Source organism: Schistosoma mansoni, chromosome 7 (genome assembly GCF_000237925.1).
Source record: "Schistosoma mansoni strain Puerto Rico chromosome 7, complete genome".
NCBI lineage: Eukaryota > Metazoa > Platyhelminthes > Trematoda > Strigeidida > Schistosomatidae > Schistosoma > Schistosoma mansoni.
The window spans coordinates 5,040,578-5,112,666 of record NC_031501.1 but is presented as its reverse complement, the minus strand read 5'-3'; the positions used below and the strand labels follow the sequence as shown (position 1 = coordinate 5,112,666).

Here is a 72,089-nt window from a genome sequence, read left to right as displayed (position 1 = left end):
TATTAGATCAACAACAAACGCCTCTATGTGATAGACACTTGATAGTTAGTTCGTTTGTACATTAGAAGAGACGTTAGTAGTATGGAGATGAAGAAAAGAATATCATATCAAAAACACTTCCGGTCCCATACTTTTGAGATGACTATCATAAAGGATTTCTCATCCCATTGCTCAGGAACTCAAAAGACAAATACTAAGTTTCTAGGTTCAATCTCTGTTCAGGTCATGGATGCACACTGTTGAGGAGTCGAAAAATACGAAGAAACAGTTGTCCAGTGTTTCCTAGTTTTAAATGAGCGTTTAGGTGAATTCACCCAGTGTTGTAATTTATAAATCCAAGTTTGTCTGTAAAAACAAGGATATATATATATATATATATATATATATATATACGTTCGTTTCGTTTCAAGACTCTTTTAGTGATAATAGGATCTCGTACGTTTATAACGGTGGATGGATTAGCCTAAAAGACCGATACAATTTATGTGCTGTAAAAATCAATTCGTTGGGCAAGAGCTGCTTTGTGTAACTGAATAGCTTGGTGAAGAACGTTGTGGACATTAAAACAATGGGAGCTGAGTTCAAGTTCTAGTGGGAACATCAACATGCTGAGATACGTGAACGTGTGAGTGATAAGACCCGTACTGAAAGAAAAGACTTTCGGATTGCAGTGTTAGCTTCTATAAATATTGTATCTGTTCTCTTTACCATTTCCCTTTGTATCACTACCTTTTACAAGTTTTGCTTGCAAAATAAACTCAGTTACATGGTAACATAAGTCACTCAAACACAAAATGTAGTACACCCCGGCGGTCAAAAAACAATAAGGCACATAATTATAATGGAGTTGTTATGTCGACAGTGATGTTAATTTAGGGACAAAAATTAGAAGTTAGGTAGTAGGTACAGGCGTCCTACTTTCTGGGTATGATAGACAGGTCATAGTGGTGCGCGAAAATCCGGAAGAAGGATCAATATTTTTAATGTTAGCTGTTTGTATCACAATCTGAAGCATTAGACTTTATCTGTCTATTTAAATAAACCAATCAAATCCTATCGCCATTAACATACAAGCTGAAATTCGTCAAGCTTGCAACAGGATTGGCCCATCTGTGAACCAGATTTCGGCTGTAGGGGGAATACAAGTGTTAAGTTTTTGCATGCTACAGATGATTTTTGTCAACCGGACCGGCACTTTTTTTCTGACTTGACATTTTAATAAGTACAATTAATAGTATTATCGCATTCTTCCTACATAAGTATTTACAGACGTCCCTCCTAAACTGATTTCCAACGTAAAATTCATTTGATAGCCGTTTTACAATTAATGTAGATTTGAACATACTTTTTAAAGCAGATCAGGACCGTCAGGTTATGAAGCAATCCAAGCTGAAGTTCAGGGCAAGTACCCAGAGGACTTAAAGCAAAAAATGAACACAATATATGATGAGTTGTGGAGATCGTTGAGTTTCTATTGAAATCATGAATCGATCAATATTAGGTCACCATGACCTCAATTATTGATTATTACTAGGATGCTAATGCTCATTGATTAGTCCAAAAGTTTGTCCATAAAAATCATTCTGACATAAAGCAAAGTCCTCCAAAACTCAATCTGGATTTTATCTTGTTAGTGCCATATGTAAAATGTTAACTTTTTTTAGCGAGGTTGTTTTCTACGGGATAGGGTTGCTGACCCCATGCCCAACCCTTCTACTTTACACTACCTCGGGACCGGCAGTAATCCTAGAAGATCTACAGACAGAGCAGATATCCAAACAATGGATATCAACTGGAAAGGATTGCCCAGTACAGAGTTCGGTGGAAAATGCTGGTGAGTGACCTATGCTCCTCCACGAGGGGTAACGGGTGTAAGTATAAGTAGAAGGTAAGAGTAGGCCAGCTTAGTACGCATTCTACAACTTAATGGGTCATTCAGTTCATTTCATAAAGTCTTGTATGTCAATCAAAATTTGTCTGACTCCCTGAGACAGATTAGAAAATGCAATCCTGAGTCCTGCAAATACCACCGCATTACACCTGTAGATGGCGTCGAGTAATGAACCTCAATGTTACACAGGCAAAAAAAATTTAGCCTATTATTTTTGTCTGAAGTGACCTTCGTTAGCACATTAACATTTATAAAAGGACCCTCAAAGATGAATAGGAGCCTAAACAGTGAATAGATTTAAACAATTGGTCATTTTTCCCAACATCTGCACTTCTAAATACAACTAATAGAGGGTTTCAGTTTTTTTCCGATCCCCAAGTATTTCGCTCAGATGCCATGTAAATCAAATACATTTCTTCGTATTACAATATATTAGCTTTCTTCCATTCACAGGACAAGTAAGTGATGTGCTGGGTGACTCAGTCGAACTTGAAACCCATTCGGAAGCCAAAATTCGTAGCACTATTCAGAGAACTAGCATTTAATCAGTGGATTCCTGGTTTGTGTCCGATGATGACGTGGATTCTTCGGAAAGATCTATACGATATAAATGTGTCAGAGAAACTAATGTGATTTCTGCAAACCCAGATATTTGGGACATAAATAAAGTGCAGTTTGTTTTGATAAGTTTTGTTCCACAGGTTTAGGATTTCAATTCTTCCAGGCATGAGTGATGCTTACTTCAAACCAACGAAGAACTGGTCCGTAATAATTACGGAGATTTTGTCAGAACTAGTAAATAGTAATGGGTTCTTTTATTGTCTTATGAGAAGAGGAAGAGTCACAGATGCGTTTTTAGGTACCATAGGTTATAATTTATGGCGTGTTAACTTTCTACAGCTTGGAAGTTGAATAAAACACTTTTATTTCATCCTATTATAAATTCGAGTTATAGTGGTTTAGTATTTAATGTTGATATTATGGTCAGTACTTATAGCTAGAATTGTGAATGTCCACGTAGTTTTGATTCAGTTATCTTTTTATGAGAGCAGATTCCCCAATGTCAGTCTAGGTTCCATTAGCTTGATTTAGAGAGGTGATCGTAAAATATTTAAATGTTCATTTCAACATCTCTAAAAGAATTTATGTAATTAAATACTTAGATACTTTAGCTAACTGAGCTTCACTAGGAATATGCGGGAGAAACATTCTATTGAAACTATCAATATATAGTGACGCTAGTCAGAACTATGTGCTATGCTACTAGTGTATGTAATTAAATTGAAAACCCACTCTTAATCTTGATATTGTCAATATGATTCGTAAGAATTTATACAAGAATGATACCAAAATAAATCCAAAAACTACAACCCATTTCAAATAGTCTATTAAGTTTCCGAAAAAGAGGATCTCATAGACTTACCCCAGTCAAATACTCCAAGATGATTTTTCTCTAAATATCCTCTTACAACACGCCTACAAACGCTTGATACGTGAGTTACATGAGGACTGAGTGTCATTTCCGATCTGTCTTCTCCAATTGTTTTGCTTTGGTCTAAGTAGCCAATCACAAAAAGTACAAACCAAGGTTACCGTTTGGTGAATCAGCCAACCTTCAAGATAGATATTTGTCTATAATTAGGTCAACTTAGCAAGTCACCTTAATCTAGGGTTGTAGGTCATATGCAATGTCGTGCTTCCTTTTCATGTCTGACTAGTTTTATGAAGACTATGCTAGGTATAAACAAGTGAGACAACCCTTATTTTATTCAGTGGACGTATAAAAGTACATTTTTACCACCACCAATAGGAGGACAACGTTACTTTATTGTTTATGTATCCAGGCTTTGATAAAACAGTGAGTTTGATTCAATCATAATTACAGAAAAGACCTGCTTTGTTTTGGTGTTCACATGTTTTTACAGCGGGATTTTGATTGAACATGTTTCCAGAATGTTACATTTTACAGTATAATGATGTAAAAGTGAAATTTCACCTTCATATATTCGCCTGTCTACTTACAGTCATTCTTGAAACTGTCAGTGATTGTAACGGTATACGATTTCGCTGATTGTTTAAAATACTAGTTTCCAAATTACTTAACACTAAAGACATTTGTAATCATTCAGGTCAAGCCAAGGATAACTGGGATGTATGTCAAGCAAAGTCGGACGGATTATATTGTGTTTCAAGTCCACATAATAAATAAGTAGGTTTGGGTGGGCTATTGTAAATAGACTATTTGCCTAAACAGACTCACCTAGATATGTTTTAGGAATACTTATTCTAATTTTGGAAACAGGGCTTCCAAGTAGTCTTGATCATTTTCCTCCTCATAACTTATGTGGTTGGTACGAAATGTTTAGACAAATATGTTGGGATCCCTTGGTTTACTTTTCTAACCTCAGTCAATTTGTAACATATCACCATTTCCATTTAGTATTATCAGTGAGATATCACTTCGCTTTCGACTTTATTGGCCTGGTTCGTACACTAAATGGCACTTCCTTACGCCTGTTACCCCTCGTCGAGGAGCATAGGGCGCTCACCATCATCATTCCACATACAACTTTGTCCTTGGCAATCCTTTCCACTTCTTTCCACTTGCTATTCATTCTTTTCATGTCTGGTTCCAATTACCAATGCAGTGTATTTCTTGGTGAAAACCTTCACTTCAGGATCCCAAGTTAGGGATTGCATCATGATGCAGTTTGATGATTTACGTAATATGTGTCCTATTCACCTCCATCGTCTTTTACTAATTTCCTCCTCAACTTGAACCTGATTTGTTCTATCCCACAGTAAGTTGTTAATTATGGTGTCTGGTCAACTGACATGGAGTATCTTACGTAGACGATTGTTTATAAATATATTTGTACCTATGTGTGATGATGGTTGTGATAGTTCTCGGATTTTCAGCTGTGTACATTAGAACTGTCTTGATGTTTGTATTGAAGATTCTCACTCTGGTATTGGTTGACAGAGAGTTGTTTTGAGTTCCATATCTTCTTCAATTGTAAAAATGTTGCCCTTACTTTACCAATCCTTGCATTCACATCTATATCAGATTCTCCACGTTCATCGATGATGCTACCGAGATACATGAAAGTTTCCACCTGTTCCAGAATTTGTCCATCAATCAAGTGTGATTGTGTTGGTGTTATCTGTGTTGTATTTGAGGATGTTGGTCTTTCCGTTGTGCATGTTGAGGTTTACTGATTCAGAGACTGCTACTACACTGTATGTATTGACCTGCATTAGTTGGTCAGCATGAGATAGAAGAGGTAGGTTAGGTCATCTGTGAAGTCCGAATCGTCTTGTTGCATCCAACCTGTCAATTGTATTCCGTGCTTCTCGTCAGATGTGGATGTCTTCATAATCCAGTCAACCACCAGAAGAACGAGAGAGAGATAGAGAGGGATAGTAGGTAGCCATGTCTGACTCCGGTCCTCACTCGTAATGCGTCTGTCAACTGTCCTCCTCCATGCACGACATTGCGTTGTAATCCGTCGTGTGAATTCCGTATGATGTTGACGACTTTCTCAATTACACCATAGAGTTGAAGAAGTTTCCATAATGTACTCCAACCCACACTGCCAAACGCCTTCTCGTAGTCAATGAAGTAGATGTATAGTGACGAGTTCCATTCAATTGATTGTTCACTGACGATCCGTTTTGTCGCGATATGGTCTATGTACAACCGATTCTTATGGAATCCGGTTTGTTGATCTCCTATCTAAATGTCTACTGAATCTTTCATCCAGTTCAGCAACATTTTGCTGATTCCAGATCCATGAGATTTCCATTCTATAAATGTTCTTCATGCTTCTTTGGAAAGTATCATTTCAATTCCTTTGGTGTGGGGAGCATTTTCTTTCTCAAGGACAGAGGGGAGCAGCATCTCTCTCGAATCTAATATTTTGTGTCCAGTTTGGGTTCAATGAGTTTCACTTATTCCGAGAACCATCTAGTTGTATCTCCTCATTTCCATAGCTATTTGATTGATCCTTCTGGTCTCGCACGTTGTCTCGTGACTTCCGAATAATGTAGGCTATCATCATGAGGCGTCATAATTCTTCCTTAAAGTCTCAGGTCATAGTTTAAATGTTTTAATTTGTTTATTCTGGTTAGCGTTTTTTGCATCAAGGTTGTTTTCTATGGTATGGGGTTATCGATATCACACCCAATCCTCCTCCTTTACACGGGCTTGAGACAGACGGTAGTCCTAGAATAGCTACAGGCGGTATTTTATATATTTAGATTAACTGAATAGTGATAGGTGCGATTTATTTTCAAATCATGATGCTCAGCGATGGATGTCTGTGCAATCTTTAAGAAATGAGCTTTGTAGCTGAGTCTTACCTTACAATATGACATAGTTCCACATATCAATGCTCTACTTTCTGCCTTTTCGAAAACTATTTAGACAGCATTGACAAATGAGCAGATGGTTTGAATAATTTAACATCTGATAATTTTTGGTGGAAATTACCATTGAATTCCACAAAATCTGCATAAAACTATGTTATAGGTAATAAATATGTAGATTGTGTTCATCACACATTGACTGTCGAATGGTGCCTGATTTTCAATGGTACTCGAACTAGGATCAATCAGTGAATAATGCAACTTACGAATTTCAACCCAATCTCACGAAAACCTTTTAAGTGAATACCCTGATTACTTCAATCTGTACAAAAATTAGAATATTCTTTTTATTACCTGACAGTTTAAACAAAAAATAAAGAGACCTCGAAATACGAGAGAAGAAAAATTCGAAAGGCATTATTTACTTTACACTTTTCACTTAATCTAATTCTCATATTAGTTAACTTCAGTTAATAATGTTCAAATATCAGTGTAATATATGTAGACTACGTTTACTTCAGAGTTAATCAATTTCAAAAGTATGTTCTACAAGTAAGAATACAAAAATTATGTAGCCTTGGTAATAATATGAGATGTTAAATATATAATATTGAGTTTATGTTATTGATAGATGGGGAGTCCCAACAAACACATCATTTTTAGGATTTGGAAAACATTAGGATAAAATGGTTGGGAATCCTGATGTATGATTTTTTTACTTGTCACCAGTTTTTAAAAAATATTATCATTTACTTATTTTAAACTTTTGGTAACAAATAGCTTTAATAATTAAACTTAGTCTTATGTGTTACTTCTGTTTTCTTGAGTATCACTAATTGTAAGCTGATTACATTTTCTGTAAATACCCTTATGGCCTAGTGATATTCATTTTTAGAAATATATGGTAATAAGTCTATTACTCCTGAGATAGTGTAAGATTGTATGGTACTTTATTTGATAAGTCTTATATTTAAATCTTTATCTGAATATTGTAATCACCACAACTTAGTATGAAGTAAGGTACTTGGAAAACGATATATGGTGATATCATGACGGTATTGAGTTATATAATTCACAATTAGGATAGTACAACGTTTTGTCTACTATTAGTATGACAGATTTATTCATCATATAGGATGACTAATATCAACTTGTTCATCACTCTTTCAAACGCCTGAATAGTTATGATAACAGAAGTCAACAACCGGCTTCAATTAATAGTATTGTTTTTGAATTTCCAAATAAAAGTGACAATTTTATCCAATCGATAATCTACCAAATAGTATTCCTAATATACATATCTAGAAATATTGGTTTTGATGATTCAATATAATGATTTTAATTCATATGTATATTAGTAGTGAACGAAGACTCAGGTGGGGGGAAAACCAAATTATCAAGACACAATTACAGAGTGCTTTGTTATGATATGGAAATCACACATCAAATACATAATTTACACATCTCCCATCAGTTGTCCTTTATATGCTTCAGAATCCTTTCATTTCCGTTGTTCTTAAAATTACTTTCTGTTTTCTTCAATTGAATCTTCCCAATCTTCTGAGGGCACGCGATCCACTTCGGATTGGTGTTACAACTACTTATATCTATCAACGTAAGTAGCTTATACCATATATTGACATTTGAATTAACGGGTCGATCTAAGCTAGAACATTGTTGAAAACCTGAGTCACCGGACGACCGTTCTGTCCTGGTATGGGACTCAGCAGTGTACAATTCCTCACGCGGGATTCATACCCAGGCTCTTTAGTCTCGCATATGAACTCTTGACCTCAAGACCACTTAGCTGGGATCAAACAGTGTTAATGTCTAACTTCAATCAATTCATGATCTTTCACAACCTTTCATCGATTGTTCGAGGTGGGTAAATGTCTTACACCCGACACGGATTGGACTCCACTGGTCACGGCTTCTCACTAGAACTCAAGGAAGTCCATCTTGAAGCTAGTCACTAGTGAGCACATGATCATTATCAGTATGGGGATTTGTGGAGATCGTAGTATTTTGAACAGTTGAATTCACGAGTCGATCTAAGCTAGACTACCTTTGCAAACCTGGAATCACTGGACGGCCATTTCGTTCTAGTATGGAACTCCCTAGCAGAGTGCAGGTTTTCAGTGGTGGTTTATCTTAGATCGACTCATGAGTTCAACTGTTGAAAATACTACAATCTCCACAACTCCCATTACTCAGATATATTGGTTGTTTGGATCTTCCAATTTATGTTCTGGATTGTTTAGGGCTCAGTAGCTAAATGGGTAACTCGATGAAATTTGAAGAGAAAGGTTCTGGGTTCGAGTCTTGGGGTGAACATCAACTCTGGGATATAGGTATGTCCATCTGACGAGTCCCAAATGGGACGAGACGCGAGTCTTAGGTTCCACTGCAAGCCACCACCCATCACTGCTCAAAATTATGTTTGTTGAATTTTGAGCTACTTAAAGAATTGTAAGTAGTGTGAAATTTTTGGAGTAAACGTTCCGTGAATTAAAGTCATGTCTGTTGTGCATAGATCTAAAAATTGGTAAATAATGAATTCATTATGTATATAACCTCTTAAGAACTTCTATAATATGTTGGCTTTAGCAATCATCCTCTATTCATTGGCTGTTGAAACAGTGAAGTCGAAACTTTTGGAGTCCTTTGAACTAGTTGTTAAATGAAACAACACACATTACTCGGTATCAGTGTTATTTACACAGTATTTCCAACAAATTACAACAGAAATGAAGAACATATCACCTTTAAATGTCCAAGGTCTCGAAACCATAAAAGACCGATAAAAGTCACTACTAATCATTTTATTTAGAGTAATATTAATTTGTAACACTGGTGATTGTGTTCAGTATCTTTCATTGGACGAAATCTATATATTCGCGAAGAACACTAAAGTAAATCACTTTATCAGACGGTTTTTCGACAACCTCAAACAGTTTGAATATTGCGACAGACAGTATGCTGGATGTTGTAATTAATAATTTGTTCCATTTAATCTTTCATAATCATTCATTTAACTTGTTTTAATGGTATTTAGGATTGTATTAGCTTCATGTTATCTGTTGCTTGACTCAGCTTTGGAATTTTAATTGTTGTACATTGTTGGTGTTTGTATGGACTATGAGTGATCAAGAATATTCTGATTTGTTCAATTCGATTGTTGGTTTGATTTTGGCCATTACCAAAATTTACATTTCATGTGCGAATGAGAAATATAATTACGGACCATACTATATACTGTTTTCTTGTTATTATAAATTCTGTACCTTTGATTTGTCGCTATGTAGCTGAGATACTTGTTGTACACGAGATAAAAATGCAACACGACGACTAATTGTTTCTTAGTGTTGGATCGGTTATTCTATAAGATCACCCTAATCAGTGGAATAATCCTCTTGTTAGTGGGATATAGATTGGATTAAGCATGTTTTATGCATGATGGTGTCGCTGCGCGCTGATTGGTCAATTTTAAACCGATCAGCCCGGGTATATTATTGCAGAAAAATCTATAAGCTTCTTATGCATATACTATAAATATATGAACGATATTTAAACTATTGATTGCTGATTGCTGTTCACATACCATTGTTATTTTTGAATACAATTTCATTCCTGTTCAACGTGTTCTGATTTTGGGGTCTTGTCGAGTGTCATCGTATAAGAATACTAAGCAATAGGAATCGCTGGGTTGTTTATATAGCAAAAACACAATTATAACAGTGGCGACGAGGAAAAAGGAAAATTCATTCAAAATGCCTATATCAGATGACCAGCTCAGCCGAATACTACAGCAACAGCAAGCACAACTTGACGCACAAATACGCCTGTTAGAAACTCTGACGCAACAGCTTAACATACACTACTCGAGTTCACATGCTACTACAAGTATTTCTTCTTGTGATGCAGTTGCCAGCAGCATCCCAGAATTCTATTATGACCCCGAATGTGGCAATACATTTCTCACGTGGTTCAAGCGTTGGGAAGACACATTTAGGATAGAGTTCTGTAATCAAGACGACGCATGGAAGACTCGACTGTTGATGCGCAAGTTGGGAAGTCATAAACATGCACGCTATGCTGATCATATATTACCAAAGTTACCTCGAGAGCTCAGTTTCGAGGAGACAGTATCTCAGCTGTCAGAAATATTCGGTGAATCTTCCTCATTGTTTAGTATTCGCTTCCAGTGTCTTAATTTGGTGAAACGAGAAACCGATGAATATGGTGTTCTAGCAGACATCGTCAACAGAGAATGTGAAAAGTTCAAGTTACGCTCGTTGACAGAAGATCAATTTAAATGCCTTATATTCATCAAAGCTCTCCAGTCACCACAAGATGCTGAGATTAGAACCAGACTTCTAACTCGTTTGGATCAAGATCCTAACATCACACTCAGAACGTTAACAGATGAGTGTAAGCGGCTACAGAACATCAGACACGACAATCAGTTGATTGAACAGGTAAATCCTAATTTAACCTGCAGTAGTGTCAATGCTATTACGAGGCTAAAAGTTCAGAAACCGAAAACAAGTGGTAGCAAACCAACGACTGCATGTTGGTTATGTGGTGATTGGCATTATGTACGATTCTGCCCATTCAAGAAACATAAATGTCATATGTGTAACAAACGTGGACATAAAGAAGGTCATTGTCCTCCAAATCGTACGTCCCAGCCTAAGCAGAAGCACAAACGTCCTCGACACATAAAGTCAGCCGAATCTAAATCACTTTCTCTGGTAGCAGCCTTTCATACAGACTATGACATTCGGAGAAAGTATGTTACGATCCAGATTAATGGTATAGCGGTTCGTCTTCAAATTGACACAGCATCCGATATTACTCTAGTGTCTAGAGAGACTTATAACTTGCTGGGAAAGCCGCCAATGAAGCCATCGAAAAAACGACTAAAAATGCATCTGGAGGCGTACTAAAACTAGTTGGTGAATTACAATGTGAATTTTCCTTCAATGGAAATAACTGTAAAGGAGTATGCTATCTAACAGAACGACCAAACCTTGATCTACTTGGTCTAGATATGTTAGAAAAGCTTGGATTAATGGACATACCCATCAACAACGTTTGTAACGTATCGTGTCCATCATTAGACACCACTTCATATGCAAAAGAGACAGGTAAAAAGGTTCCAGAAATACGGAGTGTAGCAGCAGCGGCAATTCGAAACACCCCAGTGTCGTCAGGTGAAGTCAGAAAAGACTTTTCAGCATTTTGTCAGCAGAACGGAATCAGGCACATCAGAACACCTCCATTCCATCCGCAATCGAATGGTCAGGTAGAACGTTTTGTTGGTACGTTCAAAAATGCTCTAAAAAAATCAAGAGGGGAGGGGGACACCGAAGAGATCTTAGAGAGGTTCTTGTTTATACACCGTTCGACACCGAACCCTCAGACAACAAATGGAGTCTCCCCAGCGGAAGCGTTACTTTCCAGAAAAATACGTACACATTTTGAGAGCATTCGTCCGACTCCAGCTCTTAAGCCGCAACGAAACGTGATGATGGAGAAACAGTACAATAGTCATCATGGGGCACAAAGACGATTGTTCACGGTGGGTCAAAAAGTACTTGCTATGGACTACCGTGGTAAACATCCTACGTGGACAGCTGGTCGGATCGTGAGAAAGAAAGGGAATGTGGTTTATGAGGTGTCAGTTGGCTCAGAAGTTTGGGTGCGTCATGCTAACCAACTGAAATCAACCTCGATCTCCAACGACGAAACGCAGCATAGATTACCTCTTGATGTTCTGCTAGACACCTTTGAGATCAAAACACCTGAAACAGACAGGACAGTCAAGGTGCAAACGAAGGATGATACAACGTCCTTATTACATAGAAGATGGACTAACCGGAAGCGCAAACCAGTAAAGCGGTTGCAGTTGGACCCTAACACCAGATCCTACGAATCTGCTCAAGGAGGAGGTGTTAGTGGGATATAGATTGGATTAAGCATGTTTTATGCATGATGGTGTCGCTGCGCGCTGATTGGTCAATTTTAAACCGATCAGCCCGGGTATATTATTGCAGAAAAATCTATAAGCTTCTTATGCATATACTATAAATATATGAACGATATTTAAACTATTGATTGCTGATTGCTGTTCACATACCATTGTTATTTTTGAATACAATTTCATTCCTGTTCAACGTGTTCTGATTTTGGGGTCTTGTCGAGTGTCATCGTATAAGAATACTAAGCAATAGGAATCGCTGGGTTGTTTATATAGCAAAAATTACAATTATAACACCTCTTTATTTAGATCTCTGTTTAGCTTCAAAGACAACAAGTAATATGTGTCTAGAATCAAAGGTCAGTTCGAACTGATTATCTGAAGTTTCTATAGTAAACTCTCATCAGATTAGTTTATGTTAATGAGTCGCAAAGTAGATTGGGACATTATTGTCTCTTCTACTACATTTAATGCAGTTCATTATGTTTATCTACCCTCTTTTCCTGTCTCCGTGTCTTCTTCCATTTGTAACCAATAACGTTTGTCTTGAATATATTAGGATATCTTCATTTTTTTGTCTTGAACTACCGGCTTTCTTAATTCCTTTTTGAATGTTCTACTTAATGTTTCTGGTGTCTTGAAAATTGCTATTCAACAAACTACCAACCTTATAGAACATTACTATGATAATACCATTCTTAATAACGTTAATAACATAGGTGTGGTTGGAAAATGTCTGGTGATTCCCCGATGAAACAGTTGCTTTATTCAAAGAGTTTCACCTTTTTTTAATGTACCTTAAATCATGCATGCTCTATTAAATTTAAGACTCACGAATGTAGGAAGCCAAATTATGATTTTATAAAAGATATCATGAAGAAAATCGGGAATTTTCAGCGTAAAAATATCATACGTCTACAGAAATCGCGATCATCTAAACCTTTATTCAACGCTACTATTCCTTCTTGTAGGTCGAAAGAATGTTCATTCCCACTGAACTATCAAGTTTTTAAATAAGTAGGGTTACTTAACACTTCAGCATAAAGTTGAGTGTGGTTGATGTTATTAGGTTGAGAAGAACACTTCAGAAGCGTTGACAGTCTGACTTACTACCACATCGTAGAAGTAGCTTCAAATGACTGATATGTGACAAAGTTTAATAAATAGATGAAAAAGGTTATGGATTCAGTTGAGAGTCAACAGAAATTAAATTTCGTAATTTTCGTAAGATCACATATGAGCTACACTTTATGGATATTTCCTTCAATAAACCTATAGACAATCGGCATGTACTTGGGGAGAAGAAACTCCCGAGAAGCCCGCGTGACTGGGAACTTTGAGAGGAAAAAATGGGATGTGACTATGAATGCTGTTATCGGCCTGACTGTGATTTGTCTTTACATGAGAAATAAGAGACGCCTGATAAGACAGCATTTTCAGCACCACCTAATCCTGGTCATTATAGATTGTAACAAAGAAAAGAATGGATCTACATTTCCGTATGTCCATTACTGAATGAAAGTTGACTTATATTTCATTCCGTTCTCTGGAATCTATGAGTTACAGACCGTATTGGGTGGTTTGCTGGTCAAAGTTGTCTGCGATAACATCACGGGCAGGCCTAACCTGTGATGAGACCGTGCTTTTACTGAATTGACCTGGAGTAATTATTACATTGTACACAATCACCAGAGAGCCTCTTATTCTCCTTCAACTTAGCAAACACAGTCCTAGTAAGATCCATTTTGCAGGTTTCGTGTGTGAAAATCCCTACATGTATACATTTGCAACTTCTTCTTAATGGTTCCTTTATTTGTACATATCGTTAATCTTTTTGATGCCATTTGAGATTGTAATGTTTCATTTCATAATAGTTTTCTCAGTTTCATTGTTGCTTTCACTGAGTTTCTATGCTTCTTCTTGAACTGTATCTATGTTGTTTTCGTTGATATTTTATCCTGGCGGCAGCCATATTGATTGTTCCCTCTTTGATTGTGTTGTTTGATTTGACTGGGATCGTGCATTTTGGTTGTGAATTGAAGCACTTTCCCGGAATTCAAAACCCTGTGTTATGAAGAAACTCATTGAGTGGATTTTTTACTTGATCTATCCAGAAAGAATAGAATAACACTTACTTTTTGGATCGTCCGGTAATTCTCTTATATTTCTTATCAATTTGTCTATTTTTTGTAATTTAGATCGATTATTGTGGGAACAATTGTTGGTTGAATAACTGAGTGGTAATATTTGTCTAGGTAAAATTGTACATTTGTATATATGATGAAATTTAGAACCGTTGTTACCCCAATCACCTTGTTCTGATTTTGATTGGGTAGCGCGTTACTACATTCATTCCACGGACAGTTAATCTTCACCCAAACATAGTTTGGATTTTATAGTCCTAAGTGGGGGATTCGGTCTTTTTAGAACTTATCCTGGTTCGTTTTTCAATGCCTTCGACTACTTGTCTCAGTGCTTTTCGTACATATAGTGACATTTATATCTAGTGATTTTTTGTAACAACAAATTAAAGATCACATATTTTTCCTAGTTGTCACACTTTATGTGTAACCACATTTATGTTCAATATCTATTGTTTTTCTGTATCAATAGTAAAGAAATGAATACTTTTGTTTGGTTATATATAACACGACTTCACTACCGCGATTCTTAAAGTATAAACGTTGTATCCGCCGTCTATTCTTCTGCTTTAACGGCCACGGCCTTTGATTGAAGATTATAATAGTATTATAACATCCTTTTAGGCCATTCCACACGACGTTGGAGCTTTGGCCCGGATCATTACTGAATAATACTACTGGATCTAATCTTCTTCATTCTGCTGTTGGTGCCATCACGTGCAGAGGAACCTTTGTTAACCAAGTGAACTTATTTGTGGTTGTTATCTCAGAAAGCAGCTTACAAGTAACATTCATCTCATAACACTGTCACCATTTTTGTTGCTCAATATACCTTTTTATAATTTAACTGTTTGTAGTGTTAATTCTTTTGGTATATTGTTGGTAACTTTGCGTTTTGTTACATCGTAACTAAGCTCTTTCGCTGAGGTCCACCACATACCGGACATGCTCATTTCTGTAGTGAACGAGAGCACTCATGGGAACAACCAAATGTACTTGAACACAAAATTGCAGAATGTTTTAACGAAATCTGACAACCATACAGTAAATTCTTCATTCGTAACATATCAATCAATCATCTCCGAATGGATTGTTCCTTCGTCTCCCCATTAATCATTCACTGTTCTCGTTCATTTCTCTTCTTAGTTATGTCCATAACTAAACAACCAAATCGTTGCTTAGGTTACCAACACATTGCTCTGGTCTGATGTGGCTGTAGACCATCCTGGTTGCATGTGATCTGCCATTTGAAGGACATTATTATCCTAATATATTAGTGTGACTCATAATTTTTATTCATTTTGATGAGACGCAGTACTGGTCGGCATGTTTGAGTGCTTCACCTAATGACTACAATTCATTTATTATTGTACTAATCGAGTTATTTTTACGCTTAGAAACAGATAAAGTTTAAAGCAAAGTTGTCCTTGTTCTGACCATAGCTTTTACATAGACTCTGGGGTCGCCAGTATCACGTCCGCAGTTTTAGTGTTATTTCTGTAGGACAAATTAAATCCCACAACTTTCTACCGCCAGGCATTCCACTTTCGATTGCTGACACATACTACTTATATCCGTCGACATCAGTAGCACACAACATAGTTTCAGTGTAGAAAATGGGATTCCTAGAAGACTGTTGCACAAGCAACTCCCTGAAGCCATTACAAGTCCAGGGCCGACTGAGCATGTAGGTGACGACACGAGATGGGAAAAGAACGGAAAACTTTCGAGATCAGATTGCCCACTTTCAAATGATCAAATCACGTTAGAGGATTTCCATGTCCAAGCACCAGAAGAGAGTAGCGATCATTCAGCAGTCATCTTTAATGTGGTTACAAATTAGGTAATTTAATGTCCGTAGTTACCCTTAGTTCTCTGATAGTTACAGAAGTAAATTGCTCAAAATACGAGGTACACAGTTAGCTGACTAGTATGTGTGAAGTCGAGTGGTTAGATTACCTTCGTTGATATTGCCGAATGCCTGGAATTATAAGCAGGCACAAAGAAATCAATAGGTTTTTTCGAACTCGTCACGAATGTGCTAAGAGGTGGAAACATTGATGTGGAACAGATGAGACTTGGCTAGTAATGGAATTTAAGGGGCTTAGTTCTTCTCAGTTGGAATTCATCAGCTGAATATATTTGCGTCTCGGAAACGATATAGGTCCCAAGACTTGAAGCCACTGCTGCTTGCCTTAAACTCCGCCTCATCATCCATCCAGCCACTGAATCCAGATAGCTACCTGTTTCTTAACGGGTATATCAACGACAAAATGATACATTGTTTGTTGAACATTTCATGCTGTCAAAATCTTGCGTTACTTTGCATTTGGGTGAAGGTTAGTCATCAGTTGGTATGATTATTATGCTTTGTGAAATACCTTATGCATTTTTTACCACACTACGAAACATTAAATATAAAACTAACGTCGGAATTCACACTTTATAATTGTAAGCCAGATGACTTTCGTATAGAGATAAACTAAGCGACTGGGACTAATTTTCAGATGGCTCCTAACCAGCCTTTGAAAGTAGATAGTTCGCAGAAAAAAGTAATGATGTTGCAGGGTGTAGGAAGATTTCACGTGCTTGATAAATGTACTAAAATTCTGCAAGTCAATCTGCCCGTAAAGGGCGATAACGGCGAGATTATAATTTACGGACGACCTTTAAACGAATCTTAGTGACCTTGAGAAGCATTACCCAATCATTGAACAGTCAGTATAGAGTTAAGATATATATTATACAAAACCAAAGAGTTAAAGTGGATACACTTCTTTTATATGGTCCAAATACTTGTCAAGGTTAGAAAGTGGTTCAAATGTTCTAAATCACGTTGGCTGTGCAAAGCATGTTGTTTTACGAAGTCTCTTCTGATTCTAAAGGCAATTGAGCTTCTGAAAATAACTAGAAAATTGCCCCCAGACAAACAAGCAGCAGTAAATGAATAGAATCCCTCTTTCGGGGAAGTTATCATGAGCTCAGCTCTGGATTTGAATGAGACCATAAAGGTGAACCCCATTAGGGAAGCAGATAACAAGCATGCCAATATAGGCATTATTACAAGGACAAAGAATAAGCACACTTAGAAGAAACTAATTATCGACAGTACTAAGGTATGTGAATCTACGGTTTCAGTTCCGGATTCACATCAACGCAGAACAAACTATGGGGAGGCAAAGTGTGAGCGGTGTAGAGGATGTGATCAAGAAACAAAATAAGGTAAATGATTGGCTCACGGTTACACCCAGGAAAAGAAATGCAAGAAAACAGAATGTGACATCTGCGTTTGACATCAAATAGGAATCGGATTGCAGGGAAGAGACGATTTATAAGTCTGCTTCTTAATTAACAACCGACAATTAAGGATGTGTTACTTTTCTTGGATGAAGTTAAATAAACTCTTTGGCCTTAATGATTAGTCTTTTTTCTAGAGTGTGATCAATTTTCTATCCGTATTCCAGAAAATTTATCTGGCATATATCGTAATGTCGTCCAATGTTGGTCTCATCAGTCGTCAATGCAGACGTACGTGCGATCGTTACCAGTTTTTCGACCAAAAAATAGCCGTGGAAAAGTTAACTGGCTTGGTTTTAGTTGGTGAGACGTTCAGCAACCATCGTTCTGAAAATACAGGTAAACTGATACAATCATATTGACACGTTACAGATACGAAAGCAACAAATCCTCCAACAAAATATTACATTTCGTCCCTTCAGAAGTTTCATTGTAATATATGTCAGTTGAAAATGGAGAATGCAGTAGATATGGTATCTTTCACAAAAAATCTTCTATGCTAATGATTGTTTTTTCACTCCAGCGGGAACACTTCAAAAGTGAATGGCATATCTGCAATATAAACCGTTCCTTACGTGGTTATTGTCCACTAAATTTTGATTTATTCGAAACTTTAAGACAAGAGAAAATAGAAAATGTTTCCGATAAAAATACCGTCGATCAAGTTGGAATGAGTCCAAGTAATTCACTATCATCAACTATAGAGTCAAATATTGACAACAATAACTGTGATAATGGCACATCATCTAACACAGTTACTAATTCGTCACTTACTGCATCGTCACATAAGCAGATGTTATTTTTCCGAAATTATAATTCAGAAATAGTTGGAATAAATCGTTGTGTTTTATTTACTAGGAAGGTAAACAGTTTTCAGAATAATACTGATGTTAAATTTATTCGATATGGTATATGTATACTTATACATATTTTCAATACGTAGTTGCGCAGCGATTCAGAGGTTGACATTATAGCCATAAAACTAATTTATTTATTTAAACACATAAACATTGGTACGAGGAGGCACCAAATAGATATGCACCACATAAGTCATTCAATTTGTGCGAGGGCTGTGATACTGTCCGGGGGCCCAAACTAAAGCAGGTGGTCTTCTTAGAGAGCCATACCCCGAGCCTTTGACTTTAAGGTCTGATCTACAAGGCAGTGGAGCGACCTCAGGAGATTCATTCCCATGGTAGCCGGTGACCAACAGTAGGTTCGTACGCTATTTGCTCTCTCAGGAGCCTAGAGCCCATGTGCACCATTGGCTTGTAATTGGGGTTTTCCAACTGCCCTAGGTGTACCCTCCGTGTCCACCAACCCGGTAAGCGCCGGATATTCGTTTTTCGTCCTCTCAATTTTGTAAACAACACCCGTGGTGCGAGAAGGCAATGAGTAGGACTTCCCTATCGGTGGTTGTATTCACGTGGCCATGTGAGAGTATTTGGAGGGGAAGAGCTGACTGTCACCACTCTTGGCCGTACCAGGGCATTTTGGGGCAATAGAACCAATACTGATGGTAAGAAAAATTATGATAAAATCGCATCTATCAAAACAATATACTTTATTCTCTCATGTTTCTCGTAATGTAAATGCGTATAAATGAGATTTGTAGTAGTTCTGGTAATTTTAAATAGGCACCTACGTACATTTAGACACGGGTGTTGCTAAAGGGCCTAAGTGAGAGGGCAAGTTACTGCAATGTCGAAATGCAACACTCTGTCCATTTCTTTATTTACCAAATCTAGATAGAAACAAATCTTTACTACATGTTCGACATTTTTTCAGAAGTTTATCTTTCAATCTTATTAGTTACAGTATGACTGAATGCAACTCCCTTTATTAATGAAACTGTGGAGCAGGTCTAGTTATTGATATTAGATAACTTAAGCAGTTCACAGTATTTTAGCTTGATTTTGTGTCTTATTACTTTTAGACTATGCCTGTAACAATGGATGAGTTGCTAGCATCTGTTTCACGTGTTCGACAAAGTCGAAAATGGGCTATTCTTCTTTATTCTGGAGGTAAATTCGCTGGTGGTATTTTTGATGGGTAAGTTACCTTGAGGTTGGTTTTTTAAACAAAATTTGGGAGAATTTTATAAAGCTTCAGCTATATTTATTGTACTTCTGTAGTTTTGTATGTCGTTTATAAAAGTTATATCATGGTCTCAGTATCCCGTTTCCTTACAATGCTAGTAGTATACACACCAGTTACTATATTTTATAGGTAATCGGAGTGAGCAGCAATATTGAATGTTGTGTATATTATAAATTCCGTGATCTGTCTAAAACGTACTATTAACTGCAAATAAACAGGCTCACGAAGAAAGGAGGATGCCGTAGGGGGATGTGGAGGCAATGCATAGTAATTAAGATAACGCTCTCAATTATATGCGAAGCGATTGCTCTTCCGTACAAATACCACATCTGCCACAACTTAAATGAACATCTTGACGTTTGTACTTCACCGTATGTTTTCTACGAAGGTCCGTTGATTGTATAACGGGCTATGTATTGGAGATAGTATCTGTGTTACCGAGAATGCGTTCATTAGTTACAGAATTAACCATAAGAGTTGGAATGAGTTGGAAATGTATTTGATCAACATAGTGGTTGTGTTGTGAGGTCATTAATATCCAGCATGTGCACAATAGACATGTCATTGTTCTTCAATAGAATTTCTTTGGATGGCCAGAGATTATTTTCACGATGATAGTTAACTTCTGTAAACTCTAAACACTTCATATTCAAACGAATGGTCTTGCTTTTCGACAACGCTTCGGGAGTTACTCTTGTCTCAGAATGCCTAGTATTTCCATAATGCAGGAAAAATGTATCTACAACCCTCTCCAGTTCGTTGTGTTGCAGTACAAATGGAATTGATAGCAGTTTTCATAGTCTTGACAAAACTCTCTTCTTGACTGTTAAAACAGATATGTATGGGAGCAGTGTACAGATGTTTTCAGCTTATGCCGTTCGGTCAAGCGGTAACAGAAAATGCTTCACAATGCAAACAGTTACCAGTTACTAATGCTGTAGGCAACTTTTACAACTGGGTACTTTTCTCAATGCTTGAATTGTGAAATCAGAATTTGTTTCATCAGGTTTTAGAACCCGGGCATACTTACTGATGCCCGATCATAGTTCTATTCATTGATTTTAAGAGAGCATTCAAGTCTGTTGATCGAGAGGATTCTTATCCTTACTTGTAATTAAATAGCGTACTTAAGAAGCACATAAACTTTATGAAGGTTCTATTCAAACACTTTTAGTTGAATTACAAATCACATGATAATTACTACTGGAAAAATTGCTCTTGCTTCAACGCTTATTCAGATGAATCATATTCACAATCATTCGATAGCATTCGTTTTTATTTGTCATTTTTCTCCTATACTACGTCACTTATGTTTTCCCTTTTATTCCTATCTTGCGTATTATGCTTTTCAACTTAAATAACAGCTCGACTATGGTAGAAACCCTGTCCTATCTAGACGTTCTCAAGTCAATGACTGGTCGAAAGTTGAGTGCTACCGTCGATTACAAATACTGAAACAGTCTTTCTGAAAGCATGTATACCATTCAAACTGCCTTTCTTCAACATTCGCATACTAATGCAGATCGGACAACAGATAGAATTGACTAAGTCCTTGTAAAGTTTCAACATCGATATCTGTTATCTATCCGAGACCCGTATTCAAGACTCTGGTGAGGTTCTACAAATTCACTCTCCATCTGTCGCTCCGAGAAGCTTGTTTTACGTGCGTTTACCCGGGGACCCTGTGGCATCTTCGTCTGGTTTTTCTGGCGTTGGTGTCACACTAGGCTCTAGAGCTGAGACAGCACTAATCTACTGGTTCCCCATCAACAGTCGGTTATGTGCTGTTAGATTAGAAAGCTTCATCAAGGTGCAAAGAAATCGGTGTGACAAACAACGTCTTTTCATCATCTTCACCTACACCGGTAGATTACAGTCTGGATGCGATCAAGGATGAGTCTTATCACCAGTTAACTGTTATTCTTCAGAAAGTGCGTTCGACAATTATTTTAGTACTAGCCGGAGACTTGGATGCTTAAGTCGGGCGTCTAGGCACAGAAGAGAGTCGTTTAGTTGGTCGATGGGGACTTGTTGGTCGCAGGTAAGATAACGGTGGCTGTTTACTGCAACTGTGTGCAGACTACAATCTGTTTCTGGTTAGCACTAACTACTGGCACAGTCATCTCTGATGTGCTACCTGGCATCCTCTCTCTGCATTTCAAGCCCGGACTCAGATTGATCACATCGCGATCAGCTACGGTTGGTGTGGTTGTGTACAAGACTGCCGCTGAATTCAGGGCTAGCTACCGAAAAGTATAGATGGGCACTGGCTTCAGTTGCATGACATCATGAAGATGGTGAGTGAAGTCGCTTGTGGCTTCGCGAGACGTCCCGCTTATGAGCACTGGGTTTCTTCAGGCTCCTTACACTTCATTGAAGCACGTCAGTCTACCCTGGGTGACCTCGAGTTTGACCATAAACGAAGGTCGTTATGTAGTGAGATTGTGCAAAGCTTGAGTAAGGGCAGAGAACCTTGATTATCGTTTAGTGAACGAATACTCATATGGGGAAGGCCAATTTACTGTTTAGTGCAAAATTACAGATTGCTTTCATTAAATATGAAAACTATACATTAAACACTTTATTTGCACATCTTTCATCAATTGTCTTTTAAAAACTTCATCGTTCCTTCACTTCTGCTATTACACTTACTTTCTCTTTACATTCCTGTTCTCTTCAGTTTGATCGTCTGAACTTTCTGCTTCCAGGCATTCTAATTCTGATTGGTGTTACTTACTTACTGCTTGTGTCTGTCGGTATAAGTAGCATACATCACAGTCGGAGCGTGCTAGTGAGTTGGAAACAGCAGTTGCATCTGGCAACTACCGGTAGCTCTTTCGACTCACCCGAATCATTGGCGGCAAGAAGTTTAATGTGCGTGAAAAGATTTGTGAAGATGGCGGGATGTCAGTCAATGACACCTACCGACGTCCTGGACGATGGGCAGTTTTTCAAATAGCAGTTCAACTGGTCTGTTGTCCCGGTGACATCGATCAGACTATCCTTCCCTTCATGGCTGGTGACGACTGATCCACCTAACGAGACGGAAGTCCGCAAGGAACTCCGACTCCTGAAGCACCACAAATCACCAGGCCCAGATGACTTACTTCGAGCCCTTTTTAAGGATGGTGACAAATTTCTGGTTAGGGAACTGACTGATTTGTTTACAAAGTTCTGGTTATTAGAGAGTATCCCAACATCGTGGAATCAGTCGATAACTGTACCTATCTTTGAAAAGGGTTGACATTGTTTCTGCAAAAACTTCTCTATGATCGATTGCAGCCTCTCGTAAAACTGATCTTAATCGTCGTCATTGCTATCATTGATGGGTGCATAATATTGGGCAACATTCATTGTGATTCTTTCCTACTTTGGTTTGAAGGACGTTTTGGTGATCCCAGATCCATGAGATTTCCATCTTATAAATGTTCTTCATGCTTCTTTGGACAGCATCAGTACAACTCCCTTGGTGTGGGGAGCATTTTCTTCCTCAAGAACAGAGGGGAGCAGTATCTCTCTCGAATCTAATATTTTCTGTTCAGCTTGGGTTCAATGAGTTCCGAGAACCACCAAGTTGTATCTCCTCATTTCCATAGCCATTTGATTGCTCCTCATGGTCTCGCACGTTGTCCGAACGTTCCATATACCTATAGAAGTTGTTGCTCTGGTTGTTAGATGGGGTATCGGCCTTGTGACCTCCAAAGAACCCCGGCTTTCATCATGAAGCGTCATAATTCTTCTGAATGAATATCCTTGAACTTTTAGGGCAGAGTTTAAATAGTTTGAATGGTTTTCTTCTGGTTAATCTTTTTTGTAGCAAGGTTGTTTTCAACGAGATGGGGTTGCTGATCCCATGCCCAACCCTCCTCCTTTACTCGGGCTTGGGACCGACAGTAACTCTAGAAGAGCCACAGGTGGAGTTACAAGGGCATAATTATTTAACTGCCATTTACGAACGTTAAACGTGTATCAGCAGCTCACGGATTAAATGAAAGTTAACAATTAAGTCCCTATAAAATTGCCATAGGCCAAACACTTAAAGAATACATAGTAAAAATCTATGTAGTAAGCCACCTTTGAATAGCTTTTAAAGTTCTACCCTTTTGTGTATTCGTCCAAACTGAAAACATGGTTTTTATTTTACTTGGTTCAACCTATGTGACAAGGTTGAGGAGTTTGCTCTCAAGATTTTGTCATATGACCATGGCCTGATTGCTTCTGCCATGAAAGTTGGTGTCGTGCTAACCACAAGAATAAAGGCAACATTAATCAAATGAGTCTCTGGTAACAGTCCTTTATGTGCGATTAAATCAAAATGCTTCATCGAGGTGAAAAATACACTGTGGCGAATATTGTCTTTCTATAATCTCTGTTGACGCCTCAACAGATTGGAACTCGGACACAAATGAGACCGATTTCTACTATTACCTAAGTGGTATTTTCAAGAAAGTACAGTTGACAGATGTTTTAATCATAACTGGAGATTTGAATTTTCAGTCCGAGTGTCTACGCACAAAAGAGAGTCGTTTGAGTACCCAATGAGAACCCTATGGTTGCAGGTCAGTTAACGGTGACCAATTCCCCTAGCACATAGCAGAACACTACATATTTCTAGCCAGCACATTATTCCGATACAGTCGCCACCGAGGTGTTACTTGACGTCCTCTCTTTACAACTCAAGAATGGATTCAGATTGATCAGATCGTGACTTGTTACCACTGGTGTAGTGGTGTACGAGATTCCAGCTTCTTTTGGAGTGCCTATCTGAACTCTGATCACGGTCTAGTCTGTTCCAATCTTATCTTTTTTTTCATTTACCAATAAATTTGTTATTTTGAACAGATTTACGTGGGCGAAATGGCTGTATCTTTTGTTACAACCACAAACCAAACCGAGCTAGGTTTAGTCCTAGCTATTGACCAACCGAAAGTTATGGATGAGGACTGGCTCCATTTGCATGAAACCATCGAAAGGATGAGTAAATTCTCTCGCGGCTTTGTGAACCGTACCAATAATGAGTTTTAGGTTTCCACAGGTTTCTTATAACTTTTGAGGCACGTCAGTCTATTCAGGGAGTGAGTGGGAAAAGTAGAGATGCAAGCAGTTCGTGATAAGCTGTGTGGTATAATAGGAATTTACATAAACTGACAGCTGTCGGTCAGTCACAAATTCCTTATTGGAGTGCTAGATATAATGTATCTCAGTGATGTAAGACCTTATCAAAGTCGATTATCATCATAATGCAGTTCTCTTCTACATTCTTAGTAAAAGTTAGAGGAAGAAGACTCTCTTAGTTGTATTGATAGTTGATTTGTACTTCATATTCTGTACTGTTCTTGTTGATCTTTCCCTTCTTTGACTGCTCTCTTTAGTGCTCCTTTATTTCTTCACAACGTGATCTCTTTATTTCCTGTGCCCAGTTGTACCAGATTCTCTGTGTTTTAAATAAAGTAAATAAATAGAAAGTGGGACTATTGAGGGTGGTGACAACTCAAAAATCAAATTATTCATATAATACGAGGGTAGGTAATTTTGGTTATCAAATTCAACTATTGAGTTAAGATAATGAAAGACAAGTCTAAACACATGACTTCGGTCTTATGGGCAGTTAGTTCGTTATATTTCTTTGGTATCCAAATGGATGTGCATATACTGGATGCCTATCTTATTTTCTATGAAAAAGAATTTTCGCTTTTTCAGTTACACAATGACGTATTACACAATATATTACAACAAAGAAACAGGGAAAGATTATGAGAAGAAATTATGATGATCAGAGAGGGGATAAAAATCCCCTCTGAGAATTACATTTCAAAAAGCTGTTCTTATTGCTTAATCTATTTTGTCGTTCCAGTTTATTTGAACCAATAAGAATTAGTACAAGGGGACACGAAATACATATGCGCCACACAATAACAATGAGGCCAGTAGCAGTTATTAATTTGTGTGAGGGCTGTGATACTGCTTGGGTGCCCAGACTGAAACAGGTGGATTTCTTAGAGAGCCACACCCCGAGCCTTTGACTTTAAGGTCTGATCTACAAGGCAGTGGAGCGACCTCAGGAGATTCATTCCCATGGTAGCCGGTGACCAACAGTAGGTTCATACGCTATTTGCTCTCTCAGGAGCCTAGAGCCCATGTGCACCATTGGCTTGTAATTGGGGTTTTCCAACTGCCCTAGGTGTACCCTCCGTGTCCACCAACCCGGTAAGCGCCGGATATTCGTTTTTCGTCCTCTCAATTTTGTAAACAACACCCGTGGTGCGAGAAGGCAATGAGTAGGACTTCCCTATCGGTGGTTGTATTCACGTGGCCATGTGAGAGTATTTGGAGGGGAAGAGCTGACTGTCACCACTCTTGGCCGTACCAGGGCATTTGGAGGCTGCTGTTCTAGTCCAAAACATGAGAGAACTGACTGTGTTGATATTCTTCTCGATTTTGAGTAATTTTGATGACTTTGTCTGGTACACATTCTGTTAAATAAATGAATTAATAAATAATTAAATTCGCTCGACATACTATAAGGTACATTAGCCTTACTCTGTTCAACATACCTTCTATTTATTGCATCAACTTTATCCTGTCTTCGTTTTTATTGTTTGAAACATCTCTTGGACCCTTTGGGGTCAGCATTTTTTCCCATCTTTTCGTTTTACTTCTCATCATCCCTTGCTCTGTGACTTCAACTCAGTATCGTACTCATAGAACCATGATCCTGTTCTTTTTAGCTATTGTTTTAGTACCATCAATTATGAAACAATTTTTGATTATAGACTCTAGTGTTCTGCTTAAACTGTATACACAGACGATTTTCTCAAGTTCATCTGATCATCTAGGTAGTGAATCGGTAATCGGAATGCCCATGAAATCTCACGCGTTTTAAGTTCTTATCATTACATGGAGTCCACAACTAACAACCTTAATAGCAGAGTTTGCGTAATTACTGAACAAACAATATTAATCTCTGAGTCCTTTTGATCAAATAGTTCATCTTATAGAATACAGCATACCACTTAATATATTTTCCGCGTTACAGCATGTCAGGCTTAAAATTTTCTTGACTTTTAAAATGAACCCAAATTAATGTTATACAATAGAAGTAAATCAATTAGTCTTCATCAATCACTACTGTCCTATCCCCGAATATGTTTGTCATTGTTTTTTTCACTTTCAAAGAACAAACGAGGTTGTTCATAAAACTTTGCACAGTTATACAGTACGCGCTAAACAAGGTGGTGGTCAATCATCTTATGATTCACAATGTGGTGGTCTTGGCGGAGCGAAATCAGCTGGAGCTAATCTTCGACGTCATGGTGAAGCAACTATTCGTAATGTGATTATCGTTAATAATTATTATTGCGTCATTGTTTTACATACTTGTTTCTTAGTGATTATGGTGATTTCTATATAATTACGCGAATACGAACTTCTCAAGTTCTTGAAGTAGCATACAAGAATCCGTTGTTACCGCTTGCAAAGTAAGGGAAGATAGCAAAGAACTGGCTTATATCTGAAGAAGTTTATGTTGGGTGCCTTGGTCTTTTTACTTGATCAGTAAGGTATATTCACAGAAGCGAGAAAATCAGGATTGAAATCATATGGCCTATTGGTTAAAAGACTTGATTTCTGGCCAATGAGCTGTGGATGCATCTAACTCAGTTTAGGTGACTAAATGTGGTGTCACTTTCCTTTACAATAAGTATGACTTGAAGCCAAGTACATCAACCTGTACTCGATTGTCAAGTTGCATAAAAAAAATCCAAATCATGATAAATTAGTGAGACATATCATCTCAGTTCCAGTAAGAAACCGTGACCATTGAAGTTCAACCATATAGGATGTAAAGCAATTACCCACTACTGGTAATAGATGACTGCGCCATTTTGCAAATCGATTTAAATTGATTAAAGGATTTGTTCTCACTTAAACACCTGAAGTTTTTGGGTTCGATCTCGCATGAGATCGTGAATGAGCAGTGCTACTGAATAGCAGCAAATTGGATCAAGATAGCAGTCCAATACTCTCGGGTGTTCAGTTTTTTTTCCAGTTGTTGTTAATCCATGATGAAGACTAGATTTTGCGATAACGGATGCGTTAAAACTCCACTCACACATGAAAAATAAGTAAATTTAAAGCAGTAATTTATCGAGTGTTTGGGAATTATTGCATTCGCAAATGATCTGTATCCAATTAAGACACTCACAGCACAAATCTGAATAGTAGATTTATAATTAATTTATAATATTTTGGGAACAGGACGAGATGTAATAACAGTTAATAATTCCATCCAACCTTGTTATGGCTCTCTACCCGAATACTGTTGATCGGATCAGAACTTATAAAAAACTTTCACCAGAATCTTCAATCTCAAGTGGTGTCCGTTAGAGTCCCCCACTGTCTCCCTTCTTATACAGATTCGTCATAGTTGTCCTCTTAGAAATAACACCACCTAACTTTTCAGGAGTTGATCTCCTACTAGGAGATTCACTTATCGACTTGGAATCTGCAGATGATATAGCCTTATTCTGTGAAGACACTGACAAGGTATATCCTTTTCATTACCTTGAGGAACAATGCAAACATGTCCAGGATGCGTTTGCCTCCTTATAAATGTAAAATGCTGTTTCAGTATTGGTTCGCACAAACTCTTGACCTGGTGACGGTTGAGTGTGTTAACCACTTCATTTACCTTGAAAGTCGCATCATCCCTGATGAGTTGGTGATGACTGACTGACTGAATTCAGTATCATTTCCAGAACAGACGTTAAGCTTTATGACTTCAAGTTCTCGAAAGGTCCACAGTAAATGACAACAGTCTTGTTTTTTTATAGGTCTAGCGATGCCTTTTCGATATCTGGTAATTTATTATCCATATATCCAGTACGTTGAAGTATTCTAAGTCGTCTTAGTAAAAAGTTAGAACAGTTATCTTGAATGACTAGATGTAACCATTTAACATGTCAGTGAAAACTGGAAAGAATTAGGTTTAAGACAACGGCGATAACAAATAAAAATGGGCAGAGTAAGAGTGCCATGGAGTTGAGACTCCAAGGTATTAAATATTACTTCAATATACCAGTTAGCATACTTACTTTTCTCAGGAAGTAACTAAGATACGACTCGACAGTTTAGTTATATTGTTAGTTGTTACACTGATTCTGTAAATTGTATAGATACACTAAGTTATTGATTAATCAGTGGCAAGTTCTGACCAATTCGATGTATTCATGTTTACCTATTGACCACCAGTTAAGTGAATCATATATAACTCGGTGTAATGTTGATATAGTTCTTGAACCAGTGGTTAGTGCATGAATAAATATGAATCTGCAATCTTTCTTTCTTCTTTGCATCAAACCGTATCAATCCTTGTTCCACTGTACAAGACAAGTCATAAATAGCCATATCAATATTTTGTCCAACTACATCGGTCATAACACTTTATGAAGATACAATAACTTTTTTGTGTCTATGAAATCAGATGTAGTGACTGTAGTGCAACGTATGTAGGTGAAACATCAAGGCAACTGAATTTGAGGGTGAAGGAACACAAACTATGCTTAACGCACATTCCTAAGTCCTCAGATGATGTAAAGAAACTTGAGAACAAGTCAGCGATAGCATTACATTCGATAGAATCGGGTCATACAATTGAGTTCGACGGCACAAGAATTTTTCAAAAAGCGAACGTATTACCTTTAAACTACTAAATTGTCACGTATCAGTTAATCACTGGATGCTTTTTCAATTTCTCTTGATTAATTGTTTCTTTCTAAAAATTTCTTCCAAATTTTTTTAGGAAATAAGTGATCTTTTACATAATAAATGGCGTGTTCTGTTACAATCTTGCCAGCTGATATTTTTGTGGTCTCCTAAAGTACATCGAAGTATATTTTTTAATCCACCTGTATCATCCTCATCTGTGCCATCTAATCATAAATTTACCAGTGATAATATGAATGAATCAACTGACTACTCTTCGACCAATTCCAGTTATCGAATTTCCTCACCTCTTGTCCCAGATTCATTAGCTTCAAAAGCTTGTGATTGTCGACTTGGAATGACAATGGATGATCCAAGATTACGCAGAATACCTTGTCGTAGTAAACATATCACATATTTACATGTTAAAGAATTACACAAAGAATTGTCAACTTTTGATGTTTATGGTATGATACACGAAGCAATTTGTTTTTTCCCTGATGACTTTATTATTATTATTAGCTTTATTCAATATTATATTTTTGGTACAATATAGAATTCTCAGCACAAAGTATTTCAACAAATTTCCGTTTCTTACTTCTTGGTCGATCCTGACGATAAATATTGAGTGATCGCCAGTTAGAAGTTAGCAGTCCAGTCAATCCACATCTGAATAATGTACTTCCTTTTCTTTGCATATTTTCAGCAACCACGATATCTCTGATCGGGCCTTTTGTAACCTTTACAGCGCAAGGTTGTACACTTCAGAAATGCACCTAAATAGGTTGTGCGATTAATAGCCATAATGATGTTTTGAAACAAACAAAATAAGACAACTTGTTGAAATATCTAGATGACAGGAACGGGTAGCCCAGATGTTTAAGGAGGTTGCATGATCAACTTATTAAGTTGGGTTGATCAACCACTGTTAACTCAGGTTTTTTTTGTACGGTTTCTATTATATTAAGACGATAACCTTATTTAGTGATAGTGTGTGATGTCATTCAGCTCGTTTATCTCATTCATTTTACGACCGTTTAGCTGAATATTCACGTATTATAGTGTTTTCGTTTGAATAATGTGGTCAGATAGGATACTCATTTGTTCAAATATCGATGAATTAGCTGATAAGCTATCAAGTTATAACAACTATTTATTGTTCAAGTCAATATTAAATGTAATAATTCTGCTTTGTTTTATTTTCAACCAGTAAATTGTCCAATATTGTTTTAATCAAGTAGGATTAGGTTAATCAATTGTTGTTTGAGTGTATTATGTGGTATAGATGGCTTACTTTGTAAAATTTTAACTGTTTTTAACAGATATATAGACAAAAAGGCAAACATCGGTAAGGATTGTTTATTACCAAGATAACTTGATTATCATAACTGAATTTTTCTACTGAATTATAATTATAATTCCATCGGATTGCTTCGTGATTCAGTCTGATGATTTCCGCAATGTGTGTCCTACCCATCTCTACCGTCTTTCCCCAATTTCCGCTTCAACTGGAAGTTGATTTGTTATCTGTCATAGTAGGTTGTTGCTGATGGTATCTGGGAAATAGACATTGAGTATTTTGCGTAGACAATTTTTTATAAATACTTGTACTTTTTTGATGATGGTTGTAGTAATTCTTGAAGCTTCAACTCCGAACGGTTTATATTTATGTATATAATTGGTCGATCACTGAATGAAATGCATTTTCTTTAAGATAAAGTCCATTATTGGTTTCATTTCTATCCTCTATTATCAACATTGCTATTATTTTTGTTATATTATTATTATTTATATTACCAGACAGTTTTACATTTTATTCTAAAATAGTTTTGATAGTTACTCCACTAATTTAATTGTTCCATCTATTTTGTTATAATTATCTCATAATTTTTAATTGTTTACAACCTTAAGAAGTTAGTGTTATCAGTGGTTTTTCTAGCTTACTATCCCATAAATTGAAATCTCAATATCACTTTAATTCATTGGGAGATTAAAAATGTTTATGTGCCTCTAAAGAATATTTTTACTAGTGCTTGTTGCTTTGAAGTCAGTGCGTTGTGAATTAACTGGATAATTATTTTCTAGTTTTAAAAAGAATAAAGATTTTACAATTTCCTTGAGGGGAGATCTATGCTGAGTAGTTGATTTGATGATTAGACCATTAAACTTTTAATCAGTAGGTCACTTATTTAAACCCCCATCTACCAGCCAGCTATTTCTTATCATTGGTAATTTGGCTTCAAGCCCTAGTTACATAAACATGTGACATTCTTTGTTTCTATTCATCGAAATAAACTTGTTTTCTGTATTGTAAGTAAGAAAAAATAAAATACAAAACTTCTCACCATCATTATCTTGTTCTCTTACTGCACTTTTTTTAACAGATCCTGATGCTAATCTGGAGTTTCTCAGTAAATCAGGTCGAAATCAATGGCGCAAATTATCTGAAAGCGGTGATGAAACTTTGTTAGAAACTAAAAGTGGTCGATTAATTTACTTCCCGTAGATACTACTAATGAGATGTTTATCAGTTATACTAACCGATCCTTACAACTTACAGCTTCATTTCATACTACTACTACTACTACTACTACTACTACTACTACTACTACTGCTACTGCTACTACTACTACTACTACTACTACTACTACTACTACCACTACTACTACTACTACTACTGCTACTACTACTACTACTACTACTACTACTACTGCTACTGCTACTACTACTACTACTACTACTACTACTACCGACAATTACTGAATTAATAATAATATTCATACTAAGTGGTTTGTGATTTTGAAGAGGAGTTATTCTGACTTAATCCAGATCTTTATAATATTATCGTTAATTTCGAATTATATTAGCCAACATTTTAAATCACTGTTCATTTTCATAAACTAACGTTTATTTATATAATTACAATCTTGTGATATTAGAAAATGCTTGATTCGATCACAAAATTATTCATAATTCATATATTTATTCAATTAGATTAAGAAAGAACGATAATATATCAAGGTGATTTATGTCTTAATCAACTAGAAATGAATTGATATCATCCGGAATTCATCTGCTTCTATTTATAATTCTCTGTTTAAATGTACAATTATAATAAAAATCTGAAAGTTGGACTGTTAGTGAGACTATAATTTATGAACGAACCAATGAACTTAAGAGGTAGTGAGCCCTGGACTTTGGCGCGAAATTCATTTATCCATATGGTTAAATAGCATTTTAGCATTATATCTGATGTCAGTTCGTGATGAAAACTTTTAATCTCATTCCGAACTTTAACTTCTAACTTTAAATTTTAATCTTAATTTCTCACACTGATTTGTAAACCTCATTTGAACCTAGTAAGTAGGCAAATTTTCTCAAGGTCACTCTGGGGTTTCGTGAAGGTCGTCGATTGATTATAGCCTCGCCAAAATGTTCATCATCGATTACGTTATCATCAGTTTATCGACATATATGAACACTGTCTAATCGTTTTAAATTTCTGCTTCATTAAAATGATTTTATTACTTTTTCCAAGGTGAACTATTGTTCATGATGAAAAATAATTTCATATTAAGCTAAACTCAATAAGATTTTCAACCAAACGTCTATTTTTTGTTGCTCACTAGTGATTGATTTTTTAATGAGGTCTTGAATTTCTTGTAAGAAGTTGTAACTGATAAAGCCCAACCATGTAGATAGTGACTCAGCTTTACCTCCACAAGAAAAGGTGGTGTCAACTATTCACCCTTCGTTCAAAAATTCATGGCGGACAACACCAATATTGTCAAATAAACATCTTGTTTTTATTAGATGGGTCATGAATATTATTCAGAAAAGATAATTATTCATTGTGTACGACTTATATTTATTTCATTAATTATAGCCTTATTTCTCCCATTTTCATCACTTTATGTTTTAGGTCCACTTAGCCTACTGGCAACTAGTCCTAAAAAGAATTTATTGTCATCAAGTTCAGATACTTCTGATTTATCAGATTGTGCCAGTTCACAAGACGATACTGATGATGTTGATGATAGCAATGATGATCGAGTGGAACAGATTGTGAACTCAGAAAATAATATTAGGAAAACCACAGAAACGGTCAGGAAGGCGAAGCCAAACAGTCAATCTTCATTGCTTTCGACTCCCAAAGATTCTGAAAGTAATGATGTCAAAGCAATGACTGATAATTTCGAAGGTTTGTTTTGACTGTTTATGTTAATGTGTCTTTATACTTTGAGATTATATGCGTAATATATTGTCATTGAAACAAATTATTTTATTAGGTTGCTTATATGTACAAGAATCCAATAAGTTATTTTTTCCATCATGGCTCCATATTGCCTGAAGGATCATTGAAATCCAGTCTGTAGTCTACTCTGTATTGTAAAACATGTTTTGCGAAAGTTGAAGGAATCTATAGACCAGAGCATTTTGTTCGCAGGTTTTTTCAAAGCATTGTTCGGTGTACCGTAGAACTACTGAATGAACGTCGGTGAGGTTATGGATAGTATGCTGGGTAAGTACGAAAGATCTATTGATGAAAGTGCGAATGTTGATCAACTGGGGTGTTTGAGATTTATACTTAGAGATGTGTACCTTACTACCACCACCTCCCTTGACGCGCGGTTTTGGGTGGGTTAGAAGATGATTGGAAGTAAGCTATGGAAGGTCAAACCATGAGATGGTATCAGTTCATGTAACTATTGGTTGTTGGTGTGAGTTATGTTGGTAAATGCAGACTATGTGTTTGTAGTGCATAGAGTTATTGTGATGAATGGTTGGAGACGTTGTGTGACATTGATTTGAATCTGTCATGATGACTGTGATGTGTATACTTTTTATTGTCTTTTAGATCTTGAGTAGTAGTATTCGAATCTATATATGTTTTGATACCTTCTCGAACCATATTCTCAATATTTGTTCAATGTTATTTTGACTCTACTACATTTGTTTCTGTTAATTTGATATGACAAATTTACAAAATGACACTTTTGTTCTGAGTAATATCCAGTAGGGCACTATTCACGCAATGGTGCACGCCTCAATTATAATCCTTCTACCTGAAGTTTGTGCTGGTGATATCGTTCAGAAGAACGATGAAAGTTCCACAACCAAACCATCCAGCTCAGAGAAAAAACTTCATCAAAATTATTCTTTTATTATTCCGTTTCGACATAAAATGAGCACTTAGTTTGAGTCTTTTTTCCTCATTCTTTTCTTGTTTTGTGTGATAAATTGCTAACGAGATTTTTCACTGTACTTTAATTAAAAATATTACACAGATTTATATTTCACCTATCAAGGTTGGCATAGACGTTTACGTGTAGCAATTGCTTCTGGAGATTTAGTTATTTTACGCTCTTTATTACCAATGGATATTTCCAATATAACTCAAATCGATAATTTAAATGAATTGGAGGAAACAGTTCAAAATTCAACTGGTCCTTTGAATACTACTACTACCGCTACTACAACTAGTATGCTGACCGCTACTAATACATCTCCTACTGGTTGGTGTACAGTTTTAAGATAACTACTTAACATTTTCAGTTTTTTTAAATTTATAGGTGTGTAGATGATATTATTTGTCCCCAGTATTGTGGACTCTCAGCTCTGATTTGGATACACTAAATATCACAATTCTGTTTTCTTTTCTGGTCATAATTAGTCAAAAAGGCAGAATTTTCAGGAAGGATTTAATGCTAGGGACAAAATAATACTGAAATTGGCAAGAAGCTATTCAGTATACAAATGTATTTACAATATCTTTGGAAGTAGGAAAGTTGGCATGTGGAATAAATATTGAACCGATGGTGGGGGAATTTTAAAAAAATGGCGTTGATTAGGATTTCATTATTTCTCTATGATCACAAAAGGTCATTATCGATTTATTTATATGACTTGAAAGTCCCTCGCTTTGATCCCTGGTAGAGTCATGTACACTCACTTCTGAGGATTCTCATGCATCAATATGAATCAGCTGTTCAGTACTCCTTGCTTTTCAATAGTATTCCAACTGCTGTCAATCCCTAACGCAAGGAATGATAAGAAGCGATGATGAGTAAGATTATTGATTAGTTCAATATGGTAAATGTTCAGTTTAATATTCGTTTGTATTTCGACAAATTAAGTTATGAAGTATTTCGGTGTTACTCTACTGTATTCGAAGAATTATTCGCTCAGTTTTGACAGTGTTAATTTCGTTTCAGGTAATAATTATTTAAATGTAATTAATAATCACTGCTTTTTAATCGTTGGGCATTGTGTCGATGAGTCTTTGTTTTGCAATCACCGTTACATTGGTATTTCCGGATTGCATAGCAAAGAACAGTTTATAACGGTGACGACGGTGTTAACTTAAAAGTTTCATTTTTTGTGGTATCTGGTTTAAGTTAACAGTGAATTCTTTGCTGATTCATGTTATACCAGTACTTTAGATAGATCAAATTGTTCAACTTTTGTTTTGTGCTGTTTTTGTAGGAATATTATTGTTTATATTTCATTTAAGAGTTTATCTTATTTATGATACTTTTAAGAGTACTGCAAAAGCGATATTCTATAATTTCGATTAATTAACCAGAAATAGAAATTTATTTGTTTATTTTGTAGAATGTATGATTAGTACATTGCATTCTCTTTACAATCAGGTTTAAATTATAATTTTATGAAATAACATATCGAGTCAAATATTACGTGACAAAATCGCCAATCAGAATATCGACGTCTGTGACCTTGTTCCTGTGCTAAACCAATGATGCTTCAACCAGCACTATCAGCCTGGAATCAGCTGAGTCCTTATAGGTCCTCCGTATAGTGGCTTCTCGCCTAATCCAGCCCGTTCAGTATATACACAAACAGACCAGATCACATTACGCCTTAAAATGAAAAGTAACGATTATAAAAGATCAATCCCAAAGTGGTTGTGAGTGTAAGGGACTGTAGCTAACATAGATTGGGAATAAATTGAGGATGGTAAATCGTATTATAGTAGTCAATAAGTCAAATAAAAGCTTATGCTGAAAGGAAATATATATATATATATATATATGATAACAGTCCATAAATTACTCCTAGCAGCTGCCACTCATTTATTCTTCGTTCGGACATAACAAGTAACATTTCATGTGATAGGTAAATAGAGCGAAAAACAGACATTAACACGCCCATACACACACGCACACACAAAACGTTTATTTATTTTTAAAATGACTTAAGTGTTTATTTACTTTTGAGACATATTAAATATTTTCATATTGTTATTAATACATAGAGTGTACTTCACCTGGATCATCAACTGTACCACCATATCGTGTTTGTTTAAAATTAATTAATCATCCATTGACCGATGGACGAAGACTTTTACATGTAGCTGTAGAATTTCAAAGTGATCCTGAACTAATTCGTTTATTACTTGAATGTGGATGTGATCCAGCAGTTAGGTCAGTGTAAAATATTACTCTAAGTTATACATATATAAAATGTATTAATTTATGTTTCTATATAATCATTTCGTTACTCTGTTGATTTGTTAAGTATTTTTTTCGTTCTAAATTGGGACTGTTTGATTTCAATGCTGTAATGATGATTTCTTGCATACACATCGTAGAGTTCAAGCTTGCAGGTTTACATTTTTATATCAAATAGTTCATTTTGGTCAGTAATCGAATAATTTGAAAGAAATACCCATATTGTGAATTAGAACGACAAATATAAGCGAACAATGTTGTTTTCAGTTAGACTCTCATCAGGCTTTACTCTAATATACAGTAATATTTATATTCATATACGAAATTACTAAACCAATCAAGGCAGTTTATTATTCAGTGAAAATAGTGGAATAGACTACATAGATAAACATAATAAGTGAAAAGTACGAATCGGTAGTGTAATGACAGGTGTATTATTTATGATAAGAATAATAAAGGCTTGTATCCATGTTTCATAGTGGGAATTAGGTCAATGATTTGAAAAACATAAATGCTGAGATGACATTAATAAAAACTATGAGATTATGTAATCAGACGTGTTCAGACAATTGGACAATGAAATGTGTATTTGGAGAAAAATAGGTGGGAAGGGTTGGGGAAAAACAAGCGAAAAAAGAGTATGGAAAATAATAATAAATAGAATCACTTATTGAAACTAAGGGAGAGATAAAGGTGTTAAAAATTTCTCATGAACACAAAGACTTAGATTGTTGGCTCGAATTTCTATGGATTTTACTATGTTTAGGAGACAAGATCGAACCCCATTGGGAAAACTAGTAGGAATACGATAAATCACTTTAAATGACCTATTTTTTTCTACTACATGACCGCTATCGATCAAGTGTGAAAGAACCGAGCTGCGTATTGTTTTGACAATATCCTTTCCTAACCACGAAGGGAAGTAATCACTAACTTGTCTCAGTTATCTGGTAGTGCGCCCAATATAGCTTTCTCTACAGGAGCAGCTGAATTCGTAGATACACATAGATGTGTCAAAACCAGGTAGTATCACTCACAGTTAAATGTTGTCTAAAAACAGAGTACATACACAATTATATTTCTTAAATATTTATTTTATTTATTTATTTATTTCAACACATAAATATTGGTACAAGGAAGCACCAGATAAATATGCGCCTCACAAGTCTCATTTGATTTGTGTGAGGGCTGTGATACTGCTCAGGTGCCCAAAATGAAGCAGGTGGTTTTCTTAGGGGGCCACACCCCGAGCCTTTGACCTGAAAGTCTAGTCCACAAGGCAGGGGAGCATCGTGAGGAGATGCAGTCCCATGGTAGCCGGTGACCAATGATTGGTTCATACGCCATTTGTCCTCTCAGGATACTGGAGCCTATGTGCACCAGTGGTTTGGAATCAGAGTTTTCCAACTCCCCTAGGTGAACTTTCCGTGTCCACCAACCCGGTTAAAGCGCCGGACATTCGCTTTACGTCCTCTCGATTTCATAAACAACACCCCCGCAACGAGAAGGCAATGAGTAGGACTTCCCTGACAGAGGCTATATATTCGCTGGCCATTTGAGAGCATTTCGAGAGGGAGAGCGGACTTTCCCCACTCTCGGCCATACCAGGGCATTTGGGGGCATTTCTTAAGTAAGTTGTATTAGTTTGAATAAAGTAAGAACCAACAATCGTAGCCGAATTATACATGAGTTCATTTACTTCATGATTTCCCTTCATCTGCTTACAGTCTAGAAATCCAGAAAAGAAACAGAATAAATACATCAAATTTCTTTCTGAGAAGTAATCAAAGGTTTGGTTTGACTTGTAGATATTGATTGATGAAAGACAATAATTTCGGACGGAATGAATAAAAATCATTCAAATGGTTGTCTATTCAAAGGTTAAATAATATGAATAGAAAACTGAGAAGAGTATGAAGACAGAATTCCTAGAACTTAAAGGATAATGTCGTGATTTATGTTGTACTTAAAAAAAAACGACTAGCTGAGTAAACCTCAAGCAAGCAGCAAGAAATAAAAAAAACTGTAAAAATGGTCTTGAAAATAATTTCAATACGTAGCAAGCTCATTAAAACTCTGTCGCTTTGATAAAACAGGATTGATAACCGTGTCTTTTGGGATGCAAAAATTTGATTTAAATATTTTTATAATGACGGTTTCAGTAAAGTGTGATACATGCAAAGTCCTTTGTCTATCGATTATCCCGAAAGATTTTGAGACATCAACATCGTGTCCACTTGTCAGGCAGATAACGTGTTAGATTAACTTATGATAATAAAATTTAAAACTTCACATTGCGAAAATTAGTGGAGGAACGAAATTCAGAAGTTAAGCTAGTTTTCTCTAGACTACTGTTACATTAGCCAGGAGAGTACGTCGGGTTTAGGGAATGATTGTTAAGTATCGATAATTAGATAATGTTTTGATGTATTGGATATACATTGTTGTTATAGTTTATAGATTATCTCTTCTAAACAGCAAATTGATTGTTACAGATATATTCTCTAATTAATTTTTATCAATAATATCTTTCATCATATATTTTGAGTTATTTTTCACTTCACCTATGGTATGCTGCTTTAAGGTCATAACTATAATTTAAAAATTCAATTTATTTTTTTTTATTCTATTAGTTTATTTTATCTAATCTATTCGATTCTTCAATGATATTGTACAACCAGTTACTAATTGCCCACATTCTTTCTCTGTGATAGTGATTCGAGGGGGTAGTAATATGTTAGCTGGGATTTACTCAAGATTTAATTTTAAAGCCGGTATACTTTTCCATCTGCATCAATATTCAGGGTCAGATAGTAGTATATTAGAAATCTCGTAGTATATTTAATAAGCTTCTGAAATCCTCCCATAAATATTTACAATCTCACGGTATCAAGTTTATTTGAAATTGTGCTATTACATATCCTTAGTCGATAAACTAACTTAGAACCGTATCCATTGTGAAAATTGTTCAAAATAATTAGTGACTATTTATAAGCAAGTTAATTTAACGAACGAGATGTCGATTCGTCTATTAAAAGGCTATTAAATCGCATTGGCGTCTACTCCGTATTGCTTTATTGTTACTAAACATGTTTTGTGACACTTGAAGGAATCTATAGACCAGAGCATTTTGTTCGCAGGTTTTTTCAAAGCATTGTTCGGTGTACCGTAGAACTACTGAATGAACGTCGGCGAGGTTATGGATAGTATGCTGGGTAAGTACGAAAGATCTATTGATGAAAGTGCGAATGTTGATCAACTGGGGTGTTTGAGATTTATACTTAGAGATGTGTACCTTACTACCACCACCTCCCTTGACGCGCGGTTTTGGGTGGGTTAGAAGATGATTAGAAGTAAGCTATGGAAGGTCAAACCATGAGATGGTATCATTTCATGTAATCATTGGTTGTTGGTGTGAGTTATGTTGGTAAATGCAAACTATGTGTTTGTAGTGCATAGAGTTATTGTGATGAATGGTTGGAGACGTTGTGTGACATTGATTTGAATCTGTCATGATGACTGTGATGTGTATACTTTTTATTGTCTTTTAGATCTTGAGTAGTAGTATTCGAATCTATATATGTTTTGATACCTTCTCGAACCATATTCTCAATATTTATTCAATGTTATTATGATTGTTATTGTGTTATTTTGACTCTTCTACATTTGTTCCTGTTAATTTCATTTTGTTGTGCCAATTTGGTATGTGGATAATACATTGATATCAAATTATGTATTAATCACAACTGAATGATGGACACTTGGGTTAACGTTAGGGTTCGTTGTTTTGTATAACAACCCTTCTGAGTATTTACTTTCCAATCTTAAAATGTTTATTTGTTATCTGTTACATAACATCTTTTAATGTCTTGGCCTTCTGATTACGTTTGCTAACATTAATAATGATATAATTGTTAATTAATTTTTACAGCCTAATTACTATACTCTTTGATATTTGATGTTATTTTGTAGTTCACATCGTATTTTTTTGTAGATGAGGTTAATTATGCTACATATATCATCGTAATTTTAAATTTCCCAACCTCCTCCAGAACTGTTATAAAATCACTATGAGTTTAAAAATGATGTAAATGACGCAGTGAGAATCGTTAAATCGATTTTAGTCGGTGTTAGCATTTGGTATTTTGTAATCGTGAATGAAATTCTAGTTTTTCTTGTTTGCGTGTGTGTGTGTGTGTTTAATATTATTTACTATTATCAAAGTTGAAACACTAAATAGTTAGATATAGAAATCTGATTAACATTTCCAGGTTGTTGTTAATTGGGTTTTTTAGAAGTAGATGTATATCATGTCTGTTAACTTAAATTCATTTTGATTTTACAGTTAAAAAAGTAATATGGTCTTCTTCATTGTCATTAACGGACAAACAACTTAGTAACTTCTAACATTATTAGCAGTTTTTCTCTGACGATTATTGGAGACATAGTTTCTCGTCAATCATATGATGATAAAATGTTATTTACCATGATAATAATGATATGCTTTAGAATTTTACTCATCAGCTGGTTATATGTTCAATGATGCTTATATGTTATAATATTTAGATATTTGTAACTGAAAAGATGTGAACAATATAGTATACGGATGAGCTTAAATGAATTGCGACAAAATTTTAGTTAGTTTCTGGCCAATTAGAAAATAGCATTTATAAATGGATAGTTTGTAATGGAGAGGAGTGTTGCGTTGTTCAAGCTATTCGAGGTTGGCGAAGCCCCACTTGAAAAACCCCATAGGCTTATCTGAGTTAGAAATCCGCTCTGCAAGACTCACGAACCCATCACGTGGATGTGGTGTCGTTGGGAAATATAGGCGCTATCCGACTACTTTGTCCCTAAAATGTAGTGCCACTAGGTTAAGGCTTGCCTCATTATTAAGGGTTTATGGTTTGAATTTAGGAATAGTGTCGGTTCACTTGTTATATACCATCTTAAGAGGCAGAATTAAGGGTTTTATGTATTTAGCGCTGTTATTTTTACTCTATGTTTGCAAAGGTATTTTTATTGCTCACTATACATAATTTCTGAATTTCGTTCAATAACCTAAACATCGGATTCTCGATTCCCGTTTGCTCGTCCCTAAAATATGCCTTTTACCGAAAAGGTTTACTCCTATTAATAAATTGTTGACTGACAATATACATATATCCTTTAATACTTGTAATTGCGATCGATTATAAAACTTACTAATTAGTAACGAAATCAACTAATTCTATTCTGATACTTGTTCATACTGTTAGTCTGGATTTTGCTTTCTTGAACGTGTACTCTCAAAACGTCAGTTCTGAAATATCTGAATAGACAAATTAAACGAATCCTATTTATAAATTATTATTTCTTATCATTTTAGTGATGGAGATGGTATAACACCTTATCAATTAGCTACACGATTGCATAAAAAATCAATAGCCAACGTGTTTCGACGTTTTCGATTTCATCATCCGGATCGTTATGATTATGATAAAGCTAAAGTAAGTTGTTTAGACTAATTGTTAACTTGCAATATTTTTCAGTGCATAATTAGGAACGTTTTATTCAGAGTTCATTTTAAGGTTGTCAAGTTTAATGACTCAGTATTTATAGAACCTGACTTGGATCCGAGAGTAGGTCACATGTTCAAACTCCTCCTCACCTATTTTGGTTCAAGGAGTCGGATAATATCACTGGTTCTTCTACGTACAACAGAAAATTTAGTTTGTAAACCTGTACTTGGTTAATAAGTTATATTATCTCAAGATATATATATATATATATATATAAAGTAATTTGTTAGCAACTGTTAGCTTCTACTCAGATATACCTCTTTTCTTCTTCCTATCTCTGCGTATTTGAAAAGACAGATTTTATGCCGAAGATTTATTGAAAGCGACCAATGAATATTAATTCACCTCAACAAATATCTATTTCATTTAAGTAGATTTACTATATTCTTGGATGTAGAAGAAAATTAGCATATCAAGAGTGTAATGAATTAATAAGAAGTAAACTTTTTTCTCTGAAGTAGAAATTAAAGTAAAAGAAAATTCCAATTCACACTAAAGGGAAACTAACAAACTAATTAGTAAGTGAGCAGCATTTTAGGCATTTAAGCATACCCAACAATTAGATATGTTTATTATTATAATTATCAATTGTTCATATCATAGATCACAGGCCGCCCGCCAGCATTCTCCATCGAACTCTATCTTGGGCAATCCTTTCCAGAAATTTATTGTATGGTCACGACGAAACACAATTAAATCGATTTTAAGATTTTTGGGAAAAAGATGTAGACAATCTCTCATTTGGTTTCTATTTTGCACAGTATTTTTTCCTTTGTTAAATCTGATTTTTTTTTTCAAAAAATTGTTTGAAAAAGTATTTTCGAAATATTTATTTAGATACCTGCTCCATTGGATCCATCAAAAGAGGCTGCCAAACTTGAACGTGAACGTGAACGTACAAAACGACAAAGACAACGACAAAAAGAAAAACGTGCTGCAGAACGTGCAGCTATTGAACAACAAAAAAAGGATGCTGAAGAACAAGCACGTTTTTTAGCCTTATCCGATCGCGAAAAAGTGAATATTGTTTTTACTTGATAATAGTAATAATAATAATAAGTTGAAATGTGAATTATTGGATGGTAAATCAGTGATTTAAGGACCAAGTGCTCTTCATAATACCTAAAAGTCCTGAGGTTGATCTCCGGTGGCGGGTCGTGGATAGTCACATGTATGAGTAGTCCTATACTGGATGAAACAATGATCCAGTGCTTTCTAGTTTTCAGTAGCTGTTTCAATAAAATCAATGGTTCTGAAAAAAGTTATAATCATGAGATCACGTCTTAATTCAGTGTTGTATTTGTTTAGTATTGGATCATTTTGTATTTATTTGATGTAAATCTCATTCACTTTAGCAAGCATTGTGAAATCTAATTTTATATTTCCCCTATTTCGGTTATCAGTGTCTAATCATCGAATCTCGCTAAGATTAGTGTGTAATTAAATGTATTTTAGCTAAAGCGTCGTCGTGTTTTTTTTTCTGAGGGGTGAATAAATTTCTCATTTGGCATTAGTTTTTGTCTTCTTTCGTGTGTCATGGGAATCTCAGCGTTTTCATTTCCCCATTACCAGTTATAGCAATAATATAAAACAGTGATGTAATGATTAGAGCGTTTTACTTTCAGTCAGTTGCAGAATCATAGTTAAAACTTTGTTGTACTTATTTAGGATTCGGATAGTTGAGTAGTATCGATAGTTGTTATGGAAAATCTATACATAATTAAAAATTATTACCATAAAATTGCACAATAGTTGATTGTTTAATTTATTTCGAACAACTTATCGATATTGTGTGAAAGTGATAAATCTCGTCTTGTTCCTGTGGGCTTTCAAACTCTCTTCCTTGGATACTTGGTGTTAATAGCCTGACGATCTGTTAGTTTGGAAATACTTATCATTTCCAGTGGATACATAAAATCATGTTCACAACGGAATTTATTCTCAGTTTTGTATTTTAGTTGATCAAGTTAAGCGTCCTTAAAATGATTACCAGTTTTCTTCTTAATGTTGATTATATTTTATCTGTAAAATGGTTGAATGTAATGACCAATTTATATAATAAGAAAATTTTTAAATTTAACAATAATACAGAGCAGATTTTTTTTCCTTTTCTGACTGAGTACTTATATCTCTTCGCATATAGTTGGAATATTGTTAGGAATGGAGTGCATAATGTACATTTCATTCTATTGGGAACTCGTCAACTGAATATACCTACATACCAGTGCTGGTGTTGAAACCTGAACTTCATACCTGTCACTTCGGAAGCTGACTCGCTATCTACTGATCTACTGGATAACTTAGTGTTTGCAGCGATAGGTACTAATTTTGGGTGACAATTTAGACATCAACTCACAGGCATGTAAATCCAGTAGATGAGTCCTGAATAGTACTAAATTTGCTTTATCGATCACATTACTAGGTAAAGTCAAATTTTGCTAAAACTTGTCATTCAAGATAATATCGATGCCATCTGCTCTGAATGTAGGTATGTTAGTAGAGACTGATCAAATCCAAATCACAATGCCAACAATGGAAAAACTGAACACATGAATACAATACTTTTTTGTTACCATTATTACCTGGTTGCAGTTCGACAAAGGTTTCAGATTCTCAGTAATTTCTCTTAAATATATGTATCTTTCTTACTTGTGATGAATTAAAGTCTCCTATCCATTTCTCTTCGTTTCTTCCCTTGGGTTTTAAAATAAAAAATAAATACATTAGCGTGCTATCATGACAGAACGTCGTCTGATGTCTTCTGGTTCTGCCAGTGGTGAACCATTCATGGTATTCAGGTAATGTCAAATATGTTTATGTGTATATCTTTATTTGTTTGCAAATGTTCGATGTTGGCTTAGTCGGGATTAAATCATGTTTGTTTCCCATTCAGGAGCACGTTCAATGTTTCGTTGAACGATATTGGATACTGGGTTGTGTTTTTAGCTGGTGTTTCAAAAATATTGTGACTCAAATTCGAGTGGATTAGTTTTTTAATGAGAAAGAATGTTTTAATCCTTGAGGAAAAATCTTGAAACTTTTCAGCCATAAAGATGTGCAAAGATAGTATGTAATCTTGTTACTGGTTTTAATTCAGTAGTATAAAAATGGGATGAAAATTCGATCAAGCGTGTTCAAAATCATCGTTGCACACTGCTAAGTTCTCTTAAGTTCGGGTGAAACATCTGTTCTGTATTTTAGCTTACAATAACCTTTCACGTAATGTCACAATCCGTGATATAAATCAATCTCAGATTATTTATTTTTCTATGTCGCTGAATTCTATGGGTAGATATGTTCATTGTAGTGCTTATTGGAGGATTTCGGTAGAAAAGGTCTGTTTTTTTCACAGTTAAAATCAAGAACCGATTTTAACTAGATCCTGATTAGTGGAGTTCGGTCGTTGTTAAGTGTGAGACAGTTATCTACCTCAACCAGCTGTTGAAGAGTTGCGCAAGATCATGGGTTGATCGAAGTTAGGCATTAACAACATTGGATGCCAGTTTAATGGCCTAGAGGTTAGGCATTTTCATGAGTGATTAAAAGTCCTGCGTTCGATTCGTGGATGCGAGGTCATGGACGCGCACAGATGAGATGTCTCATAATAGGGTGAAACAACCACCTAGTGCTTCCAAGTTTTCAATAGTTGTCTAGCTAAGATCAGTTCGTGATTTCAACTGTAAAAACAGTACAATTATCCACAAATCCCCTATACTAAGAAGATTTCTTGTTATTAGGAAATTACATGCCTGACAAGAAGTCGTTTGTCTCAGTTCTTAGTCTCATGAACATGTATTTGGAAAAATAAATGAGTTAGTGATTTTGAAAATTGAATGAGATTTCAGTTTTATTGTGTTACATTTAGTTTATTTATTTACAAAAAGGGAATCTGAAAAAAATGTTAATATCATGTGAAATTAAATAAATTATTGAAAAACATTTTATAACTAGATAAGTAGTATTCGCTTTTCTGGTGTATAAATAACAATAATCATAATATATGAGTGATTTTTACCACTCATTAAAATCTGGGCATTATTTTGTGAATTTGAGTGGGACAGTTTACTCGTTACATAACTTCGATGATTCTTTGGAAATCTCTTTAAAGTCTAGGAAAGTGCTGAATTTACTGTTATCAATCAGTATTCTTTAGAAATTTCCTAGAGGTACCTTCTTTGTTGTGATTGACGATCTTGTTTTTCCGAAGCATTTAGAGCTTCAATGTCAAATATGATTTTATAAATGTCCTGCTTTTATGTACCTAGACGAACTTTTGAAGTAAAGCATCCCCAGTACTTTCAATCTGTTTTTTCTGTTCGGGGTTTAGTGTAGATATTCGGGGACTAAAAAGTTATTTTTTGAGCACTGAACTTCAAGACGCCATTTTAATGTCTCATAATGCTTAACGTTTTTTTACAATCTATTTATTTCCTCATATAAATCAATTTGCACTAGTTGTTTTTCATTCTTACCAATCGTAAAAATTTAACCTAAAAAAGGTTAAGAACTATCATATATCAAAATTAGTCAGTTATAAGCAACTTGAGCCTAGTGTTTATGTTCAGCAATTCACATTATCTCTCTGTATCATCATTATCATAAAGAGATGAATGTCTAAGTAATAAAAATGTCAATGATGGTAACAAATATTAGACATAAACAATTTAATTCGAGAAAAATGAATGAATTTATGGAATAGAAAGTATGAGATTATTTTAAAACCTAAAATTTAAGAGAAGATGAATAGTGATTGAACCTGTGAGTTTGAGATCAATTCTGAACTATGTCACACAATGTCTCCTATTACCATCCACATAAAAATCATCTACTGATATATCTTCTTTGTTCTTTCCTGTTTTTTTTTCTTTACTTTTGTAGTCGTTGTTTTCAATGTGGTTGTGATATAAGCGGTAAAATTCCATTCACTTATATGGATTATAATTTTTGTACATCGAATTGTTTAAAACAACATCGTTTAAAATCAATAAATAATAACAGGTAATATAATCCGGAAAAAATAATCACCAACCAAATACTTGCCGTTTCTGATTCAAAAAAAGAGAAGAATTTTATTCATCATTCATAAATATTATTATTACTACTTATTTTGTATAAAATGAAAAAAAAACTGTTTATCAAACAAACTACTGATTGAAAGTAGTACTTGTATTACCATCTTCATTATGATGAATGAATTCAATTGTTTCTTAAGTTGAATAGTTAGTCTCAATAATCATTATCATCGTTATTATTTATTATCTCTATTTTGAAATAAATAAACAAATAATAAATCTGAACGTAATGAATGAATATTCTAATTGATCAAGCGTTTTGTTTTGTTTTGCTTTTTGGAAGTAACCAAAATCTAACGGACTCATCAATGTTGTTTGGATAACCGATGTTGATTGTTTTTAGTCATGTATAATGTTGTGTTGTACAGTAAAGAATTTAATTAATCATTATGATTTTCAGTTGTATGGCGCATATATGTCTGGTGCCCCCTTGTACCAATATTTATGTGTTTAAATAAATAAATGATTTTCAATTGTTAAAATGAGTAAATAGAATAATGACCAATGAATGAAATACGATGTAATTACTCATGAGATCAGGTTATTGACTCAAAACTCTAAATTAATTAACATCAAAGACAATCCCACTGTTATAACGTGTGAGTGCGTACGTGCCCTGTTAATATATGAACGTTATAAGACCGCCAATCAGAGAGTCACGAATCATCGATTGGGATAGTGACACACGAAAAATCGTACGAGCAGTGTAGAGTGCGTATCGGCCCTGCTTTCTGCCTAGCCCAGCTAGTTAAGTCCAGAACACCAATAACAGCCTCTGCAATATGAGTCATTATTCACAAACATACTGGGTTTATATACCAATCAAACTGACCATATCGTACCATAAAACAAAAAATAACATTTGTACAAGATTTGGCCAAATGTGGCTGTGAATAGGAGGGAACAGTAATAAATAGACTGGAGATAACTCAAGAATGGTAAATCGTATAATAATAGTTGATAGGTCAAAATAAAGCTCATAATGAGAGGGAAACGAATATGGATACTTTAGTTACATAACAATTATACAATAGGAAAAATACATATCACATTGGTTCATAAATAATTCTCAAAGTTACCATTCATAATTTCCCACGGGATACAACACCCACTAGTCAGGGAAAGGAGTTTCTTCGTCTTTTAAAGTAATAAACTTACACACTAATCATGAACAGACGTCAAAAGTAATTGATGGAAATTAGTTTTACGCATCACTCACTCTTCAATGAATTATGACTCGATTTACTGTTGCATATAATTCTTGCACACGTTATCAATTCCTGTTCTTCAGTCCGTAAAGTAAATCATCGAAGTGAATATATGTTCTTGTCGAGCAAAAGCGAGCTTTTTGTTAAATTGTATGGTTAGCCGACCGGGAAAATTAAAAATATTTGTCATCAGCTTGCTGTATACTATTAATTAAGCTTGTGCTGTTCCGTTCCGAGTTCGTATTTTTAATCCTTGTAATAAGCAGTTTGCGCAATTGAGCATCAGTTCAATTTGTCGCATGACAACAGAGGTAATTAATAAGATGAAGGCAGAAATGTCGAGACAATAGTATCAGGGATGGTGAATGAAATAGAATATAAATGGCAAACAACGTGTGGAACTGGGATTAGGGAATACTAGGACTCGCTAATTAGAGACAAATATCGGTTCTAAGCTTTATCATCCAACATTTTCGAACCATGGGTTCCGACTATCTCCAAGATGTTCTTAAATACCCTGTTTTGCCCGAGGATAAGAAAAGTTTGCAGTCTTTCAAAATGCTCTCATGCGGTTATGGGTCGGTATTCTCTGCCTGATTGAAGTGCTAGTGATAGCACGTCTCAGTGATGTGAAACCTTATCATATGCGAATTAGAATAGAAGTCGATGTAGTTAGAGGAACTCGTAAAACTGACAGGACTCTCTTATTTGTATTGATAGTTGATTTGTACTTCATATTCTGTACTGTTCTTGTTGATTTTTCCTCCTTTGGATGCTCTCCTTAGTGCTCCTTTATTTCTTCACATTGTGATCTCTTCACTTCCTGTGCCCAATTGTACCATATTTTGTTTTCAATAAAATAAATATATTATTAAAAATGACGGCGATCAGAAATGCTACATTTCGCATGTGGCCTAAGTCGATAGTTTAATGTCTTTTACTTTTCTGTTAATGGTGCTTTTCCGATCTACACTTAATTATTCTATTACTACCAGTGCTTACTCAATCATCAGAAGACAGTTGTACATAAACTGAAAATGATGGGTAGTAAGTTACAGAAGCCATAGTAATTATGTACTTGATGACAGTGATTTAATTGCTGAGATATTTCAGTGTTTCCCTTACCATTTTTAGTCATTTCGAGAGTTTTGCTTTTCAATTAAATATTGTGCCGACATATTTGTTCCAGTTGTATGTTATGTAGCTAACTAGGTGTTTGAGCTATCAAAACTTTCGTTTAACATTAATTGAGAAGTAACTTTTGGATTAAATGTTCACCATATATATATATATATATATATATATATACAGCTGATAATGGTTTTGTTGAGTCGGCTTCCGGAGAACTCTAACAGAGGCTCATAAAGAGCCCCAGCCAATCAGAATACGATGGAACATTCTAGAGTTCCAACGTGGCGTGATACTATTGGTCGGTATCATAATATGTCGTTAATGGATTGGCTAACATCTATAAATACCTATGATTTTCTGTAACAAGATTGAACCCTGTAGTAAAGTGCTTCCCACACACTTTGTGCCTTTTCTCTGGTCTTCAAGTCGGTGTATAGTTCTAGCTCGGGGGTACGGAACTAGCTTAGGGAAGCGAATATAGCGTTCACAATCGGCCAGACGTAACAGGTTTGTATGGTAATTCCCAAAGAATCTAATTTAATATATGTACTTTAAATCCTCCTCCCCAACCAGTACAAAGCTGTTCTTGTTTCCTCTATTTTTAAGAAGGGCTCACATTTATGACAAAGGGAAAGAAACGATAGGGAAACTGGCAGACATAACAACCTAAAAAGTTTTGTCCAAAAAATAGGGAACAGTATTAAACATGGCCAGTAAAGTACTCTACAAATCATTTACCACAATGATCGTCGATCCACAAATCGAATGAAACTTGAACGACTTTTGATAATAAGTCTGCGCGTCTCAATATCGGGCAACGGAATTGACTTCATTGGTAATGTAATCATCGAGACAAAAGATAATCTGACTTAACACCCCTTAAACTAACAATGTGAATGCGATTGTGATAAGAAACCTTTATCTCACATTAACACGTCTTGTTTTTAGGGTTTCTATACTTATCAAATAGTCTACACGTGTCTGTTCTCGGCTATTCATTCATTCAACAGCGCAGAATTATTTTATACTGAAGAACTTTAATCAAGTTGTGATTTATAAGTTGATATTCTTGTATATTCTGGTTTACTGTAACTTAGGTAAAGCCATCAGCCTTAAATAGTGAAACATAAATTTTGTCTCTTTTCCACTCATTGGAAAGTTCTAATTCCTAATAAGAGTATCTGTATAAAATCTTAGCAAAGTAACCTACAATAGATATTTTCCTAGATAATGGATGAATAATAAGACAGTCAGTATTGGACTATTTATATTAGACAGTATAAATGTTCTATCCATCTAAAATCATAAAGAATTTGTGCCAGAAAAATTATGAGGAGTATTTATGGTAAGTATATAAGTATCAACAATAATATTTTACAGAGTTTTCTTCTGTTGTGACACTATTCGACATCAAAGCTCGTTTGTAAAGTTTAGTCTTTTCTCTCTTGTTATATACGGTTGTTCAATCTATCTAGTTGCATTAGATGTCCCTCTCAAATAATAAGTTTTTCTCAGTCATACTCGATCCGAATTATAGATTTCTGTATCTGTATTTACAGATCTCTAAAATTGATATTACGCAAGAAATTTATTCTGTAGGTAGTTGTGAAAATAATAAAGGGCAAAGAATGAAAGCTACTTTATGGAAAACCAGTACGCTTAATTTTTAAACTGTAATTACTAACATTTAGTTCATATAACTTCCGTACTCCCTTAATCGTAGGCTTTCGTTTAATCCATAAACTATTGTCGTATCTTCTGTTCCATGGATATTGTAATTTAAGTATGAGTTTTGTATCTCAATTTAGAACTCTAAGTGTCTCATATTAGTTTTCCACATATTATGTGTTGTGGTCTGAACTGTTTAATTTCTGTTCTGACTTGACTTTGGAACTCGGATATAGAGTTTCCTTCTATGGTCTTTTCGTCTTCCTATTGGATCTTTGGAAGAGAAGTGGTTGACCAACTGGTTAGTATCCACGTAAGCAGTCTTTATTCAATGTATAAGATTGTTCTATCTCGATGCCAATTCCTGAACTCACATATCTCAATCTCAGTGTAATATATTAATTATCCTCGCATATCAAGGACGTTAGCTATCAATTTTAGTCACCATCTCATAATCACAGAATATTAGGGTAGTGTATAAACTAGCCTTAACCACAGAGTAAGAGAATTGCTCAAGAAACAGAAAAGTACTAGGCTAGTCGAGTAATGCTGAAATAAAATTATACACGATCTCACTTTGGTTTCAATGATATATTTCCAACATTGTCCTTTCCAACTAGTACTCAGAAAACCCGATCACTTGTTCAATTCTATTTAACTAGCAATCGGTCTACATTTATTAGGTATGATAAGCTTTGAGATGACGCTTGTCATGTAGTTCTATTGCTTTTCTCATGGTTTACGCTGTTCCTGTCTGTAATTTCTTTTTACAACAGTTTAATTCAGTAGCCGATTTTAAGTTTTCGATGAATATATTTTTCTGGAAATCCGATAGTACGTTTCGACACATGATGTTGAATATCAAAACTTATCTCTTAATTTATATTACTCATAGTTGAAAGCGTGCGTCAATTGAAGCTAGACCACCATCGAAAACCTGGAAGCACTGGACGACCGTTTCGTCCTATTATGGGACTCCTCAGAAGTGCGCATCCACGATCCCGCACTAGCGAGATTCGAACCGAGGACCTACCAGTCTCGCGCCAGAGCACTTAACCTCTAGTTCATTGAGCCGGCATCCAACAGTGTTAATATCTAACTTCAACTGATCCACGAAGTTGAGCAACCGTCCAGTGCTTCCAGGTTTTCCATGGTGGTCTAGCTTCAATTGACTCACGCTTTCAACTATGAAAATACTAAATCTCCACAAAACCCCTTCTGATGATTATACTACTCAATTATAATAAAGTAGATTATATCTTTTTCTTAAAACATCTTGAAAATAAGACAATATTAACTTCCATATACTTCCATAAAAAAAATAATTAACTGATTCATCAAATTGAGTAATTCTAGCAGAGAGGTTTATAGTTTACTAAAATAATAATCATCAATGTAATAATTAAATTGAAGTATTAAGCTATTGTTGGAGAATGCTGGTCGGCGGCCTATGCTCCATTGGGAGTAACAGGCGTAAGTAAGTAAGTAATTAAGCTATTGTAGATTTCATAATTTTATAACACATTAAATAATTGATTGAATCACATTTTTCATAGTTGATTTTCACTTGACCTATTCTATAATCAAATGACCATGTAAGACCAAATTTTGTTGAAGAATCAGTAGTCCATTCATCACATCCAAAAGTAGCACCACCTCCAAGCCAGAATTTTCTGTTTTATGAAAATGAAGAGAATATTTTATTTGAAATCATTTCAACGAAGTTTATTTTTGATTCATACAAACACTGATTGTTTTTAAAGGTTTCTTTTACTTAGTTGTTCTCTGTTCAAACACAATACTGATGAATGAGTTAAGCTAGTCGTGTAATCTGCATCATAGTAACCCAATAATAAATAGACCAACATGTTGTGACTTTAAGGCCGGCTAGTTATCATGTGATTTATTTGCCAATCGAAATACGACGTATTCAATCTAAGTACTGTGCCAAACCAATCACGTTCGACCGGTATGAGCAGCTTAGCGTCCTCATGGGCTTTTTTTTCTCTTAAATCATCCAGTTGAGTTCAGAAAGCCAATAACAGCTTACACTATGCGAATCATTTATTTCAAACATACTTGCTTTATATACCAGCCAAACAGACCACATCGCATCATGAAATAGAAAGTAACATTTATACAACATCAAGCCAAAAGTGACTGTGATTGTGAAAGACAACAACTAATAAGTTCGGAATATCTTATAAATAGTAACTCAGATAATAATAACTTATAAATCAAAATGAAGCTTATAATAAGGTGAATATGATTATACATAATCTAGTTACTGAATAGTTATACAATAAGAATATATATGTAATATAGGTTCATTAACAGTTTTCAGAAGTTACCCGTAATCTAGTCTTCACTAGGATATAACATAACTGATCTAAATTAACTTTTAAGGCATATAAATATCGTCAAATGTGATGTTCGTTATTCGGCAAAAACCTTTTTTATTAACTTTGACTTTTGATGATATTTGAATACTATGATTTTGTCTTTTAAATAGGCATATTTCTTGATAATAATCCCTGTCAAATACTTGAAATTGTCTATAAATTAGAATGTGTCAGATGTGATTCATCGGTGTTTGAGAATAAATTATTGTAATTAGAAGATTAATTCATGCTATATTACGTGAATAGTGTAGATTTTCCTTAGGGAAATTATCATTAGGCAATGTGTGTAGTTCGACTGTACTAAACATCCATTTCAATCAATTTACTTACATAATTTATTAAATGTGCTAATGAAATGGGTTGAAGAACCTAATCAATAAGTTTTATACCCATACAGACGTTATTAAATAACAGTGTCATAAAAAAGTAGACTATTTTTCTCTTCTATAAACTTATAAAACGCTTACATCAGAAATAGATGTTAGATGGTTGGAAGAAGTTGATAGAAAACCTTACATCTAGGCTTCATGCTAGATAGTACTCGTCAGGAGAGTGCATCTACAGTAATGAAGAGACTGATGATCCCTTTGGGACTTAAACTAGTGTCACATAGCTTTTCATATATCTTATTTGGTACATTGTTTATGCCTATTCATAGTGCATTATATAATTTTACATTGAATTCATGAAGGAGTACATATGATAGAAGAAAATATGACTTATAGTGATATCAGTTTACTAGTCTAGATGGTGATACTAGATATTTAGTAAACAAATATACTGTTTTGTATAATGTTTATTGTCTGGCATAAATATTTACGAATTCGAAATAAGTTGCATAACTTATGGAGATGTGACAAGAGTGTTTTTTCGACTTACTTTTAATCATTTTTCAAAATCTAATGTAATGGGGATTTATTCAAAGGGAAAACTTAGATTTTTGAATAAGTAAAGTGATATATTAATTTGAAAGTAGGCATCTTATATATATATACAATTATCAGAAATTCACTTGGTATTATTTGTTTGAATCTTCCCATTGATATTTAGTACTGCAATTGATCGGTCTCTTATTGACATATGTGCATACTGTGCGTATTGCTTCGATATAGCCTTAATTCACAAGCATTATAAGCAATGATATATATATGAAGAGTAATAAAGTATTATTATGATATTTGCTTACTTAGAATGAACTTTTAAATCAGGCATACCATATAAATCGTACAGTGGTACGTTTGTATTCGAACGAATACCATATAGGAAATCTCTCCATTTTGTAAATACAGTTTGACTCTGTAATGATATATATGAATAGTGGTGCACAAAATATTAGCCTTTTTCACAGCAGAAAACAGTAAAGTTTTATAAACTAGATAAAACAGATGAACATTTTATTCACTGTCCAAAAACTAAACAATTAACCAATTAAATTCACTTCGTATTACTTGGTTTGGATCTTCCCATCGATTTTGTTAGGACTGCATCTGGTCAGTCTCTATTTGGGAAGATCCAAACAAGTAATACGAAGTGAATTTAAACTTCACCCCATCGCACAAGCAAGTGGCTATCAGGACTCAGTGGCCGAGTGGATAACGCGATGGCGTTTGAAGCGAGGGTACTGGGTTCGAGTCCCAGAGTGAACATCGACTCTGAGATGCAGGTACATCCAGCTGACGAGTCCCAAATAGGACGAAACGCGCGTCCTGGATTCCACTGCTAGCCACTATCCATCTCTGCTAACCAATTAACCAATTATGTTATATAACAGTGAATTAATAAAAATGAATGTTGGATATCGTACTTAACGAATAACACACAAATGTTACTGTGAATAAAAATGAATGTTGTACGGGGTAAGTATCATACTGGATTAAGACCTAATTTTGCTTCTAACCTGTTCTAACAGTTTAATGAAAGTCGGTTTAATCTAGTGATAGATTTTGTTACGAATAAACATCAATTCATGAGTTATTTTTAAGCTAGGAAACGTTGAATAACTGCTTTTTCTTATTATTAAGACTTAGAATTTATACACCTAAAACATAACATCAAATTGTATGGTGGACCTTGATGTCCCGCAATGAGCATGAGTTGGAATTCAATAGTTCCTCATTTCTCGTTTCAGTCGATTCGTGATGGTATAACTATGAATATGAAGTCTATCATATTACAATACTAACTAGTTGATCAATAAAAACCCTGACAATGTTAATCAATTTCTTCATTTTTTTTTTATTTATAACAGTTCATCAAGTTAAAAACAGACTCTAAATCTTTACATTTGTGCACAGAAAAGTGAATAATTTCACTATTTGTCACTTAAAAACGAGTTCAACTCATAAAATTCAATATTCTACACTTTAATTTGTCATTTCTTGTTGCATCCCAGCATAGTAGATTAGATTGAATTCAGAGAAAGTGAAACAATAATTCCAAAAATCTATTCTTTATAATCTATGTATGACCAGATTGTAATTTGTTATAAAAGATACCTGATAATTTAACTGATTTCTAGTCTAATAACCTTTTAAGAGAATAAGGAAATCGTTAATAGTCCTTCATGATTATACAAAAACATATTGACCGATCAACTTTAGAAACGTCCGAGAGAATCCTAGAAAACATGTGGTAGCCTTTGAAGTAAAGCTTCTTCTATACTTTCAGCACTTTGTTTTCTGCTTAAGGTTCAAGAGTGAAAAACACTTGATGACAATAGTGTTTAGAAAGTCAGTTTCTAAACGCTCAAGAAACAAGACGTATTAAAAATGTAGTGTGTAAAATAATAAGTTGAAATCACTATTTAAATTTGTTGAAAGGAAGTACTTACACCTAGATTTATAATAGGTACATGTTGGTATTGCCATTTGATATGACGTTCTATTGGAAAATTTCTGTCTACAAGAAGTACTTTAAAGTCAGGTATTCCAAGATGATGGAGAGCAGTCTCATGACATTTCTTATTGGCTCCATGCCATCCTGAAAATGATCCTCCAGTCAAAGGAACAGGATGAAATGCAAATACTATCTGAAACGACAAAATGAATCAGTAGAAATTGAAATCGCTAATGTTTTCGAGGGATATGATTTAATGGTCTCAAGGTAGATAAATGAATTAAAGTACTTCACAACTGTAGTTCCCTGTAGGATTATTTGTAGTCAGTGAAGTGATCGTGTTAGTAATGAATGCCTGCTGAGCCAGTAGAATCTCAATGGTCAAAATATATTTATATTATCCAAAAAGTTGTATTCCAATGTTCTTGACCATTAACTTACAACAAACGTCCGTTAGGCTTTCCTTCAGGCTCAAAACGAATGTATTTTAATCAAAAATATAAAAAAAGTAAATGATAATGCCGTATATCAGCCAAACATTTTTTTAGTAACTTGGAAATATTAAATTTGAAATAGATAGGATTATCCCTTTGTTGATTTGTTGAGTGGAATTTGATCAGCCTCTGTTGGTATATGTGCATCCTATGTGGATCGCCTCAATATAGCCATTGCCACATAAGTTAGCATAGAACAGATGGAATAAGAATTTAGAGTGCGCATTTCGTCCTACTTGAAACTTCCTTGATTCAGTTTGGGCGCTCGGATAGTATCCAAGCCCTTACACAAATCGAATGATGAGGCGTGAAGCATATGTATTCGGTTCCTCTTTGTACCAATATTTGCGTGTTTAAATAAAATAAATAAGACTTTAGCTGGGTTCAATCGTCTGAGTGAACAACTCTAGAATGTAGGTAAATCCAGCTGAAGAGTATTGAACAGGACGAAACGGGCGTCCTTGATTCTACTGCCAGACGCTTTTTATCTATTCTTTGGAAATATTCATTAGTTTAATGTTTCTTGTATTTTGGACCCAGAAATGTTGGACTCAGCACTGTGAAAGAGTAATCTTAAACTATTAAACACAGTTCTTAGATTTTAATTTAATTAACAAGCGATTTTTCTATGGGATTTATGATTCAAAACAAACTTTTCTTGAGATCATTCTAAATCTTCAAATCCATTAAAAAATAAATAAAAATCAACCTACTTTTTCTTTATGTCGAGGGGTATTAATTTTAGATGAAGATTCTTTGGAAGATGAACTGTTGTAGATTTGTAAATTAGGCTAATTCAGGAATTAAGAATAAAACATATAATAGTTTATCATTGATTAGGAATACACTTCTTTATATAGAAATCATTTATGGAAACAGGAAAGTAGAGAATTATCAGAATGGTTTGTTGCTAAACTTTAGATGTTGAGACTCTCCGGTTTACATGCATTATACTTACCTTAGTGACAGGTATTCTATCCTTTAAGTTGTTTCAGAGGCAAGATAAGAGTAGGGTCTATGAAATCCAACCTTTGTTATGAAGAAAGCGAGAGGTACCTAAACGAATGTTTTGACATTTTTAGGGAATATCGGGTTGACTGAGACCTAGTGGTTCCAGAAGTTTATTCAGCTGTCTTATGCTGTGAGGAGACTTATAAACAATATGACTTTCTCTATTTTAGTTTTGGGCTTCCTTAGAAGTTTTCTTTTCGTCTATTTATTCTCTCGTCTTGTCGTTGAACAGGGCTTCTATGACTATGGACAATATTAGGAATGCTGTCACAGGTTCACAACAGGTTGAATCCCTTCTTTTTCTCCTCCTTTGGAGATTGGACAGAGAATGGCCGATTCCCAATCTTCCGCGAATTATTAGGACTATAGTGAGTGCCTGAGAAGTTTATATGCTGCTTTTCAGATGGTCTCTCAGCACCGTTTTGGCAATATGGGATGGACATAATCACAGCCCAGGAACTTACTTAGTCGTTGTTATATCCAAAGACTAAACGAATGGTAGCTTTCAGGACTAATGTATAGTTTGTTATATATATATATATATATATATAGCTTCTTCCTCGTTTATATGTTCTTTGTTTAAGTGTGTAGCGAAGTTAGCAATAAAATTTCTGATATTCCTAAGTGAAGTCTTCACCACTAGTCCCTTTGTTAAGACAAGCTCCATGTTTTATTAGATTAATTGGTCTGGAAGTACATGGGTCTTATCTAGAATGGTGCATATCAGCTCCGGAAACCTCATGAACCACCATACTGTTAGGTACTTTAGTGCTTACGGTACGTTTTATAGCGTCCTTTCTTTCCGAACAAGGTTATAATGTCAAACCTTGACGTCCGATGATCCCCTGATAGCTGGCTTCTGAGATATGAAAATCAACTTTACCTTGTGTTTGGAGTTCAACATGACTTTTAATGAAGGGGTTTTTCCATAGTATTTGGCGCAGATACACAGTTCAGCTAGAATATTACCAATACCACTCTCTGTCCATGGATGTTGCGTATAGAGGCTTGGCGTATGGTGGGATAGTAAGTAAATTTATCAGTATATTCATACTGCAATCCTAGTGGGCTACGGTTATTTTCGGGATACCGACGTCCGTGGCCACATATATGACAGATCGGGACAACGGGGACTGGATGCTCATAGTGAGCCCGCAATATCGGAAGTGTATCTTAGAGTTACAAAGAAGGTGAATCGATCTTGCACAGAAGTTGCATGTGAACGCAGAGTCACTTGTTGTAATTATTGAGATGCATACGGTACAATCATTACCATTTTGTGCTAATCATCAAAGTACATAATGTTTTCGAAGGTCTTGTTCATGGATGCTCTTTCATATCGGTTTTTTTATTGGTTATCAACGGCACCGAAGAAAGAAAGCTAGGTCGGAATGATATCGTTATTTAATGAGATGCTCGTATTAGACGTTTGAGTCGTTCCTTGTGGGTCAGTATTCTGTCTGCTTTCGTGAGATGTATCTTCCAATCTTGGTTTAGGGTTCTCAAGAATCCTTTGTTTAGAGATTGGGATGCTTGATTTATTACTGAACCTTGTGGCAGAACCCTGATAGTTCGTCTTTGTTTTTATGGAGTGAGAACTAGCAGAGACACTGATAACGTGCATTGCACTCGATGAATGGAATGTAAAGATAATAAAAGACAGTATTCAAAAAGGATAGATTTTTAAACAATTCACGACTTCAATCTCTTAGAAATATTTAAACTTGCAACCTTGCAACCTTTACCACTCCCCTAGTTGACTTCATATGACCCAAGCAAGTGTTCCATACATCCCGTGTTTTCAAGTAGTTGTAACGATACCAGTCACTAACAGAACAAAGATGGTTTCATATCCATCAATCGTTAATGTAAAATTTTCATCGTTTACAACACTATTACCTATCGTTCAGTGGTATTAATTGTTTTAAAATTATATCATAGGTTATAACGACTATAATTGTTAGGGACAATTATTCTTCCACCTAATTGTGGATTATGATAATCAAGCAAGTATGAATTTGGTTTCAGTTTCGAACATTATCACGGCTACAGAAAATTTGGTCATAACCATGCTGTTTGTTTTTAAAATATTGCATTTCTATCTCTAGTAATTTTAAAGGGAATTTGCAAAGGGGAACTTATTTCTAGTTTTCGGTTTCTGATTCTTATAGAAATAAGAATCAGAAATTGTTATTAGAACCGCATTTTTTTATTTTAAGCCTTTTAAGATCGTAACCAAATTTTTATTTCACTTTTACGTGATATTTTTCTTCTTTGATAATTGCATAGTTGCAAGCGTGAGTCAATTGAAGCTAGACCACCAAGGAAAACCTGGAAGCACTGGACGGCCGTTTCGCGAGGCGAGGTCGTGGTAGCGCACTGTTGAGGAGTCCCACAATAGGACGGAACAGTCGTCCAGTGCTTGCAGGTTTTCATTGGTGGTCTAGCTCCAATTGACTCACGCTTGCAACTATGAAAATACTAAATCTCCACAAAACCCCTTCTTTCATAATGATCTTTTTCTTTCTTTTGAAGAAGGAAAATGAATAAAATTGCCTTAAAATAATTGAAAGTTATTTACTTACGTGATGTTGACCAAATGTTACTTCTTGTCCGAATTTCTGTGAAACATTTCGCATCCAAAAAAAGAAAAAAAACTTAATTAAAATGATAAACCTAACTACTATAACTGTAGGATACTTGTTATAACGTTAGGGTTTCTTGTTATAACAGTCCTTTCACTTTTTACATGTATGTGGGACTTTAATTTACTTTAGACAATATCTACACTCCCAGTGTCTATTCTAGAGAACTTCAACACAACTCAAATCAAGAACACGTGATTAGCCTGCCTAGAACGTAAATATATTTCCACACTGAAATCCGACACAATCCGACAACAAAGAGCTGTGTATCAATAATAATAATAATAAATAATAAGGATAGGGGAATATATAGCTCATCTGACACCTGTTAGAGTATCTACATATTTGATTAGGCAAAACAACCAATCAATATCATTTTCATCCACACATCACTAACTGAACATAAGCTTGCAAATCTAATTAAGAATCCAAGTTTTTAAGTGATTTATTCTTAGAATTCATTAAAATTTTACATTGTAAATAGTAATATTAATGAACATAATCATAACGATAGAGACAACAATAATCATTTCATAGTTGAAATCATGAGTCAATTGAAGCTGGACCACCATCGAAAACCTAGAAGCACTGGATGGCCGCTTGGTCCTTTTATGGGACTCCTCAGCAGTGCGCATCCACGATCCCGCACCCGCGAGATTCGAACCCAGGACCTACCAGCTTCGCGCCGGTGCACTTAACCTATAGATCACTTAGCCGGCATCCAATGGTGTTAATGTCTAACTTCAACTGATCCACTTCAACTGATTCCATGGTGGTCTAGTTTCAATTGGCTCACGCTTTTAACTATGAAAAAACTGAAATATCCACAAAAACCCCTTCTGATCAGTAATCATAGCAGAAGCTATAGGAATTCGATCCAACAACCCAAGTCTTTGTGTTCATAAGAAATTTGTAACACCCTTATCTCTCCCTTGGCCTTAATAAATAATTTTATTTTCCATACTCTTTCTTCGTTTATTTTTCTTCACCCCCCTATCAATTATTTACTTATAATTTTTCTAATATTCGCTTCACAGTCCAATTATCTGAACACTTCTTATTACGTAATCTTATAATTTCTATGATTGATATTTCAGTGTCGATATTTTTCTAATCATTGACCTATTTTCCTATTATGTAACATTGATTCAAGCCTTTTATTATTCTTATCACAACCAGTACACCTGTCATTACACTATCAATTTGTACTTTTCACTTATTATTAATTTTGATTATGTAATCTATTCCACTGTTATCATTGACTCAATAAACTGCCTTAATTGGTTTAATAATTTCGTATATGCATATAAATATTACTGTATATTAGAGTGAAGCCTGATGAGGATCTAATCGAAAACAATATTGTTCGCTTATATATGTTGTTCTAAATCACAATATGGGAATTTTTCAAATAATCATTTCATTCAGTATTAAATATTTAGTTATAATAAAGGATTCTATGCTCAAAATATGCAAATATTGTAACTAAGCTTCTATGTTGTATCCATTTGATATGTGAATATTTTGAGAAACTATGCACAAAAAAAGTTTATCAGCAATGGATTAACTGTTATTTATATTCATCCATGAATGTTTACCATCAGTTTTTCTCACCTAAAAAGTTATTTTTTTCATTGCATAATATCTTTAACGTATAAAGACAACATGATCAATCCTAGTTTCCCTTGACGATAATTAAAGAGGGAAATATATCTGTCACTACAGTCGTTGTGCTTAAATATTGTTGATATATGGCTACTGAATGTAAATGTGATTGGCCATCAAGTGTGCACAAAGATATATTTTCAGCTTACTGATTAATAAATGTGAGATTTCCTTTCCTATTATTGATTCCTTGTCCGGACTCTCAGAGTGTAGACTGTTTGTGATTGTGTTGAATAAAATACTGTCTAGTCTACACTCTGGTTTTCTATTTTTGATCACTAATCGCGTATTTAGTACAACTTGACCCAGTCTATGTATGACGAGTATGGTCGAGTATTCAGTCTAATGGTAGAAAACTCTCGGTTTACCCGTTCACATTTTTTGTCAATTATATAATTTACTTTTGTGATAGGCTGCAAACTTTCTATAGAAACTCAAGACTAAATCATGGTTAACATACGTAATTGATTAGTTATGAATAAGTGAAAAGTTGGAAAAATGTTATATTTTTCTTTACGAAAAATGGTTGCTCATTTGTCCCAGTTCACTGTCGATGCCGTCATTATCATTTTAAAGAAACTAGTTTTTACCTCTGTCCCCTTAAAAGGAGTCGGTTTTAAATAACAACTAAAGTCTAATCAGCTAAATTTTACTAAGAAACTATGATGTTTATAAGGAAATCACATTCAACATCAGATACAAACGGCTGTCTAAAAGCACATTTCTGATTTGAATCCTATCACAATTATGACTGGTTCTGTTTACTTCACGAGATGTTATAAATTATTTTGAAAAAAAAGCACAACATTCATGATTGATGTAACCATTACTTCTTAAACTTGATTCTTAAACAAACTTACAACGTGCAGTCTTTTCCATGTATTATGAATATTTTCAATTTTCATAAATAAACCCAATGAATTAACTGGATTCCATTGAATTTCTTTATTGAAATCCCATTTAGATAAATGATCATCATTTATTAATGATAATATTTCATGATTGGGCAATTCAGTAACAACTAAAGCACCAACTGGTAGAATTGAACTAATAGTTTTGAATTCATTAGGATGATGAAATATTTTAACCTTTTTTTGTTGTTGTTGTTGATTAAAGATCAATAAAAAAGAGTTTTGATAAGTATCAATGTCAAAGTTGTACTATATGGTATCAAATAAATTGAGTATTGGATAGAAAGTTAATCATAAATCCCAATGGGCAGAAAAATTGTATTTCTGACTTGTTTCGTGACTTAGTGTAAGCTGCTTCTTCAGAGTAAATAAATAACGTGATTAAATTAACGTAAGTTTAAGTAGTGCATACGAATCAACGTAATATTTAAACTTGTGTTAATGGAATTTGATTATTTATTTAGTCTGAAGAAGAAGCTTACAGTAGGTTACAAAGCATCAAAAATACAACTTTTCTATTTATTGGGATATAATAAAAAAACACTCTTTATTAGAGTCTTGATAAGTTAAAAAAATAATCCATTGTCAAGAAATCTCAACATAATTGACCAAATGCCTGAACATATAGAGTATAAGACTGGTTATGTAAGGATTTATTTGATCACATAAATATTGGTACAAAGGGGCACTAAATAAATATGCGCTACAAAAGTCACTTGATTTGTGTGTGGGCTGCGATACTCCCCGGGTGCCCAAACCGAAGCAGGGGGTTTTCCTAAGAAGCCTTTGACCTAAAGGTCTGATCCACGAGGCAACTTCAGAAGATGCATTCCCATGGTAACCGGTGACCAACGATTGGTTCATACGGCATTTGTTCCTTCAGGATCCTGGAACCTATGTTCACAATTGGTCTGTAACCAAGGTTTTTCAACCCCATTAGGTGGATCCTTGATATCTACCAACCCGGTTAGAGCACCGGACATTCGCTTTTCATCCACTCGATTTCGTGAACAACGCTCCCACGACGAGATGGCAGTGAGTAGGACTTTCCTGTCAGTGGCTGTATACGTGAGGCCATGTGAGAGCATTTCGGGAGGGAGAGTGGACTTCTCCACTCTCGGCCGCACCAGGGCATTTGAGGGCTGAAGATATTTGAGGCACGAATGATCACTTTCTCTTGGTACATGAATTATTTCAACTGATGACTTGATTTAGTCTCCGTTTATGGATTGGTTAGACTTTTTGAGTAGTAACTTATAGTAGTAGTACTATCCTTACAACAAAAAACATTCTTTATACGTTTGTATGAATCAATATCAAGGGTTTATTGGAATTAGATGATAGCTCTAATGATATTTTTTATTTGGATTAATTGACACATGTCTGATAGACGTTAGGATGCTTTTAAATATGATTTAAGTACGTATATGAATATACGAATTTCAATCTGGACACAACCTACGATGTAATTTAATTGATTAAAATTATCAGTAACATAATAATGGTAACAATAGTGCTTGCTTTATTCAATATCATGTATTTAATTACAGTAATGGAACCTGAGAATGGTTTTATAACCATAAATGTCTTTAAACAGTGATTACAAGACATCGATATCTATCCAAAAATTTTACTAATCAGTCTTAGTTCTTTGATACCATTTCTCATCATTTAATCTATATGATGTATAAACTGTGCAATAATCCTATCTCATTTCACCAAAGAACAAACAAGGAGAAAATCAGACAGACCACAGTGGTGGTGCATTCCGAGTCTCTTAGTGATTAGATTCTTGACAAGTTGTAAACACTATATGAAAGTGGATATGTTCATACAGTTGGCAGAAATAGTGAATAAAGGTAAATTTGAAACAAGAAATTTTCTATCTATAAGTTAATACTTGAAGAAAAAGGTTGGAGCAGGTTGTTGCGTTCACCGAAGAGGTATGGACACAATGAAAATGAATGTTTCATTTGTTCATACATAAATTTTATTTCTCTAACTTACACCTAAAATTTTTTGTTTTTCAAAGTTTGCAAAACTTGATCCAGTGAATAATATACTTGAGTCATTTGTTGATTGATTCAAAGAATTCATAAATGAACGTTTTACACGTTTCTTATTTTCCTGTAAAGGATGAATTCGAAGATTTAAATGATCATAATCATGTTGTTGTTGCCGTTTACGTCGATGAATATTTCTGTTATTCTGTGTATATATACTTCTTTGAATGAGTTTTCTCTGAATCCTTTCACCTTTATCCCCTTTTTGACCTTTAGGAAAATAATTTGATGACTAGAAATAGAAATAAGTAGTAGATAATGCATCATCTAAATTGTCCATTTATTATCTAAGTCTTATTAATTTCAAAAAAAGGTAAATAGCTTTCTGCCATAAAGTTAGTTTTCTTCGTTTGGAACTCTTCAACAACATGAATCCATATTTATGCATCTTAGCAGATGTGTTATCTTAACATCATTGTATCTATCCATTGCATCACATTTCCAACTTCAATCAATGAACAATATTGTTCTCGACTAGCATTCATACTAATGTTAAATGACTGAAATTAAAGATGCTGTACGCTATTGGATACTAGTCTAGTGATCTAATTTTTGTATTATTTACCGATAAACATTAAATCCTAAGTTCAATATCCGACCGTGTTGCAAGTGTATAATGCTTAATAGTCTTATAATGAGAGAAAATAATTAATAAAATACTCCATACTTTTTATTAATTGTCTAGTGAAAGTCAAGTTGTCCTGTAAACTATCTTTACATAAGAAGCCTATAATAAGACTATCATCTTGATTACTTTCAGTTTATTCATTTAAATAGTAGATTTACTATCAGTTATAAAAATAAAGATCACTAGCTTCACAAGTACCATTCAATCAATCATTGATCTCATTTCAATAATGAAACAAATGAACAATTAGAATTGCTTTTGATATTCGGGAAAATGTTGACTAATGTATTACATTCAAATTACAATGTTCAGCGAAAGGATCTCTTTGCAACGAATTTATTATCAAGCTGTACAATCGTATATATATACATGAGGATTTTTTGGTAAAGTATTAGTTCCGTGACGACATATGAACAAGGAATAAACATGACAATACTGTTGTACAGCTAAATGATAACTTCGTTGAAAAGAGATTCTTTCGTTGAACTTGTATTATAAAAGTATTTCATAAAAGCTTGTCAAATATATGGTAGTAATAATTTAAACTTACTGTGATGTTTATAGTGTATTTAATTAATTGTAAGGCTTTTGAAAATGATAATATTAGTGTATCTCCCATGTCACCTTTTAGACCCTGAAATTTACAAGAAATGATCAATGATATTAAGTAAATAAATGTCAATCGAAGTTAGAACTACACATAAATCCATATTAGGCTTTACTCTAATGCACAGTAGTATTTATATGCATATACGAAATTGTTAAACCAATCAAGGTGTAGTAGTGTCTGATGCTATATTAAGCCCGTTTGCCTTTTTCTAGCTTCTGGACAGACCAATTCATCCATTCTTCTTGAGTCACGTTTTGATATTGTTTTTGATACTATTTTTATATGAGCGTGTGTGTACACTTCTTATCCTATTCATCACAAGTCTGTAACCTACTTTAATCTGGCTATAAATATTGATTAACGCTTGATTGAATGGAGTTGGCTCACACGCCTTCTTTACTGCACGTCATTTCACTTCTCTCTCTTCTCTTTGTTTCGTCTCCATGATTTCCTATTCAAATCATTAGGTGCATGAAATATACATATTCAAAATCCATTATCCTATTCCGTTATACACTAAAGCGGATTTATGTTGCGACAGCAACTATTCAATAACAATCATTCCTACGATCTAATTGGAGTCAGATAAAGGGTCAACAAAGGTAGTTTATGAGTCAATGATAACAGTGGAATACAGTACATAAATAAACATAATAAGTAAAAAGTACAAATTGGTAATTTGATAATGGGTGTACTAATTGTGAAAAGAATAATAAAGGCTTGAATCAATGTTTCATAATGGGAAATAGAATTTAATCAAAAACAGTATTGTTCACTCGTAAGTTAGTAATATATACACTTAATATTATCTCACACTTTTATAGCAATTAGTCCCTTTGATAAATTTTGATAATGTAATAAGAAGACGAAGATTATCAGAACTATGTGTGTGGTCACACATACATAGGGAGGAGCAATCGTGATCTGGGGTGGGTGAACATGTACCAAAATGGTTGCAAAAACAAATAGAGTCAAATGACCCAATAAGAGTAGAGGATAAACATCCATCATCCTCTATTGCCAAACATATAATTGAAACAGGTCATAAGATTTCATTATATGTGAAAAAAAATTATAATTGAAATAGTCTCAGCGATTGAAATATAAATAATTCCAACGTTTCGTCCAGCTAACTTGTCTGAACTTCTTCAGGGAAATAATCAAAATCAAAATCATCAAAGAAATATATAGTGTTTTTTAACAATCATATCAAAATCTCTACTACTTTTTAATCCAATCATATTTGGATGTCGAATTTTTGTAAAACAGGATAATATGAGTCAGTTGAATGAGAATCAAGTGAAAAGTTCAACGATGTAAATTAAAGGAGACTGCATAAATTGTGTGTATGTATGTATGTGTAAGATGAGTTATTAATGAATGATATTCAGTGTTGATATGTTTCTATGTGAAGTAAAAATAAGAATAAAAGTGCAAAAATGAAGGTTGAAAAGTTTTTTTCTGAATCATCGAAATTGCAAATAAAATGAGAATCATCAAGTACATAATTGTAATGCTAGACGTAACTCATATTGATTTTAGTCATCATAACGATTCATGTGAAGTAAACAGGTTGAATAAAAGAAGAAAAGGTCAAATTACTTGTTGATGAATATTTGCCAAATGGTAGCTAGCTGAATACCATCCTTTCTGTTTAGGCTGTTCTTATTCGCGCTTCTGCTGTCAATCTTTCTTTATGAGTGTTGAAACCTTTCTGAAGTATTTTGGCCCCTTCAAAATTAATCATGTGTCCCGTTTCCAACGCATGTAACGCTATTGCAGACTTATTCTCAAGTTTCCTTAAGTCAACCGAAGTTTTGGGAACATTTTTTAAACATTGTTTGTGTTCCTTCAACCTTACCTTCAATTGTCTGGATGTTTCTCCAATATAAGCTGCATTACAATCATGACAATTGATCTCATAGACAATATTTTGATGTTCTTCCTTTGGTAACCTATCCTTAACCTTCACCAATGACGATCTTATAGTGTCAGAAATTACACTGCAAAGAACAGATACTACACATGATTTTAGCTCAGAGAGCCGAGAAGCACATGTTTAGACACTATCCTTGTGAATCTTCGGGAGTCCATAGAATCTACAAGGGTCATAAGATTGATCTTAACTCGGCTTTTGTGGTGTTGTATAAAAATGTAAAAAAGCGTATACTAAGGTTTATTGAAGCCTCAGTTATACGAAAATTCAAACCTCCTTTGTCTATTCAAAAACAGTTTGTTCTCTCCTTAAACCTACCCTGGTAATATATGCTTATTATCCAGAGTGATTAGGTGTCAAATTGTTTTCACATTATGTTCCTTATTATTATCCTTGTCTATTCTTACCCCCAATTTCCAGTCTAGTTAAATTTTTATATTTATGTATTAATGTTTTTAACATGTATATATTGTATGACCAGATTGTTTGAAATGTATTGCGCTAATATATCATCACATAGTTCTGATAATCTTCGTCTTCTTATTACATTATCAAAATCACACTTTTATGTCAGTTTGTATGGGTCCGTACTTTTTTGTTGTTGATCTTTTTATAGATACCCATAGATTTTTTGATATTTTTGTATCAGACTAAAATAATTTACATTCCAGTAACAGATAATCTCCATGTTTTAATTATTTCAATTATGATTTTAGATAGACATTAATTCAATAATCATTTAGAATATGATAAAAGGGAGAGGACAAAAATCCTTCACACATGTAGTTCATTTTTTAAAATAAATTTCTGTTATCTAATCAAATTAGAACAAATTATTGATTTTTATTTAGATTAATAATAAATTTAATAGAGAAAGAACTATATCTGTTATATCCTAGTGAAGAAATAAGTGCAGGTAACTTCCGGGATCAATTAATGGACGATTATTCTATATATATATTCTTATGGTTTAACTATTGAGTAATTAGATTGTGTATATCTATATTCATCTTATTATAAGCTTCATTTTGACCTGTGGATTATTATTATACGATTTACTGTCCCTTAATTATATTCAGTTTAATGATTATTGTCTCCCATGTTCACAGTCACAGCTGGCTTGATCTTGTACAAATATTATTTTCTATTTCATGGTGTGTTGCGGTCTGTTTGTCTGGTATATAAACCGAGTATGCTTGAAATAAGTGATTTGCATAGCGGAAGTTGCAATTGATGTTTTTGGACTCAATCGGAAGAGCTAGGCGGACAAGGGACCAATAAGGACGCTAGACTACTCATACTAGTCGAACGTCATTGATTTGTCACAGTGTTAAGATCGGAAAAGTTGTATTTCGATTGGTGGATAATTTACGTGATAAAAAGCCGGACATAAGATCAATAACGAATTAGCATAAGTCTTATTTTTTATAAACTCATAACAATATCAGAAGCGGTTTTGTGGATATTATAGCAATTTTAATGGTTGAGATCATGAATCAATTGAAGCTAGACCACCATGGAAAACCTAGAAGCACTGGACGGCCGTTTCGTCCTATTGTGGGACTCCTTGGCAGTGCGCATCCACGATCCCGCCTCGCGAGATTCGAATCCAGGACCTATATCTTCTATTTAATTATTTTTATGAAGCTTAGTTGGTTTGTTCAATAATTCAAGGTAATATACACCAATCAGTAGGATATCAATAACTATCGAACTTACTTTTATGCCTTTTAATCCAATCATTCCATCAATAGTTTTACATGATCTATCACACCATTCACTTGATCCAGTCTCGCCTTGAATACCCTAAAATGTTAATCCAAATTTGTTTGTAGGCAAAAAAAGATAAAGTAGCTAATTATTGGGTTGTAAATTCATTCTTTTCAAATAAAAGTACTTGTGTAACTATTACGGATAATCGTTAACAGCATGTAATTTACTTATTATTACTATTACTGTAGTGAACAGAACACTGGTTGGAGACGATCGAATGTATTTAAGCAAAGATTACGGACTATCTCAGTAAATTCTGATAACCAAACAATGAACAGTCAATTTGCAAATTAACAACCAATTGTTTCAATCTTCACTGTTTCTTCTCTAATTCCATTGCTCATGCATTTTCCAAACGATTGCGCTTCATTTCAGTTCTTTGCTCATCGGTCTTCTGCCAAAATACATTCTATGTCTGACCAACACCATATACTACTTATATGGATATAAGTAGACCACACCACATTACCACTATTATTTTTAGCTGTAATTTAAGCTTACTGTATCGAAGTGTAATATTGATAAAATAAAGTCTCAGTTATTTTTTACGTGATATTCGTCATAGACAGTGCTGGATAGTTGTTACATTCTGGTGTGATACTATTCAGCAGTAAGCATCCATAACTCCTTGTGGATCAGACCTAAAACTTTGGGGTCACGTGGAGAACGCTCAACCATTAGTTTCACGTTCAATGTTAAAAATATTTGCAAACTCAAACATTCGGTTAAATTAAAAGATCTGTATTATATATATTTGTAATATTTGTAAGCTCCGAATGCATACTGTAAACAAGACTTCACAACTGAAATATAAATTCTTTTACAAACACTTATGGAGGTTTATTTCCGGCAAAATAGTCTTACGGTTGTTTGGTTTGAATAAGTAACTCAGTTTTTCATAATCTTTAATTTGTAATTTTTGCTAATAGACCATATTTATTGGTCAAACAGTTTGATTGAGTGGTGTATCTTTGACTCTTGTTGTATGTCGTCTAGGAAACACGACCATACGGACACAAGATATCATCAGTGATTACGACGAAAACTACAATTAATTGAAAACTTATAAGCTAATAGAAAGTGTACGCTGCAGTTCAGGTTATTGAAGTTATTGAAAACAATTGTTCACTAGAATATTCCTTGTATTGAAATACTCTTTGGGATCTTTACACCGTGTAATATTATTCAATCTGATAAAATGAACTGATACAGAAAAGAATGACTAGTTGTACTTAACAACATGAATCTACAATATGTGTGATTGAGATATAGAACTTCATATTTCACTAAATTGTAAAAATAACAAAATCAAATACATAGTACGTGACTGTAAAGAGTTAACTTTTTACAGAAGATGCAACTGTTATAACACATTTTTAGCCAATGTAGAACTACATTGGTAAAAATAATCAAATGATTGATTTTAATAGTACAATAAATATATTTGATAGAACTATCATGAAAGAAAATCCGAAATGAGAAAACTTCTGGAACATCGACCAACATCCTGCTTTTCATTTGA

The 72,089-nt window shown here is 34.6% G+C and overlaps 2 protein-coding genes and 1 non-coding gene across 3 annotated transcripts in view; 2 read left to right on the top strand and 1 right to left on the bottom strand.

The window, feature by feature from the left end:
* Positions 1-17,865: 17,865 nt before the first annotated feature.
* Smp_057430 (hypothetical protein) lies at positions 17,866-47,517 on the top strand (the record flags this gene model as incomplete). Its single annotated transcript, XM_018798674.1, has 14 exons — positions 17,866-18,019; positions 18,053-18,153; positions 18,204-18,542; positions 19,617-19,732; positions 26,957-27,113; positions 29,580-29,949; positions 31,867-31,965; positions 33,405-33,683; positions 34,771-34,929; positions 36,759-36,927; positions 42,323-42,443; positions 43,353-43,532; positions 45,243-45,313; positions 47,394-47,517. The coding sequence occupies exons 1-14, from the start codon at positions 17,872-17,874 to the stop codon at positions 47,515-47,517; spliced, it is 2,433 nt and encodes an 810-aa protein (XP_018653593.1). The 5' UTR covers positions 17,866-17,871.
* A 7,661-nt stretch (positions 47,518-55,178) lies between these two features.
* The window catches only part of Smp_153000 (hypothetical protein), a gene marked incomplete at both ends in the record, with an annotated part of 69,624 nt that continues 52,713 nt past the window's right edge, over positions 55,179-72,089 (bottom strand). Inside the window, 8 exons of the mRNA XM_018798672.1 lie at positions 55,179-55,292; positions 56,827-57,024; positions 58,039-58,116; positions 60,821-60,856; positions 63,507-63,734; positions 65,565-65,852; positions 66,799-66,882; positions 70,514-70,600. Of these exons, the coding sequence (XP_018653591.1) occupies positions 55,179-55,292; positions 56,827-57,024; positions 58,039-58,116; positions 60,821-60,856; positions 63,507-63,734; positions 65,565-65,852; positions 66,799-66,882; positions 70,514-70,600 (1,113 nt within the window). The remainder of the gene's footprint in view (positions 55,293-56,826; positions 57,025-58,038; positions 58,117-60,820; positions 60,857-63,506; positions 63,735-65,564; positions 65,853-66,798; positions 66,883-70,513; positions 70,601-72,089) is intronic.
* Smp_tRNA_01379_Gln_TTG.1.1 lies at positions 55,575-55,640 on the top strand. The gene has a single exon. It is a non-coding gene (tRNA).